The sequence below is a fragment of the Arachis ipaensis genome, chromosome B6 (genome assembly GCF_059453495.1).
Source record: "Arachis ipaensis isolate K30076 ecotype BB chromosome B6, ASM5945349v1, whole genome shotgun sequence".
Lineage (NCBI taxonomy): Eukaryota > Viridiplantae > Streptophyta > Magnoliopsida > Fabales > Fabaceae > Arachis > Arachis ipaensis.
In genome coordinates, this window is record NC_142441.1 from 37,089,005 (window position 1) to 37,161,093 (window position 72,089).

Genomic DNA, 72,089 nt, shown 5'->3' on the forward strand with positions numbered 1-72,089 from the left:
CGGAGTATCTTATACCCTTTTTCACAGCATTTTTAGTGTGTTTTTGCTTATATTTTATTATGTTTTATTAAGTTTTATTAATTTTTAGTGCAAAATTCAGCTTTTGGATGCTACTTTGAGTTTTTGTATTTTTCTTATTATTTTAGCTGATTTTTGTGTGAAATTGGTGAAATCTGGCAAAGGCTGATTCAGAGGCAAAGAAAGGATAGCAGATGCTGTCAGATCCTGACCTCCGTGCATTCTAATGAGCATATTTTGAGCTACAAAGGTCCAATTGATGCGCTCTCAACGGCGTTGGAAATCTAACTTTCAATGCTTTCCAGAAATATATAATGGTCTATACTTTTCTTTTGAAGTCACTGCCCAAAGAGGGCATTGAACGCCAACCTCTAGAGTTCAATGCCCAAGAAGGACCAGCCTCCAAGTTGAACGCCCAAGACTGGAGTTCAACGCCCAAAGAGGAGCAAGGCCAACATTGAACACCCAAGACTATAGTTCAACGCCACCCAGGAAGCAAGGAAAATAGCACGCTCACCCCCCTAATAGGCGTTCAACGCCCAGAATCCTAATTTGAACGCCAGGCATACGAAGCACATGACCAAAGTGGGCTCAAAGTGAATTTTAGCACTTCTTAGCTTATCTTATTTTCTTTTTGTAATTTTTAACTAAAAAAATATCTTTTAGGTTTATTCTTAGAGTTTTTATTATAAATTAGGTTCTTCCTTCCTCTTGAGGATCATGCCTCCCAGGAAGGAAGAAGCACATACATATTACTTTACACCTTCTTAAAGCATGAGTAACTAAACCTCCTAAGTTAAGGATAAGAGCTCTGCTGATTCCTTTAGATTAATATTATTACTTCTTCTACTTTAATTCATATTTGATTCCATTCTATGATGTATTTTTGTTCTTCATCTTTATGAATCTGGGGTGGAACGAGAGTATGATCCCTTATTCTACATGAGCTCTTGCGAAGCCTTAGCTGGATATTATTGAGCTACAGCTTGAAAGTACATCACAGGTTCCAAGAGACTATCTGGGCTAATTGGGATACGTGACATAAAATCTCATTAGTCATGGGTAATTGAGGTCTCTGTGGCGTTAAGGCTAGAATACAGAGCATCATTCTCCTATCCGAAAGATCTGACCTTGTTTGTGGCGTTTTGAGTAGGATCATCAGAGATTGAATTGTGTGAGCTTCATCCTCATCCAGATTGACTGACCTGTTCGGGTGTATGGTTTGGATCAAAGGAGATTAATGACCACGACCCATGGCTTAATCACTTACAGCCTTGTCATTGAATGAATCACTCATTGTTAAAGTAGTCAATAAGAAGTATTAATTCGGAAGAACAAGCATCTCCGAGGCCTTAATTGATTCTTTATTATTGTTTTTACGTTAATTCATTGTTGCTTTCTTTATTACTCTATTTTATGCCCCTACAACAATAACTATCTTTCTACAACACTTGCCGGTTCAGTTGTACAAGTTCTAATTTCGCGCACCAATAAACCATGTAAAAGGTAATTCGAAAGAAATTTTTGAAGGACAAGGTAAATAGTTTTTTTGCAAATAAGAGATAATTTTGATAAGGATATAAAAAATATATAACAAAGAATGGGCTCATCTTTTTTGTTTTTCTATCGTCTTTTCATCTTTTTCTCATTTATATTTTTATCCTTTTTCTTCTTTTTTCCCTTCTCTAACTCTTATTTTTCTTATTTACCGAAATTTTTTTCTTCTTTTATTTTTCAATCTCTTTTCTCTTTTTTATTCATCCTAATATTCTTTAGTTTTTTTATTTTTTTTATCTTTTAAATTTTTATTTCTTTCTTGTCTTTTTGTTCGAACTATTTTATTTACATTGTTATAGTTTTATTTAAAAAAAAATGCGTCAAGTCTAAAATCATGGCAAAAACAATCTCTCATTGACATTTGGGTATGTAATTCATAAGTACAAAAGTTTAATTGACTTAGAAATTTTGTTGAGTCTATTTGCGTTTAGAGTCAAAACGATTAGAATGTCAGTATGAAGATTTCATATGATTAGAAATTTTATTAAATCTAATTAACACTTAGTGCTTAACATATGAAAGAAACGACTTCATAAAGTTAAGATTTTGTTATTTCTAAAGTTAGAAAAATTGTGTCAATTAACAATATTAATTGGAATAATAAAGGAATATGTGTCAAAAGCTTTCAACTAAAATATCGAAGGTTAAGACAAAGATCAATTGAGACACATTTAATGTGCAAAAATTAGAATAGATATCATTTGACACGCTTACAAACTTTATACAGTCGAACAAATTCTAACAAATTCTATTGACAATAATTAGGTATTCAACTATCAATGTAAAAACTTTTATAGACTTAAGAATTTTGTTAAGTCTATTAATGATTAGCATTCAATTTGTCAAGAAAATATGTTTTTAAGATATCAATTTAAAGGTATTTGGCACTCTTAATGTTAATTGACACTGGTAATTTAAAATCACCTGATATTTTCAATATAAATTGGATTGTCAACATAAAAGAACTTGACACTCCTAACTTGTCAAAAGTAAGATAAATGTCAATAGAAATTGTCAATAAACAACTAAATTTTCTCATTTTCAATAATTACATGTCTTCAAGCAAAGAAAATTTGATTTATCAAGCAAATATATTTAAGTTAATTTCCTGGTGATATTTGGAATATACTCGTCCACTTATGCCAAGGTCTTTTAATTTTCAATTAGAATTATTCAAAGGAGGTTGTAATTGATACGATGTTATTGGCATACTTGGTCAAAGATGTAACTAATGAGTGGATATTTTATACCTTTTTTGACACTGTTTTTTTAGTATTTTTAGTTATATTTTATTAAGTTTTATTATGTTTTAGTAGGTTTTAGTGCAAAATAATATTTTGGTTGCTACTTTGAGTTTTTGTGTTTTTCTTATGATTTTAGGTAATTTTTGGGTGAATTTGTCAAGTTTTGGCAAAGTTTGATTCAGAGGCGAAGAAAGGATAGCAGATGCTGTCAAATCCTAACCTCCATGCATTCAAATGAATATTTTTTGAGTTACAGAGGTCCAATAGATGCGCTCCCAATGGCGTTGGAAAGCTAACTTCCAGAGCTGTCCAGCAATATATAATAGTCTATACTTTTCTTTGAAAAGAACTGCCCAAAATGGGCGTTGAACGCCCAACTTATCCCCTTTCTGGCGTTCAACGCCCCAGAAGGACCAAGGCCAGCGTTGAACGCCCAAAACTGGCGTTCAACACCATCAAGGGAGCACAAGGAAGCGTGGACACGCCCGCTCATCCAAGTTGGACGCCAATCTCAGCCCAAGCACTCACCAAGTGGGCCCAAAAGTAGATTTTCGCACCTTTTGCTTAGTTTATCATTTTTGTAGTTTTTAATTATTAGATTAGTATATATAGGAGAATATCACCCATGTTTAGGATCTTCAGCCTCTCAAAACATATCACACTTTATTTTCTATAAATTATGGGCAACTAAACCTCCTAGGTTAAGGATAGGATCTCTGCTCATTCCTATGGATTAATATTATTACTTCTTCTACTTTAATTCATGTTTGATTCCATTCTATGATGTCTTTTCATTTTTCATCTTTATGAATCTGGGGTGGAACGAGAGTATGACTCCTTATTCTACATGAGCTCTTGCGAAACTTTAGCCGGATAGTATTGAGCTACAGCTTGAAAATACATCACAGGTTTCAAGAGAGTATTTGGGCCCATTGGGATACGTGACATGAAATCTCGTTAGACATGGGTAATTGAGGTCTCTGTGGTGTTAAGGCTAGATTACAGAGCATCATTCTCTGATCCGGAAGATCTGACCTTGTCTGTGACATTTTGAGTAGGATCACCGGAGACTAGATTGCGTAAGCTTCAGTGCTTCACCCTCGTTCAGATTGGATGACCATTAGCACCTGCGTGTGATCTGGATCAAAGGAGATTAATGGCCACTAGCCCTGGCTTTAATCACTTATAGCCTTGCCATTGAACGAATCACTCATTATTAAAGTATTCAGTAAGAAGTATTAATCTAGAAGAACAAGCATCTCCAAGGCCTTAACTTACCTTCTATCATTGTTTCCATGTCTGTTCTTTATTGTTTTCTTTATTGTTTTGTTTATGCACCTACAACAATAACAATCATCTTTTTATTCGCCTGACTAAGATCTGCAAGATAACCACAGCTTGTTCAATCCAACAATTCTCGTGGGATCGACCCTCACTCACCTGAGGTATTACTTGGACGACCCGGTGCACTTGCCGGTTCAGTTGTGCGAATTTCATTTTCGCACACCAAGTTTTTAGCGCCGTCGAGGATTGTTCGAGATTGGCAACTACCGTTTGTCTTATTACTTAGCTCAGGTACTTTTTATTAGTTTTCTTTTAATTTTGTTTTCTTCTTGATCTTAAAAAAAATGTTCTTGTTGCTTTCTTGATCTTCGAATTGTTCTTGCTATTTTTCTTGTTTGATTTCAAAATTTTTAAAGTTGATGTCTTTTAGTGTTTTTCTTTTAAAATTTTCGAAAATTATTGTGATTTGATTTCAAAATTTTTAAATTTGGTGTTTTTTAGTGTTTTTCTTTTAAAAATTTTTAAAATTAATACTGTTTATCTTTCCCTTTTAAATTTCAAATTTTCTTGTTATCTTATTTTAATTTAATTTCAAATTTTAAAGTTTGGTGTCCTGTTAGTAATCTTCTTATTGGGTTAGTCAATTTTCTTTTTAATTTTCAAATCTTATCTTGTTATCTTTCTTAATCTTTATCATACTTATCTTTTTCTTAAATTTTTCAAATTTTTAGTTATCTTGTTATCTTATCTTTCATTTGAATTTAAATTTTAAGTTTGGTGTCTTTTTAGTAATTTTTTTGTTTAATTTAAATTTTTTTAAAACTTATCTTTTTGTTAGGTTTTAAAATTTTATTATATTATCTTATTTTAAAAATTCAAATTTTAAAAAAATTGTTTTCGCTCCTTAAATTTAAATTGTAAAATAAAATCTAAAAATTATTAATTTATTTATTATTAACAATTGAATAAACACAACATCATAGATTCTCCCACAAAAGATACATATCTTGTTAAATATTTGTGATGTTTCGCGACTGTGACTGCTTTTTTTTTTTTAATTCAATGCTAATTTATGGAAATTAAAATATTTTTAATGACAAATAATAAATTTTAAATATGCACATTAAATAAAAGTTTAATTAGCTACAAATAGATTTAACATTCTTCATAATTTTTTTTGTTTTTTTCTTATTAGACATTAGACGGTACTTTTTACTCAAGGGAACAGGAGAACGGCAAGTTGGCTGGCCTAAGTCCAACGTGTAGAACAATGATTGGCTAAAACTACGTGGTATGACATGTATATCAACCTGGTGTTATATTCCCGGTTCCACACTTCCACCCCTTCCTTTGGTTTCGTTATTTACTTCTCGTTAAGAAAAATCAAATCAAATCAAATCAAATCACTGAAATCAGATTAAAATTAAATTAAATTAAATTAAAATAAAAAAGCCGTTCCTGCCTCCGGCTGCTGCGTCAGGTTATTCTGTCTCTGTAGAACAGTGGCCAGTTCCATCGATTTCTTCTTCTTCCGCTGCGATATGTTTATGTGACACACACAAAACACAGAACGAAAAGGGAAAAAGATTTGCAATGCTTAGTGTTATGGGTTTGTTGTTGCTGCCGATGGATTCGGTAGCGTGCAGGGGGTTGCTTTACGCGCTCTTTATACTCAACTTTGTTTTGGTTTGCCAACTCATTCTCCTTCAGCCTCTAGTTTCTGCTTCAGGTAACAAACACTCTGACTCTGGTTTTTTATTATCTCCTTCAAAATTGGTGTTTCTTCTTTTCATTAAATCGCTTTGTAGGAGTAATTTGATTTCCTTTTTATTGCCCCGGCTTAAATTTCATAATTTTAGTGCTTGGATCGGACTTTGTTTCATTGATTGTTGTCGAAAGGAACAAATTCGGGTTTATGCCTAGGGGGTTCCCTATGAGGAACTTGTTAACTGATCCCTTAACAGCAGTAGTAAAAGTTTTGTAATTTGATGGTGAAAAAGTCAAACGTCTTAGGTGGATTTGAGTTTGGGAAAGAACATGATGTGCATTTGATATATTAGGGTCGTATTTGAATTATTATCACTGGTAGAAAGAAAAAGAAGAGAAAAAGTAAGGACCTATTTGATGGTGCATTGATCAAAACAATGTATTTTTGTTGATATGTAGTGTAGCATCAGTTCATAAAATGGAAGATGGAAGGTTTTGCCATACATCTTTTATCAACCATAGTTAGAAAGTGAGGAGCTGAACAGCTGCATTAAAAAGTGATATTGCAGCCTTAGGCCCTCTTCTTTGACCCAAAGTCCAAAGATGTGATATTGCATATCCAGGAATGTTGTTTCTTTATTTTGTGCCATGTGTTTGTTTTGCCTTTCCATTTTTTCAATGGAGAAACCACATTTCTCCATTAGGATTGATCAAATAAATTCACGTGCACATCCCCAAAAATTGTCATTTCTAGCTCTTTCCGTGCCTCTAGAAGTTCTACAGTGGTTCAATGTCGAATTGCTGTCTGTTGCTTGAACCATCTTGTTGGTTGTATCATCAGGTGGAAAATCTGGAAATGCTGCTGAGTTATTTGATAAGGTATCAGAAAGTATAAAAGTTAAACATTATACTGAGGCACTTGATGATCTAAATGCTGCCATAGAAGCAGACCCAAATCTTTCAGAAGCATATCTATTCCGTGCATCAGTTCTTCGTCAATTGTGCAGGTCTGTTTGATTTGAAGAATTGAATCCTATCCTTTTGCTTCATGTTTTATAATCTTTAGAGGAAATTCCATGCTAAATGCTAGGTCTTGGTTTTGACGATGGTAAGATGATAAAAATAAAGTTTTCTAAGAACAGGTGATAGTGTTGAAACCAAAATTATGTGATGCTTATTGAAATGTATTTTCTCTTGAGCATTTCTTTGCACACAGGTGGTTAAAAGACATTTGAATCTTAGAATTGTCCAACTTTTTGTTTTTTTGGGGGGGGGGGGGGGGTTCTGGAGTCCATGAGTTCTGAGAATCCATTGATTTCAGAAAGTAGCCATCATGCTAACCCATCTTTATCCACTTCTTGCCTCCCATCTTTATCCCCCAAGTATCTCATAATCCTGATTTGAAATTTAATATCATTCATGTGCTTTTAATGCAGATATGAGCAATCCGAGGGGAGCTACAAGAAGTTTCTGGAGCTCAAACCTGGACATTCAACTGCAGAAAAGGAGCTCTCCCAGCTATTGCAGGCTAAGAGTGCCCTAGAAACAGCTCAGTCCCTTTTTGGTTCAGGAAACTTCATAAAATCTTTAGAATATATTGATAAAGTTGTTCTTGTTTTTTCTCCAGCTTGCATCGAGGTAACATTTTTATGTTCTTTCAGTTTCATTAATATCATTTCAGCTTCATATCTATGTAGTCTGAAGGCCCAGGCAGTAGGGATTGGGTTTGTTATATTCAACCAGCACATTAACTCTATATGCATTTCTTTCCATAGGCTAAGCTACTGAAAGTGAAGTTATTGATAGCTGATAAAGAGTATGAAAATGCCATAGCTGAGTCTGGATTCCTTCTTAAGGAAGATGAAAATAATTTAGAGGCATTGTTGTTGCGTGGTCGTGCATATTACTATTTAGCTGATCATGATGTTGCCACCAGGTTTGTCAAGTGGAAAATGTTGTTGAAGTATTCTAGCATTTTATGTATTTTTTTTTAAAAAAAATACAAATTAATGCATCTTATGTGTGAATATATATATTTAGGCATTACCAGAAAGGCCTCCGCCTGGATCCAGAGCACAGTGAATTAAAAAAAGCATATTTTGGATTGAAAAATCTACTCAAAAAGACAAAAAGTGTAAGCCCTGATTAACTTTTGAAATTTCTTGTAGCATACCATTACATGTCAATTTTTCTGTCTTCTTTTTGTTTTGGATGTTGACGATTTGTTGTCTTTTCTCTTATGTTCTTCATGAAGGCTGAAGATAATGCAAATAAGGGTAAACTCCGTGTGGCAGTGGAGGAATTCAAAACTGCACTTGCAGTTGACCCTGATCATCTTGCACATAATGTTCATCTTCATCTAGAATTATGTAAAGTCCTAGTCAAGCTTGGCAGAGGAAAAGATGCCTTGGACAGTTGTAATGAAGCTCTTAAAATCAATGAGGAGCTTCTTGAAGCCCTTGTTCAGGTTTGATATAATTTCAAAATTGTGCTTCTTTTATCTGTCGGCAATAATTTTTTGGGCCATAATCTTATAGAAATTGTCTTTTCTTTTATTCGTGTTATGTCTTTTGTAACGAGATGGATCAAATATGTTGTAGTAGTAATATCTTATATGGGCTGCACTAATTCTCTTTTTGGATGCTCAATATTTCAGAGGGGAGAAGCCAAACTTCTAATAGAGGATTGGGAGGGAGCTGTTGAGGATCTGAAATCAGCTGCTCAAAAATCTCCTCAGGTTTGTTTTATAGTTTGAACTCATATGGCATGTTTCAAACATTATAATTAATTAGTGTTTAGAATGATTTTTCTGAGGAAGAAATATTCATATTTCCATTTTCAATTCGTTGTTCCCGAGATAAGAAATCCTTGAGAAAGAGAAGAGATAAGCGGAGTATGTATCCCTCATACTTGGAGCGAGTCTAATAGTCTTTTTTTTCGCTCGAAGAGCACAGATGCGTGTTCCGCTAAATAAGAGGATACCGTACAGGAACAAGAGAGAAAGCAAACATAAAAGCAAGGTGACCCAATACATGTCGCTTCATGTTAGAACCAGACAAATTAGATCTTTTACCAGTGTCCATATGCGTTGATCCAAAAAGTTTATTGTAGGTTATTAATAGGTTAAACTTGAGACTGAAGTTGGTCTGACCTCATTAGCTCTCTTAGTTAATAACTCAATAGGATGAATTAGTTTAGTCCTTTGTCGTGTTATTCTTTCGCTCAAACCCTGTTATTCTTGTATTTTTATGATTCTGAGATTTGGATAAATTTCTTGACCTGTATAATTAATTAATCCAGTAAGGAAACGAAACAGACTTTCCTTATCTCTATTTCATGATCTTAGCTGTTGAATTTGATAATGACAAGCTTTTTCTTATTTTCCCAAACAAAAACTGCATAAAAAAGCGCATCATCATCATAGTAAGGTTTTCGACTTGCAGTAAAATCTCTTTATTTAATTTTACTTATTTGAAGTTGAACATTTGGTATTTTATGATTCACTAATACCGCAATGCTTTTATAAACATATGTTTATGCTGTGGATGAGTAGTACTTTGTCTGTAAATGCAGGACATGAATATCCGTGAAGCAGTAATGAGGGCTGAGAAAGCTCTAAAGCTGAGCAAACGCAAGGATTACTACAAGATTTTGGGAATCTCAAAAACAGCTTCCGCCCCTGAGATAAAACGCGCATACAAGAAACTTGCTTTGCAATGGCACCCGGATAAGAATGTAGAAAACAGGGAAGAAGCAGAGGCTAAGTTCCGAGAAATCGCTGCAGCATATGAGGTCATATTCATGAATAAGATGTCATACTCTTTTCTAACCTGACTTTGCTTTTATGAGGGGAGGGTATCTGGTTTATCATTCTTACAGAATCATTTTTCACTTATGTTCAACATCTTTACACTTCAGAGAAATTTGTGGGACGTTTATATTTTGTTGAATAAGTGGTTGGTTCATTGCATTTTTAGGTACTTAGTGACGAAGACAAACGCACAAGATACGATAGAGGGGAGGACCTTGAAGACATGACCAGTGGCGGGGGTGGTGGGTTCAATCCATTTGGTGCCGGTGGGTTTGGTGGACAGCAGTATCACTTCACATTCGAAGGTGGCTTTCCCGGTGGTGGTTTCGGAGGAGGCTTTCCCGGGGGTGGGGGATACGAGTTCCATTTTTGATTGGCAAGAGATTAGAAAGTCCTGCTCCAAATGTTTTTCTTGGCGGAAGTTACAGACTTTCTTGATTTCTTGAAGGGACCACAGCAATAATATTGAGTGTTGACTAATCACTTGCTAACGGTTGTTGAGAGGGATACGTAGGCCATCCCCAAGATGCTTGTAAGATAAGTAATGTGCTTTTGGGGAAGCTTTTGCTTTCAGCAGAAGGGATGGGATGGGTGGTAGTTAGAGAAGGCACATTTTGATGCAGCCCCATTTTGGTTTATGTGGTTGTTGTAACTATATATGAATTGATGACTTTTTAATTCTAGGCAACCATTATTTACGTTTTTGACGTATTATTTCTTCACAGTTCACATCATCATTGAATCACTAGTTGCTGTGAAGTCTATTTTGTTGAAATTGCCGTTTGTACAACTTTAATTTAATTTGCAGTATCCTAATCTGTGTCCAACCTATACACAGCACTGTGTCCATCAAGCTCTGGCGTAAGAAATGGGCTTTTGATTCTTAAGTTGCTATATTCTTTATTAGAAACTTGTAGAGTTGGGAGATATCATCAGAAAAAAAAAATGTCATATGTGCACTTATATAAGGAATGTCAGGTGCATTTATATAAGGAATGCTAGAAGGCCAATAGATTTTATTGTTTTTGGCTAGCAGTTAGCTAGCAATATTTAAATGTGTGGTCTAAAAAAAAATTTTGCTGACTATTGAGCCTTTTTTCCATTTATATTGTATTGATACTTCAACCATTGGATGAGATGTGGCTTCACTTAGATTTGCTCAACACCTCATCTAATGTTGACAGTATAATATCACCCTATGTTTTAAATTATATACACGTAACAAAATTCTTCAACATGATTGAGTTCGTTCTAACCGGCAATGAAAAACTTCTGCCATCTAATGAACACTTGATCTATTCAAATTTGTAGATTGATGTTACACCATGCACTTTTATTGGTAAGGAAATATGTATTATGACCTGGTTTGCGAAATTTTAGTGCTAATAATTTTGATAGAACGATAAAAAAAACTGTCTTCATTTTTTACTGCCGTGAACCTCATTTTTTATGCTTTGTGAAAGAAGAAAAAAATTTCTGTTTCTACTTTCTATGACGAGTAGTAGAGCTATGTTTTGTGACTAAATTTCCTTTTTGGTCTTTAAGATTCACACAGTTATCTATTTTAGTCATTGAAATCCTTAGTTAAAAAATTCCATCTTTCTAAAATAACCCTTTTTTTTTATGAGTAATTTTAAATTTTGAGAACCAAAATAAGTAATCGTGTAAATTTCTTAGACTAAAATAAAAATTTTATACGGCTATTTTTTTTTAATCAAAATAATGGGAAAAAAGAAAATGATAGAACTTGATTAACATTTAAATAACTAAAAGTCAGAAAGAAACCAGCAAAAAGAAAAGAAAAACGAATCCAAAACTTTTTTCTTAATATTGCAGCAATACACAGTACAAGAGATCTCCATCACCATCACCAATCAGCATGACATTTTCTGGAGCAAGGTAAAAAATAATAACAAAAAACAAAGAAAAAAAAATACAAAAAAAGAAAGGAAGCCATCTCAAGACTTACATTCACAGCCAAGAAACACTCATCATGATGGCAGTGATAACTGCAACAACCAATGCTCCTTTCACTGTGTAGCCATTCACAGCCACTGCATTTGAAGCATCCGTGGACGAATCCGAAGAGCCAGAGGGAGCATCCGAGGCGGCCCTCACATTCTTCTCCGGCTTACTCGGAGCTGGAGCCTCGGCAGGAGCCGCGGTAGGGGGAGCGCCAAAGAGAGCCAAAGGAAGAAGCACCTGGTCCACCTGGTACACAGCAAGTTGGTTATCACTGTAGATAGTGTTGGACACAGTTGTGTCCACCACTCCAGTGGTGACATTCACTTGGTTCCCTGAAGTAGTAACATTGAGAGGGTACTGTCCGTCGTCGCTGCTACCGGCTTGCGTGTGCAAGGGGTTACTTGCGGTTTGGAACTGTGACATGGTGTAGAGGGTCGGGAGAATGTGGAACTGCACCAGTTGGAGCTGGTCTTGGGTGCTTATGGAGTTTAAGGTGCCAGATTTGAGGGTGGCGAAGGCGTTATCGGTTGGCGCGAAGATCGTGAGGCCTTGGTTGGAGTTGTTGAGCTGTGAGTTGATCCGATCGGCTACCTGTGTGGCCTTGAGGAGCTTGATGAAGGTTGTGAACTGTCCTGCTTTTTCCAGAACTTTTGTGATGTTTGTTGGTCCTGCTGGTGCTGGAGCTATTGTTTGTGCTGAGATTGTTTGTAACAAGAACAAGATGCCGAAGAAGTGGATCACTGGGTTTGCCATTTTCTGAGGGCAAAATAGAAGGAGGTAGAAAAGAATGATATAAACTTTTGAGTTTGCTTAATTTGAAGTTGAAGGAGGGTGTGTGTGTGTGTCGTATTTATATGCATGTGTGTGGGGGGGCTTAGAACATGAGGTGAATAAATGGGAATTGATTAGTAAAAAGTTTGGTGAAAGGTTGCAATTAGTATAAGGTGGGAAGAGGCCTTCAAACAGTGTTACTTTTCTTTGTAAGGGGAAGACATTACAGAATGGGAAGAGAAGGCAGAAATGCAGAATTGCTTTGGTAGGCAGGATAAATAAATAAAAAAAAAAAAAAAACAGCAGGATTAGAACATTAATGTAAGGTTAGAGAGAAAAAGTTTAATTTGCGGAGTCAACAATTATCTAAAGTTTTAGTAGGTAAAAAGATGCAGGTGCCATAGAAATAGAAATAGTGATTTCTGATCAGATCTTAGAATAAGTAATGATAGTTTTGCTTCATTTTCAAGCGGAAAAAGTTTATTGGTAGTTAAGCGCTAGTGACAATAATTAGCCAAAATTAACTGTGACGTTGATAGTCGTGCTGGGACCATTGATATTTTCAATAATGGCATTGGCCACGTAGGTCTACTCCTCCATCTAAGCTAAGCAACTGCCTTTACCCGTAATGCCAGTTAAGGGACATAATACTACGTTCTATTTATACTTCTATATTTGGTAGCATTTAGTTTCTGAGCACCACAAAAATTACACACAATGTTGTATTGTTTTTTCTTTTCTGATATTTGTAAAACGTTTTAAAATTATCATTTAATTTGGAACATGTTAATATAAAACATTCACATATTGGAAAACTAAATAGAGACAAAAGTTCCTTCTTTGAGTCAATGAGAACATTTTAAATAGTAAATCATTTAATTTCACTCAAATTATACAATTCACAAGTGAGATCTCGTAACCATTTAAGCTAGTACATAATTATGCTCACTCACTAACTAAATAACTAAAAATATAAGGATTTGTTTGTAAGAATTGAGTGGCTAACATGACTAAAATCAAAGAACAAATCAGAGTTATGGCAAAGAGTTGGAATAATGGAATTAAATGAATTATAGTTTGACCCTAATAAACATAGTTGCTATACAACTATACAAGAGAGGAAGAATAGCTATTTTTCAAAATTTTTTAGTAACACTTAAATTTAAAATTAATAGATAAACATAAATCTGCGCTTAAATAAATTAAAATGTGTAATTAATTATTATTTCATTATCCTAATTAAATTTTTAATGTTCAATTATATTTATATATATTTTTATGAATTTAATTTTGATATACTGTTAATATAAAGTAATTTACACGAATATTCAATTATGTATTCTCATATCAATAAAAATAATTATTTTTTATTAACAGTATGAATGATTGTCTAAAGGATTATAATTAAACAACTATATAAAATATTTTATATTATCAATATAACAAAATTAAATTTGATTTTTATTAATAAGCCTTTTTTGTAATATATATTCACAAGTATGATATATTTAAAAAGGGTAAAGTATTAAATTGGATTTTTACATTTAGATGTAATCTTGTTTTGGTTTTTAAAGTTTAAAGTGTTCTATTTGAATAAAAAAAAATTCATTTAGCTTCAATGTAGTCCCACCGTGAGATCAAAATTAAATAATTTACCTTTTAAAAAAAGATATTTCATCATCATGTCTTCCTTTTATTTTATATTAATTATTAACTAATGATTAGTTAATTTCTTTGATAATATTCGTAACTTTATTTTTTTATTTTTATTCAATTTCTTAAGTTAAATTATTATTAGTTTAAACATTTTTGCTATTTTCATAAAAATTTAAATTCAACGTATTGTTAGGAAATTTTTCATGTTTTTTAAATCAAAATTTTAATTCAATTTGTTAAGTTACATTATTATATAAATCACCATAAATTTATTATCAGGCTATGTAAACTTTAAATTCAAAATTTTATTAGAAATTTTATCATGATTTTTAAATTAAAATTTAAATTCACTTTGTTAAGTTAAATTATTAATTAAATCACCATAAATTTATTATCAGGGTTCCTTAACTTTTTTAATTATAAAGTTACAAGGCGTTGATATTTTTCTTTCTCTTTTACAGTTTTAAACAGTGTATTTTACACGTTAGTCTATAATACAAAACCTATTCACTACATTTTACATACCACATGAAATCTATTCATTGGATGATCAATTTTTAATCATATTTAGTTACCATTCTTTTGTCCTAGACTCACCCAAAATATATAATTATCCCACCAACTAAGATTAGTTGTATCATATAGACATATAGTCTATACTCTTTATCAAATACAAGACAAATTACACTAACATCTTAAGCTCATCTAAATTAAACACATTGTTTAATTTTCCACTGGGCTAGTTACTTTCTTCTCTTAAGATTAACACATTTTTCACAATAACAAATATTGATTTTGATCCCTCAAATTTTAAGTTTTAGTCAAATTAATCTTTTAAATTTGAATAAAATCACATCGACCTCCAAATTAATTATTTTATATCAAACCATAATATTTTATTATTCTCTTATTGTATATAATCTTATTCTTAAATTTGGGGTTAAAAAAAAGAAAATTTACTTGGAGCAATAAGTAATTCAGAAGCAACCTAATTAAAGAAAAAATTGATAGATAACTAATCTCCCAACAATTTAAAGTAAACTACCTAAAACAATAATAATTTACTTGAAAGACATCGGTCTTAACCATTATCCACTTTTATTATTGACTGACAGAGAGAGAAGAAAGTCAAAGAGAAGAAAAGATTTAAATTCCAGAAAAAATGGTGTGAAAATGAGGAAGTGTTAGAGATTGTAAAGGAAGCGTGGTTAAGAGAAGTTAATGGCTCACCTATGTTCAAATTTTTTAAAAAGCTCAAAAAGGTTAGACATCCCTAGTAGAATAGTAGAAATCTAGCAATCACAACTCACAAAAGGTCATAATTGAATTAAAATCTAAGTTGGAACAAGAGAAAGCCAAGGAACAAGGAAAGGACATGGTGGTTATTCTACAAATGGAGCAAGATCTCACTAAGGCCTATCTGAATGAAGAAATATATTGAAAAGAAAAATCAAGAGTACAATGATTGAAATGGAGATACCAAAAAATTAGATTCTTTCACTCAAAGTTTCAAGCCAAAAATAGGAAGAACAAAATTTACCATTTAGTGGACAACTCCAAAAATCTCCAAATGAATGCGGAGGGCATAGATTAAGTGGCAACTGAATACTTTGAAGCCATCTTTACATCAACTAATCCGAGACTATCAGCCATAGATATTTAGGATCTTGTGAGCAAGGTAAACGAAGACACTAAGACTTACTCGAAGAGTTATTAAGGAGGAAATCAAGCATACTACATTTTCAATCAACCTGTTTTCTGCTTCAGAAGATGATAGTTTCACTGGCAAATTCTATTATCACTTATAGGACATTATCAAAGGTGATCTAGGAGAAGTAGTTAAGAGTTTTGTTTTCAATGGAAGAATGCTACGACCCCTGAACCAGACTCACATCTATCTCATCTCCAAGGTTCAAAATATGGACTCTATAACCCGTATACGACCTATTAATCATATAGTGTCTTCTATAAGAAGATCTCAAAGATCCTCATTCATTGGATGCAAGGGAAACTAGACAAAATCATTAGCCCCAACCAAAGTACTTTCGTCAAAGGTTGGCTAATTAGTGATAATGTCCTAATAGTGCACGAGTTCATGCACTTTTTGAAGAATAAGAGCTACGGTGATAAAGATTTGACGGTGAAGATCAACATGAGGAAAGCCTATAATAAAAAAAAATTGGCTTTCGTGTGGCAGATAATGGAGAAGCTGGATTTGGGTACAAAATGGATTGGCTAGATTAAAAAGTGTATTACTACAGTGTCTTACTCTATTGCTGTGCATGTTTCAACCTTATGGTTTGTTCAGGCTAGGTAGGGATTGAGACAAGGTAATTTTCTATCTCCTTACCTTTACTACTATATACAGAAGGACTTTCTCATCTACTCCAGAGAAAAACAAAAACAGGAGATTTTAAACTTGAGACTCAATAGTAGATGCACTATGATTAACCACCTATTTTTCGTAGACGATTCCATATGTTTCTGTATGGCTAATGCTTAGAAGTGCCAGAATTTGCTACAAACACTAGATGACTACAATAAAATCAGCGTTCAAGTGGTTAATCTTTTCAAATCATCAATATTTTTTAGCAAAAATACATTGAATCACACTTGGGACCAACTAACTAATCTATTGCAAATCCCTCATGTGGGCAATCAAAATTAATACGTAAGACTCCCAGCGATTGGTCAAAGATCCAAAATTCATACCTTCAACTATATAAAAGACAGAGTGGACCATAAACTATAGACTTGGAAGAGATCTCTCCTTTTGGTTAATAGTAGGGAGGTATTGGTGAAGGCGATGACTACAACAGTACCCATATACATATTGAGCTACTTTAAACTACCAAAATACCATCACGTGTGAGCACTTCCTTATTCTTAACATGTATTCTTGAAATAAATTTAGAAATTGTATATGTTATTATTTATTAAAATAAAAAATATTTTAAATATTTTATATAATTAAATAAAGACATTAAAAATAATTAAAAAATTAATTTATATTTTAATATTAATAAAATATCAAAATATTATTACGATTTATCTAAAAAATACTTTATATTTTATATATATGTGTGTTCCTATGTCTTATAAGATTTTAAAATTCGTGCATCGACGTGTCCAGTGTCATGTCATGTCGTGTCGTATTCCGTGTCCATGTCAGTGTCTGTGCATCATAGGTTATAGATGATAGTATCAATCAAGATTATCCCAACGCAAATTTGTAGTAAATTTTTGCAGATTTTAATGATTTATGACAAACTTTCATGTTGGCAATTCATATTTTTAGATATTTTTTTTTGTTATTTGACTTTTAAATTTGTACTTTGATATGATCATAAGACTTTAGTTGATAGAATATTTTAAATTTAGATAATATTTTAAGATTTGTATTTGATTATAATTATGTTTTAATGTATTTATTTATATTTTTATTTATTATTTTATTATAAAACAATTATTTGAGTTGAACTACAATTAAATTAGTTGAGAGCGGTACCTCTTTAGAACCTTGGTAAAAACATTCTTTTGGAAAATGGTTCATCACAGATTTCTAGTCAGACAGTGACTCCAGCAATGAATTTCAGTCAGTACAAATAATTTCCTTAGATGTGGAGAAATTGTGGAAATAGTCAACCACTGTCTAATTGAACGTACACATGCAAACAAAGTCTGGAGGAAGATAAAATTTAGCAATTACCTCACTGCTAGAACGAACGGTGAGCCATTGAGGATACGTTTGAGGAAGGTAGCGTTAGTGGCCATGATGCTCTGGAAGATATGGTTAGCAAGGAACCATAAGGTATTTGAAGACAAGGAGATAGCACCAGAGCTGGTGGTCTCGTCGGCCATGGAACTTTGCATAGAGTTTAGGCGAGGCAGAGGAAGATGATAGCTCCGAGTTCAGAGACAAGTTAGGTTGTTCATTTTAAGATTGTAATGTGAGTATCCCACTTTTTTACCATTTTGTCCCTATAAGCCTTTTTTAATTTCATTTAAGAGGTAAATACCAAATCGGTACGCGAAAGATTTTGGCATTGACAAAATGGTACTTGACTTTTGTTATTGAGAAAAGGGTCCCTAAAAGATTTTAAAATTTGACAAGCGTGTCCCCGAGCTCGCTGGAGCAAATCTCCAGCAAACACAATGCTGACATGGCCACCGTATTTTAGTGACCGGGCAAACCACCTCCCAAACCCTAATCCCTCCCTCCCCATCACAGACTCCTCCTCCATCTCCCTCCCCATCGCAACCCTCCCCCTACCCAACGCATACCCCCTTCCCTTTTCCTCCCCATCGCAGCCCCCTTTTCTCTCTCTCCCCATCGCAGCGCCCCAACACACACTCCCCCTTCCCTTTCCCTCCCTATCGCAGCACCCCTTCCCTCTCCCTTCCATTGCAGAACCTCTCCCTCCTCTTTCATCAAGTTTAAGCCAGGCCTTAATTCATTGTTGTAGAACCTCTCATACTCTGCTCTGTCCCCTCCTTCTTTCTTCACCTCAACCAGTACAAGTTTTGACATCAGCTCGAATATCTCAACAGCGATCGTCAATGGACCCGTCAAACCTTCCCTTGTTTATTCCAAGCTCACCCTGCAATCCTTCTTCCTCACCGAGAATCTAACCAAGTGTGCAATCTCCTATAATTTTGATATAATCTTCTTAACCGGCACCGACGTCATAAACCTCGCTTCGTCCCCTTTCTCCTCGAACAATCCAGACAGATCGAATCCCTTGGAAAACAAGATTATGTAAAATGCATTCAAACTCGTAGGCTGAGGCAAAGGAGCATTGCTAACACTATGTCTTCTCTTAATCTCAACCTCAGAATCAGATTCAGTGTAATCTAAAACAGAAGTGTTGTCATCATCTCTGCAGTTACTGATATTAGAAGGATGATTACTGCTATTAATGCTATTAACATTATGCGTTGGGGAGGGGGCTGTGATAGGGAGGGATAGGAAATGAGGGAGTGTGCATTGGGGTTAGGGGGCTGTGATGGGAGGAAGAGGGAAGGGGGCTGCAATGGGGAGGGAAAGAGAAGGGGGGAGTGTGTGTTAGGGAGCTACGATGGAGAGGCAGAGAAAAGGGTGTTGCAATGGGAGGGAGGGGGAGGGGGTTACGTTGGGTAGGGGGAGCGCTGCGATGGGGAGGGAGATGGAGGGGGAGTCTGCATTGGGGAGGGAGGAATTAGGGTTTTGGGGTGGTTTGCTAGGTCACCAAAATACGGTGGCCATGTCAGCATTCTACTTGTCCGAGATTTGCTCCAACGAGCTCGAGGACACGTGATGGTTTCAGTGGCTAAGAGAAGAGGGGGTTGAATCTTAGCCCCCTTTTTGTTTAGTAACACTTGCTGACCTTTGAGATAACCTCAGGAGACTTTTTGATTTTTGTCTCGTCCCTAGCTACGAGACTTTTATTTTTATCTCGTCACTTGGCACGAGACTTTTCTTTTTGTCTCATCACTTGGCACTAGATAATTTTTAGTTTGACCTCCTGTGCAATAGAAACAGAATTGGGGTAGAGAAGAGAGAAAGTTACACCCAGATATATCCTCGTTCAGCTGCTAAGTGCAGTGCAGCCTACATCCAGTCTCCATCACAACTATGATGGAATTTCACTATAATCAATCCTGATTACAAGCTGTAAAGTTCTAACCCAACTTACAAGGGGATTCCCACAGAATCATGAAACACAACATAGATGAACAAAGGAACTCTAAGACATCTATGGCTTTTTCTTTTAATTTTGCACTCTCTGCCTTTTTCCGCTCTATGGCTTTTTCATACAAACCTCACTGTTTGCCTTTTTCCATGAGACTCAAGACATGACAAAATTAAACAGAAAAATTACAAAACAGAATACATTGAAGGAGAAGAGAAAACTGTTAGCTCAGGTAGCTCTGAGAATTCTGTGCCTTGCACTCTCAAATCTTACTCCTTGCTCCAAACAATGGTTGTTCACTCTCTTTATAGAAGAGGGAAACCTCCACACTTGAAGCCAAAACCCAAGCTTAACTTCTTCTTCTTCAAGAAACAGAACCGGTTCGGCCACATAGAGAGAGAGAGGAGATAACCATGCAAAACCCAACATGCAATTACCTCTAGTCCTTTCTTGGTCACTACTCTTCATCAATCCGAGCTCTCCATCCTTGGCTTGCTCTCCAAGATGGATTTCTGGCCCTTGATGCTTCATGATGATGATGACTTCATCTGCTTCAATCTCTGCCTCTACCATCACTTCGCCACTCTAGCTACTTCCTGTGGTGGTTGAGAAGAATCAAAGATAAGTCACGCCTCCAAGAGTCTCCTCCTTGCTGGCCGAATCTTCTTCTTCCTTTTTGAGCATGAGGAGCTCAAGATTACTTCACCAAATCTAACCATATTTGGTGAATATCTTAGCCACAGCATACTTTTATTTTGGTATGTTTTCTTGCCATCATTGTGATGGTCTTTAGGCGTGCTCTTCCTTCATTTCGGTAGCTCAGATTTGCTTCCATGGCATCCATTGTTTTCTGGTTAATGACCGAAAGAGAGAAAGAGATGAGAGAGAAGAAACAATTTTGGAAGAAAAGCAATTTAATGAGATAAACAAAATTAATTGAGAGAAGGTTGTTTTTACTTCCCTTAGGTGGAGTAGCGTGAATCATAATGATTCCCATCAAATCAAAGTCAAGTTCTCTCTTATGTTCCCAAATGCTAGCAAATTAAATTTGAAGTCCATCCCTTAACAAGAAATGGAATCTGTTGGAAAGCATGGAGCCAATTTACTTTCTTTCATTATGTATCGGACCAAGCATGAGGAACTCTCATCAAATGTAAAATTGGGCTTAGTTGCAACAACATTTAATTTCTGGCCCAATAATAACATTTGCTTTCCTGATGAAATTTGGATCAAGCATTGGTTTACCAAGCATGGAATATAGTTGGGCTTTGGAGCAATGAGATTCATTCTGACCCAATTGATAAAACCTTTTTCAGCCAACAATCATATAACAAGAATTACATAGGGCTGAATTTAATTTTTATTGGGCTTGGAATTTCTCTTTCTATTTCGGCCCAAATAAAAATCTGCATCACAAAGTTATTAATTAACATATGTTAAATAAAAATCAAATTAATAATTTTGTAATTAATAATGTTTGTTCATCATCAAAATTAAATTAGAGTTTTCCAAACCCATCAACAAGCTTGCCAAATTTTAAAATTTTTTAGGGACCATTTTGTCAATAACAAAAATCAAGTACTATTTTATCAGCACCAGAATCTTTCGAATACCGATTTAGTATTTATCTCTTTTATTTTTTTTGGTGACTCATTTATCTCTTTTATTTAAATATCAATGACGAAATTTCACTAGCTTTGATATAAAAAAAAAAAAATACATAATCTTGTTCGAGTATTTAAAACTATACGGGGAACAAGATGAGGCTAAAAAACTAAACTACATCAACATGATCAAATAACATAAGATCAGAAATAGGTTAGGACTAATTGGGGACTAATTTGATTCTGGTATTAAACTTGAAGAACTAAATTAAGAATTTACTTCTTTTTAAAATACCAATTATACTCTTTCTTTTTAATCCTTTAGCTTGAAAAGCAACATGAAATTCTTTACTTACCTCTTTTCTTCGAATAAATTGCCAATAACAAGAGACATTCCAATGCTAGCACGCAATAGAAATTGCACATGGGTTGAGTTTATGTAGGTTCAACTCAGAGACTATAATTTATTATTTGACTATTTTTTAACAATTGAATTTAATTCTAAATTAATAATTAAATAAACAATGGTCAAAATAGTTGACCTGACACTTTATTAACATATTTTTTGGAAATTATAAATAATAAAATAATATATAACATCTTAAATGTAAGATAAATTTTAATAGATATACGATATTTACATGAAAGTAAATTATTTTTATAAATATTTTATAACATAAAAAATTAATTGAAGAAAAAAATCTTTTATTTCTTTACTAAGTTTACTAAAACTAAAAAGTATGCATTTAACAGAATTTATAAATTTTAACGGGACGATCTATTTGAAACATGATAACTTGATAAGTACTTAATTCAAAAATTATATTGGATAAAAACGATAGATTCGAATTAAACAAAATATACTTGGAAGTGACTTCATCAACTGAGTTACGAATCTAACCAATAGATAGGTAATATTTACTTAGCTTTGTCCATCATGAATCATGACGAGTTTATACTTTGAAAAACATTTCACATGTTAATATACACTAATTCTAAAACTTATTACTAAAATGTTAATTTTTTCAAAATATTTATTCAGGTACTACCCGTTTTGATATGGAACAGAACTCAGGATAGAATGAAAAATTAAAGAAATGGACTTCTTGTAAATTTTGCGTAATTAATAAATAATTAGTTAATAAATTAATTATTAATAAAAAAATTAAAAAATTAAATTTTATAGTTTAATGAGATAGAATTAATTAAAATATAAATTTTGACACTAATATCTAAAGGTTTTGACCTAAAATTAGGTTGAACGGACCAAACCGAACTCAAACCAAACCCAAAAGCTCAACCAATCCACTTATGGATATGAGCTTCAGCTCATTTGCATTCCTCCTCCTCATATGAGACACTGAGCAAAGGGGGAGGGGGAGAGGGGGGGGGACACTCCCAAGTTATAAACCCTTGAATTGAATTCAAATCCGCATAACTCTCAACTCTGAGCTCTGATCGCCGCACCATCTGTGGCCACGCATTCACCGCGTCGAACTCTAAAAAGCCTGGTAACTAATTTCGGTAAGGAACCTTATTTTCATCTCAGCCTCTTACCCCCCCCCCCCCTAATTTTTAAAAATTTGAAATTTTGGTTATTGAAATTTAATGTCTTGGTGTTTAAGGTCAAATCAAGCTTGAGGGATTGGCGGGTTTTGTTCAATTGAGGAACGGGTAAGGTAAGGATTCTCAAACCCTAGTAAATTCTTTGATTATTTGTGGTGAGTATTGAAATTTTATATATGGGTGTAATAATATGTATTAGGAAGTGTATATGTGATTTTGGAACACAATTGTGGAGGTCGAAAGCTTGGTTGAACCTTGAGTGCTGAAATCTTGGAGGTTAGGAACATTGGAGGCTGAATTTTGGTGCCAATTTGAGGTGTCTCTGGTTTAGGGAGAAATCGGTCAAGGTATGGTTTTGGTTTCTTGTATGTAATATATAATGTTTTGTGAAAACTTAGGCTAGACGACCTCTGATAGGTTGAATTGTGTGTTTGGTGCATATTTAGTGGTTTTAGTTAATGTAATATGTGTTGATTTGATGTGGATATTTGGTAGGTTGGTGAATGATAAGAATGTGGTGGATGGATGATGAAATGATGATTTTAATGAACAAGAATGATATATTGATGATTGAATATAAGGTTGCATTGAATGTGAATTGTTGAGGTTAAACTTGTTAAAGTAGTGTATTGGGATGCTACGAAATGAATGTGAGTATTGAGATGTGGTTTGCTATATTTTGATGTTGTTTAAAAGCTTGGAGTGTTAGTTTTGAGCTATGGAATTGGTAAAAATAGAGGTTTGAGATTTGATGAGAAAAACTTATTTTTGACCGAACTTCGGCGAGCCATAACTCGGCTTACGGACCCTCAAACTTTTCCAAAGTTGTCTTAAATAAAAACTAGGTCTGGGAAGTTTACGCCTCTCAAAAAACAGACTAAGAATGAATTCTAACGGAAATGTTATGCGCGTCAAAAGTTTGGGTGTAAAGGTGGATTATGGATTCTGCAGCACTTAACAATTTTTAGCCATTCTGGAGAACTCGCGTACGCGAGCACACACGCGACACGTGCATTTTATTCTATTTTGATGTCCCGCGTACGCGAGAGGGTGCATGCGTACGCGAGAATGTAAATGTAAAGGGTTGTGTACACGGACACTCGCATGCGACGCAGGCATTCTATTCTGTTTTGATGTCCTGCGTATGCGGGAGTCTACATGTATATGCGAGCAGGGTAAAAATGCACCCCTGCGTACGCGAGACTATGCATGCGTACGCGGGACCCTATTTTTCAGTAACATTGTATTTTGTGATTTTAACATGATTTCAAACTTCTAAACCTCTATGTTTACTCTCCAAAAGACCCTAAAACTTAGTTGTAATGATAGTGAATGGGGTTGAACTATGAAGGGGTGATAACTTGGAAGTGAAGAAAGTTTGAGATATGATGAATTATTATTGAGAAGTACGGAAATGTTATATAATTGATGAATATTGGCCACAATGATATTGAATGAATGATATATTGGCTTGTGCACTTCTTATTATTTGAGATACGAGTTTTCCTGGGTAGATGCAGTGGATTGCCACCACTTTCTCCAAGTCGAGAATCGATACTTTGTTAACCCTACATCGCAAGATGTGGCCGGGCACTTTAACTCTCTGAAAATTTCCTCAATCAGCTTAATTTGATTATGATTGAGAAAAAGATATGCACAGACTTTTGGGGATGCGCACACGGAGGACTGTCCAGGGTTAGCTACTGGGCATGTTGGGCTGGCTTTATAATTGATAGATGAGACTCATTGGCCATAGGACAGGCAAACATCATATGCATATGTGTGTTTTGTTTGATTGTGCATTAATTGGGCTTTCCTATGTGATTATTATGCTTACCTGCTATATTTGCTACCTGCCGTATCTGTATCCTACTTGTGTTTGCTTTATCTGTATTGCTTGTCTATGTACCGGGGGTTTGGAGGATTGGAGGAAGGCAAGAAGCTAAGATAATAAGTAGAATTGTGTTAGACTTAGGAACCTTAGATAGCTCACCTTGTATTAAGGTTTTAAACTTTAACTCTAAGCTTTATACCTGAGAGTCAGAGTTCTAGGATCGCCTCTAGCTTTTCTGGGACCTTATATATTATATATGTTGGCATCATTACTATGCTGAGAATCCTCAGTTCTCATCTCATACATGTGTTGTCTTTTTCAGATGCAGGTTGAGCACCACCTTACTAGGCATCTGGACTTACTCTGCAGTGAAGTGGGACTTTTGGATGTTGTATCTTTCTATGTTTAGATATATCTATATGTATAGAACTCTCCTTGTATATATGTTTTACTTTTGTGCCTCATAGAGGCTTGATGGAGACATAGGGCCTGTTTTGAGTATTTTGCATCTTGGGATTATATATATATATATATATTCTCCGACCAGCCGTAGCTTCGCAGATTGAGCCCGGAGCTTGACTATTTTGTATCCTTAACAGTCCGGTCCTATTATATATATATATATATATATACTTTCTTTGTAAGAAAATAACAGTTGTCTGGAGCGTTGAGCCTTTATTTTTGACAATTTGCTTAAACCAAACTTCAAGGCTCCTCAGATATTATATTCTTTCAACTTCGATTATATATATATATATATATATATATATATATATATATATATATATATATTTATTTATTTATTTATTTTAGAGGTCATAATACCACACCACCTCTATTTTACGGCTTAAGCGTAAAGCTCTGTGTGGTAGGGTGTTACATTATGGTATTAGAGCAGTTCGTTCCTATAGAGCCTAAGAGACGAACTGACTATGCTTCTGAGCATACTCTGGGTGTTTATATATTTTAAATTAGATTATCTAACTGATATATATGGCATGAATGTTCATGAGCATGCATTTGGGACTTTGAAGCACTAGACTTGTGATATTGAGACTGATCAACTTGATATCACTTGTTTGGTGTGAACAGGGAGCCGATGTCGACTTGTGGATCCGGTCATGGTCAAGGGAGAGGCAAAACTACTAACACTAAACCTGAATCGACGGGGAATAACCCTGTAAACTTTAGGGCAACCATGGAAAACATGGCTGCGGCTATGCAGGCAATAGACAAAGCATTAGGGAATCAAATAAACAATGGGAATGGTAATAACGGTGAAGAGGGGCCGATGACGCTCACTACTTTCTTGAAGGTGTATCCACCGACCTTCAGAGGGACCACAAACCCTACCGAGGCCGATAACTGGCTTCAAGCAATGGAGCGAGCCCTGCAAGCACAGCAGGTTCCTGAAGAGCAATGGGTGGAGTTTGTAACTTATCAACTGATGGGTGAAGTACAATACTGGTGCCAGGGAATGCGACGTATTTTACAACCAGATAGTGCTGTGATATTATGGGATGTGTTTCAGACTGAGTTCTACAGAAAATACTTCCCTAATTTAGTTAGAACCACTAAGGAGCTTGAGCTACTGCAGTTATAACAGGATCAGATGTCTGTTGCTGAGTACACAAATAAATTTAAAGAATTGTGTCGGTTTTCCTGAATTTGTCAAGGTGCTCCAAAAGACTTTGAAGAATGAAAGTGCATTAAATATGAGGGAGGACTCTGGAGTGACATTTTGAGCTAAGTTGGGCCGATGGAGATTAGGGTTTTCTCAAAACTTGTGAACAAGAGCTGAGTCACTAAAGAATGCGTAAGGAAGGTAGCAGTAGAGAAAGGGAGACACAGAGTGCCTTTCCAGAGGAACCAGGGGAAAAACTTTGCACCAAGGGGTAGGACCTTTAAGCGTGGAGGCTTTGCTCCACAACAAAATCAGGGTCAGAATAGTTTTCGGAGGCCTAACAACAATGATCATCAGAGAAGAAGGTTTAGAAAGTAGCCACAGAATGAGATGACTTGTCAGTGGTGCGGGAGTTACCATCCAGGAACTCCGTGCAGATCTGGACAGGGAGTGTGCTACTTCTATGGAGGAGCTGGACATATGTCCTGGAACTGCCCGGAGAAGAAAAAATATGATGCCGGAAGAGCACAGCAACCAGGGCGAGTGTTTACTACATCTGCAGTAGGTATCGAGGGACCTAAGACACTGATTAGAGGTAACAGTGAAATAGCTGGTAAAACTTTAAATGCCTTATTTGATACTTGAGCATCACACTCATTTATAGCATTCGAGAAGGCTAGTAGTGTGTTAAGATTGAAGATAGTTGTGTTAGCCTATGATTTGAGAGTGCATAATGCTACTTCTGAAGCTATTATGACTAGATTAGGCTGTGACTAAGTTCCGTTCTGAGTTAAACAACGAGATTTTGTCCATGATCTGATTTATCTGCCAATGACTGGTCTCGATCTCATTTTGGGATTGGATTGGTTATCTAAGAATCACATTCTGGTTGATTGTTCTAAATGGTCATTGCAGTTTATGTCAGAAGGGTCAGAAGGACCGGTTATGACGACGGGTTACTATCTAAACTTCATTATAGTAAATTGTAGTGGGTGTGAATGTCAAGGTGTTATGCTATTAGTTGCAAATGTGTCGGGAGCGGAGCAAAGTTTAAATCAGATTCTGGTTATGAATGAATTTCCTGAAGTATTTTTGGACGACATTCTTGAATTCCCTCCTTCTCGAGAGATCGAGTTTGTGATTGAGTTGGTGCCTAGAGCCGGGCCAATCTCGATTGCTCCTTGTTGAATGTTGCTATTAGAATTGACTGAACTTAAATCTCATCTGGAAGAACTGATGAGTAAAAATTTAATCTGACCGGGTGTTTCTCCGTGGGGAGCGCCAGTATTACCGGTAAAGAAGAAGGATGGGAGTATGCGTCTATGTGTAGATTATCGATAATTAAACATGGTCACTATGAAAAATAAATATCCGTTACCAAGAATCGACGATTTGATGGACCAACTGCAGGGTGTTGGGGTATTTTCTAAGATTGACCTTAGATCTGGTTATCACTGGATAATGATGAGAGATGAAGACATTCCGATGACTGCTTTCAGAACTCATTACAGCCACTATAAATATACGGTAATGTCTTTTGAGTTAACCAATTCTCCGGCGGTGTTTATGGACTACATGAATTGGATTTTCCGTCCGTTCTTGGACAAATTCGTCATCGTCTTCATTGATGATATTCTCATCTATTCCAAAACCGAAGAAGTACATGCGAAACACTTGCGAATTTTGCTACATATTTTGAAGGAAAGAAAATTGTACGCCAAGTTTTCTAAATACGAATTCTGGAAGAATGAGGTGGAGTTTTTTGGTCATGTGGTAAGTCAACAAGGAATTGCTGTGGATCCTGCTAAAGTTGAGGCGATAATGGACTGGGGGCCACCAACCTCTGTGACAGAAATAAGGAGTTCTTTAGGTTTGGCAGGTTATTACCAACGGTTTTATCAAAGGTTTTTCACAACTTGCCTTACCTTTAACTAAGCTGACCAGGAAAGACACGTTGTTTGTTTGGATCTCTGAATGCGAGGAAAGTTTTGAAGCATTGAAGCTGAAATTGACTACAACGCCTGGTTGGTGTTGCTTGAGCCTAACGAACCTTTTGAGTTATACTGTGATGCATCATTGAAGGGTCTGGGGTGTGTGCTGATGCAACACCATAATGTTGTGGCATACGTTTCACGGCAGTTGAGACCGCACGGAACGAATTATCTGACTCAAGATCTAGAACTTGCTGCGATTGTGTTTGCTTTGAAAGTCTGGTGACATTATCTGTATGGTGTCAAGTTTCAAGTCTTCTTAGACCACAAGAGTTTAAAGTATCTTTTCGATCAGAAAGAACTGAATATGCATCAGAGGAGGTGGATGGAGCTGCTAAAGGATTATGATTTCGAGTTAAACTACCACCCAGGAAAAGGTAATGTCGTGGCAGACACTTTAAGCCGAAAGTCGTTATGTGTTGCTTGGATGATGCTTCGAGAAGAAGAGTTGCTAAAGGCCTTTGAGAATCTGAACTTGGGTGTCAGAGAAGTGTCCAGAACTCTGTGTTTAAGTCAATTGCAAGTTTCAAGTGATTTTAAATCTAAAATCTTAAGGGCTCAACAAGATGATCAGGAGTTACAGAAGATGTTGCCGGCTATTGAGAAAGGAAAATGATGGGGTGTTTCGTGGGATGGAGATGGAATACGGAGGTACAAGGGTAGGATTTGCATGCCAAATATTGGGAATTTGCAGCAAGATATCTTGAAGGAGGCACATAGGAGCAGGTTCTCTATCCACACAGAAAGTACCATGATCTGAAGGCGATGCTTTTGTGGCAAAAAAATGAAGGGCGTTGTAGCATCGCACGTTTCTAAGTTCCAAACCTATCAAAAAGTCAAAATTGAACACCAGAAACCATCTGGAACCCTTCAACCTTTAGAAATTTCACAATGGAAATGGGAAAGCATCACAATAGATTTTGTGTCAGGTTTGCCAAGAACTCGAGCTGGATTTGATGCTGTTTCGGTGATTGTAGATCAAGAAAGTCCAAAACTGAATGCTTACTACTTAGAGCCACTAGAAAAGCTACACCAGTCAGAGGTGAAAGCCTTTAGAGTTTGAGGAAGGGGAGCATGTGTTCCTAAAGGTCACACCAACAACCGGAGTGGGTTGAGTGACAAAAATCAAGAAGCTAAACCCTCGTTATATCGATCCGTTTCAGATTCTGAAGAGAATTGGACCGATAGCTTATCGAATAGCCTACCCCCGCATCTTTTGAACCTGTACAACGGGTTTCATATGTCACAGCTTCGGAAGTATACTCCAGATACCAGTCATATTTTGGAACCTGAATCGGTTCAAGGAAGAGAAGATTTGACACTTCAAGTAATTCCGGTTAGAAATGACAACACCAATATCAAACGATTACGCTGAAAAGAGGTTTCATTGGTTAAAGTCACTTGGAGTCAGGATGGAATTGAAGAACATACTTGGGAACTCGAATCCAAAATACGGAAGGACTATCCATACTTATTTTCAGGTAACTAAATTTGAATTTTGTGGGTAAAATTCTTAGTTAGGTGGGTAGGATGTAAACCCTGTGTAATTAGTGAATAATTAGCTAATAAATTAATAATTAATCAAAAAAATTAAAAAATTGAATTTTATAGTTTCATAAGGTAAATTTAATTAAAATACGAATTTTAACACTAATTTTTAAAGGTTTTTGCCTAAAATTGGACCGAACTGGTCGAACCGGGCCCAAAATGGGCCCAACCAATCCACTTATACATGTGAGATTCAGCTCATTTGCCTTCCTCTTCATATGAGAAATGCTGAATCACTCAGCAAAAGAGGGGAAGAACACTCCCAAGTTACAAACCCTTGAATTGAATTCAAATCCACATAACTCTCAATTATGAGCTCTAATCGCTGCATTATTTGCGACCATGCGCTTACCGCGTCAAGCTTTACAAAGCCTGGTAACTAATTTTGGTAAGGAACCTCATTTTCATCTCAGCTTCTTATCCCCCCTAATTTTCAAAAATTTGGGATTTTGGTTATCGAAATTTAATATCTTGGTGTTTAGGGTCAAATCAAGCTTGAGGGATTAGTGGGTTTTGTTCAATTGAGGCACGGGTAAGGTAAGGATTCTCAAATCCTAGTAAATTCCTTGATTATTTGTGGTAGAGTATTGAAATTTATATATGGATGTAATAATATGTATTAGGAAGTGTATATGTGATTTGGAACACAATTGTGGAGGTTGGAAGCTTGGTTGAACTTAAATCTTGGAGGTTGGGAACTTTGGAGGTTGAGTTTTGGTGCCAATTTGAGGTGTCTTTGGTTTAGGGAGAAATCAGCTAAGGTATGGTTTTGGTTTCTTGTATGTAATATATAATGCTTTGTGAAAATTTTGGCTAGACGACCTAGGATAGGTTGAATTGTGTGTTTGGTGCATATTTAGTGGTTTTAGTTAATGTAATATGTGTTGATTTGATGTGGATATTCGGTAGGTTGGTGAATGATATGAATGTGGTGGATGGTTGATGAAATGATGATTTTACTGAACAATAATGATATATTGATGATTGAGTATAAGGTTGTATTAAATGTGAATTGTTGAGGTTAAACTAGTTGAAGTAGTGTATTGGGATGCTATGAAATGAATGTGTGTATTGGGATGTGGTTTGGTATATTTTGATGCTGTTTAAAAGCTTGGAGTGTTGGTAAAAATAGAGGTTTGAGATTTGTTGAGAAAAACTTATTTTTAACCGAACTTCGGCGAGCCATAACTCGGCTCACGGACCCCCAAACTTTTCCAAAGTCATCTTAAATGAAAACTAGGTCCGTGAAGTTTACGCCGCTCAAAAATGGACTAAAAATGAATTCTAACGGAAAAGTTATGTGTGTCAAAAGTTTGGTGTGTAAAGGTGGATTCTGCAGCACTTAATGTTAGCCATTCTGGAAAACTCGCGTCCACGAGCACACATGCGACACATGCATTTTATTCTATTTTGATCTTTCGCGTACGCGAGAGGGTGCATGCGTATGCAAGAATGTAAATGTAAGGGGTTGCGTATGCGAACACTTGCACGCAACAGTGAATCCCTCTATCCACCCCAATCCTCCAAGGATGAAACCCTTAGCCTTATACTTCCAGGGCAAGGAGAAATGCAAAAGGAGACAATAGAATTTGTGGCTACCTTGACTAAGGTAGTAAGCTTTTTAGTCTCCCAATATTTGAGCACTCAAACCACTCCCATGGTCACATGTGGAGAATCAATTGAAAAGCATAGCATGAAGGAGAGATTGGAAACTCTGGTGGAGAATGAGGGATGTTATTTTGTATTAGAGCAATTGGAGAAGCCTATGATCATTGAAGAAAAGGAAGAAGTGGTTGAAGACCTAGGAGATGCGGAACCTCCATGGGAAGCTAAAATCATAGAAAATTCCTCCAAGAAGATTGAATTTGATGTTGAGGAGGAGAGTGCACAACCTCCAAAATAATTTTTAAATAAAGACTTGGAGGGAATGGAGCAAAAATTGATTTCCCTTGGTGATGAAGATCATGCATCCAAGCCTATTGGTGGTGAATCCTTTAAATTTGAAGAACCTTCTCCCTGTGAGATAGAAAGCGATGTGGAGGTAGATTTCTCTCAACCTCCCATTTATGATTTGAGTGACGGAGAAGAGTTAGAAGAAATTGAGGAACAAAGGATTGAAGTTGAAGAAATTTGTGAAGAGGTGGAGGTAACCAAGGAAGAACACATGGGAGTAAAGCTTGCTAGCACATTGGAGATACCTCTCTCCAAGCCACCACCATCCATTCTTTCATTCAAGTGGGTAAATTCCTTATACTTAAGCTTTATTATTCCCCTTGAATATGGTTTGCTTGAGACGGATGGTCAACTTAGAAACATTTGTAGCTTTAAGAGCAAAAGGGAGGTGGCTAGTGGTTGGAAATATCATTCTAGGTTCATGATGGCTACACGTTCAAAGCTTAATTGCAATGGTTAGTGTAGAACTAGATTGCTTGGGTCTAGGATGTTGTTTGGTTGCTTAAATGAGAATTCCAAGATTATGCCACCCAAATAGAATAATGATAATCAACTCAAAGATGGGTGTGGCAACAAGATATGGGATCCGGGAATACACGAGGATCAATTTTGGGAGCCCATAATCTATGAAGAACTCCATCAAAGCTTGGGAAAATTAAACTTGAAGAATGGAACTTATTGGAAATGCAAGCATTGGTGGGTGTTCAAGGATGGTTTCAAGCACAAGCCACCTTGATGGGGCTCCCCATAAGTCCAACTTAAGGACAATAGACAAAAGTGCTAGGTGGGAGACACTCCACCATGGTAACTTCTTTTCATTTTTTCTTTTTTGTACATATTGGTAAAATTAGTTTAATTTCATGTTTTTGTTTGTTTGTTGAGTTAATTTGGTAGTTTAGTATGTTAAATAAAGTTTTATGGTGTTTTGGTAGCTGTTTGGAGGTTTGGAATGATTGGAGTGGTGCAAAAACATAGAAAAATGTTCCAAATTTTTTTTTTTTGAAAAATAGAGTACCCTCCACGCGTATGCGCACTGCACACGTACGCGTGCATGAAGCATTTTCGCCAATCTGCGCGCACGCACCATGTGCGCGTATGCGTGGATTGCAAAATTTCATTCCTCCATACATTGACCCGAGAGTTGTGCGAGTGTTGAGCGCACACTGTGCCCGAGGCACAAACCAACTCACGCGTACGCGCACATGACGCATACGCGCCACTCTCGAAATAAGCCATCGACACAGACGCGCCATGTACGCGTACGCGTAGCATCCAACGCACCATCATCCGCGCGTGTGCGGCATGCGCACGTACGTGCGGATGTCCTTCCTTCAACACATTTTTTTTCTTCTCCTCTTTCCATTTCTTTCCTTATCCTTTCTTCTTCCCTTCTCCTACTCCTCATCCAATACTCCCAAACACCATTGATAACCATTTATTTTGGTTAACTAATTAGTTAGTTAGTTAGTTGATTAGTTAGTTTTTATTTCATTTTCTCTTTTTCATTATAAATGTTGGATTGTTATTCTTGTTTACCATTAATTACTGCTGAGTATTAAAAAGGGATGTTATCTTAACATCATTATGTTTATAATCTTTGTTGGATTCTATTATTGAGGTTATATTTTGCTACTTGGTTTTGAGTTTTTCATGCTTACCTTTTAAGATTACCAAGTGATGAGAATTGCCTTCGAGCTTGTAACTCTTCTTGAATTGCATGATTTGGCCACCATGTGATTTGAACCCTATTCTTTGATTAGGCAATCTCTTGATAGTGGATGTTGAGCATTTACTTCAATGCATTGTATTTTCATGATCATATGTATCCATATGCTTATAGCTTGAATGCCTTCATGCTTCTTTAATACTTGTTTTACCTTACAAGTCTACTTAAAGCATCTCAAGCACACTAGGTTAAGTGAAGTGCACGCTTCTTTTGTGACATCGCTTTTTATGTTAATGTGTGTTCTAAAAGGCACCTAATTTAGGACTCACACACCTCTTTGTCATTAATGTCACACTAATTCACTCACTCAATCCTAGTGATTAATACCTCATTCCAACAATGTATGCTTCCTTGCTTTTGTATTTTCTCATCTTATGGTGTTATTTTATACTTTTCATGATTGATGCACCACAAGCGAAAATGAAAGTGGAAGAAAGAACACGCAGTATCGGTTGATCTACCAGCTGAAGGTGGCAATCCGGAGAGTCGCCGTACCCCCTTGCTCATCTTTGAGTGCACCGAGGACGGTGCAAACTTTTAAGTGTGGGGAGCTTGGTGCACGAAATTGTGATGTCCAGGCTCGAACAATCCCTGGTAATGGCTCCAAAGCTTGGTGCTTTGATCTTAATTCATGATTGTCACAACTTCGATACAACTAACCAGCAAGTGCACTGGGTCGTCCAAGTAATACCTTACGTGAGTAAGGGTCGAATCCCACGGAGATTGTTGGTATGAAGCAAGCTATGGTCACCTTGCAAATCTCAGTCAGGCAGATATAAAGTGATAATGGAGTTTTCGAAATTAAATAATAGAATAGGGATAGAGATACTTATGTAAATCATTGGTAGGAATTTCAGATAAGCGAATGGAGATGCTTTTCGTTCCTCTGAACCTCTGCTTTCCTGCTATCTTTATCCAATCAGTCTTACTCCTTTCCATGGCTGGCTTTATGCAAGGGCATCACCGTTGTCAGTGGCTACATCCCCTCCTCTCAGTGAATAATATGCTCACGCACCCTGTCACAGCACGGCTATTCATCTGTCGGTTCTCGATCATGCTGGAATAGGATTCACCCTCCTTTTGCGTCTGTCACTAACGCCCAACAATCGCGAGTTTGAAGCTCGTCACAGTCATTCAATCATTGAATCCTACTCAGAATACCACAGACAAGGTTTAGACCTTCCGGATTCTCTTGAATGCCGCCATCATTCTAGCTTACGCCACAAAGATTCTGGTTAGGAGATCTAAGAGATATTCATTCTAGCTTAATTCATGTAGAACAGAAGTGTTTGTCAGGCACGCGTTCATAAGGGAGAAGGATGATGAGCGTCACACATAATCATCACCTTCATCACGTTCTTGGGTGCGAATGGATATCTTAGAAGCGAAATAAGAAGAATTGAATAGAAAACAGTAGTACTTGCATTAATCTTTGAGGAACAGCAGAGCTCCACACCTTAATCTATGGAGTGTAGAAACTCTACCGTTGAAAATACATAAGTGAAGGTCCAGGCATGGCCGAGATGGCCAGCCCCCAAAACGTGATCAAAGGATCATAAGGTAATCCAAAGATGGTCAAAAAGACGTCTAATACAATAGTAAGAGGTCCTATTTATAATAAACTAGCTACTAGGGTTTACATGAGTGAGTAATTGATGCATAAATCCACTTCCGGGGCCCACTTGGTGTGTGTTTGGGCTGAGCCTGAGTGTTGCACGTGCAGAGGTCATTTGTGGAGTTGAACGCCAGTTTCTGTGCCAGTTTGGGCGTTCAACTCTGGTTTTGGATCCTTTTCTGGCGCTGGACGCCAGATTTGGGCAGAAGGCTGGCGTTGAATGCCAGTTTACGTCATCAATTCTTGGCCAAAGTATGGACTATTATATATTGCTGAAAAGCCCTGGATGTTTACTTTCCAACGCAATTAAAAGCGCGCCATTTCGAGTTCTGTAGCTCCAGAAAATCCACTTTGAGTGAAGGGAGGTCAGAATCCAACAGCATCAGCAGTCCTTCTTCAACCTCTGAATCTGATTTCTGCTCAAGTCCCTCAATTTCAGCCAGAAACTACCTGAAATCACAGAAAAACACACAAACTCATAGTAAAGTCCAGAAATGTGAATTTAACATAAAAACTAATGAAAACATCCCTAAAAGTAACTAGATCCTACTAAAAACATACTAAAAACAATGCCAAAAAGCGTATAAATTATCCGCTCATCACAACACCAAACTTAAATTGTTGCTTGTCCCCAAGCAACTGAGAATCAAATAGGATAAAAAGAAGAGAATATACTATAAATTCCAAACTATCAGTGAAACATAGCTTCAATCATATGAGCGGGACTTATAGCTTTTTGCCTCTTGAATAGTTTTGGCATCTCACTTTCTCCATTGAGGTTCAGAATGATTGGCATCTATAGGAACTTCAGATTTCGAATAGTGTCATTGACTCTCCTAGTTCAGTATGATGATTCTTGAACACAGCTTCTTTATGAGTCTTGGCCGTGGCCCTAAGCACTTTGTTTTCCAGTATTACCACTGGATACATAAATGCCACAGACACATAATTGGGTGAACCTTTTCAGATTGTGACTCAGCTTTGCTAAAGTCCCCAATTAGAGGTGTCCAGGGTTCTTAAGCACACTCTTTGTTTTTGCTTTGGACCTTGACTTTAACCGCTCAGTCTCAAGTTTTCACTTGACACCTACACGCCACAAGCACATGGTTAGGGACAACTTGGTTTAGCCGCTTAGACCAGGATTTTATTCCTTTAGGCCCTCCTATCCACTGATGCTCAAAGCCTTGGGATCCTTTTTATTTGCCCTTGCCTTTTGGTTTTAAGGGTTATTGGCTTTTTCTGCTTGCTTTTTCTTTTTCTTTCTATATATATATATATATATATATATATTTTTTCGCCCTCTTTTTTTTCTGCAAGCTTTGTTTTTTTTGCTGCTTTTTCTTGCTTCAAGAATCATTTTTATGATTTTTCAGATTATCAAATAACATGTCTCCTAGTCATCATTCTTTCAAGAGCCAACATATTTAACATTCTTAAACAACAACTTCAAAAGACATATGCACTGTTCAAGCATACATTCAGAAAACAAGAAGCATTGTCACCACATCAATATAATTAAGCTAAGTTCAAGGATAAATTCGAAACTCATGTACTTCTTGTTCTTTTGATTTAAAACATTTTTCATTTAAGAGAGGTGATGGATTCATAGGACATTCATAACTTTAAGACATAGTTACTAACTATTAATGATCATGTGATAAAGACACAAACATAGATAAGCACATAACATAGAAAACGAAAAACAGAAGAAATAAGAACAAGGAATGAATCCACCTTAGTGATGGTGGCGTTTCCTTCTTGAGGAACCAATGATGTCCTTGAGCTCTTCTATGTCTCTTCCTTGTCTTTGTTGCTCCTCCTTCATTGCTTTTAGATCTTCTCTGATTTCATGAAGGATGATGGAGTGCTCTTGATGTTCCACCCTTAGTTGCTTCCAATAATTGTGTGGAAGAAAATGTATCCCCTGAGGTATCTCAGGGATCTCTTGATTTGCAGTCAAATGTTCTACCACTGAGCTATAGACCCTTGATGGAAGCTTTTGTCTTCCCTTTCCTCTTTCTAGAGGTTTCTCTGGCCTTAGGTGCCATCAATGGTTATGGAAAAAACAAAAAGCTATGCTTTTACCACACCAAACTTAGAATGTTGCTCGCCCTCGAGCAAAAGAAGAAAGAATAGAAGAATAAGAAGAAGATATGGAGGAGATGGATGAGAGTGTGTATTCGGCCATATGGGTGGGATTGGGTGGGAGAGAGATGTTGAATTTTGAAGGTAGTGGGTGTATGGATGTGAGTGGTAAATGGAAAACAGAAGGGATGAATGTTTATTGGGAATGGAGGATGATTGAAAAGAGAGAAGAGAGTGAGTGAAGGTAGGTGGGGATCCTGTGGGGTCCACAGATCTTGAGGTGTCAAGGCATTTACATCCCTGCATCAATTTAGGCATGCAAAATTCCCTTGCACACAACTCTGGGCGTTCAGCGCCAGGTTGGTGCCCATTTTGGGCGTTCAACGCCCCTTTGCTGCCATTTCTGGCGTTGAACGCCAGAACCATGCTTGTTCTGGGTGTTCAGCGCCAGGATGCTCCCATTCTGGGCGTTCAGCGCCAGAACTATGCTCTGTTCTGGCGTTTGAACGCCAGGCAGATGCTCCTCCAGGGTGTGATTTTTCTTCTGCTGTTTTTGATTCCGTTTTCAATTTTTATATTTATTTTGTGACTCCACATGATCATGAACCTAAGAAAACATGAAAAACAATAAAAATAAGAATTAGATAGACATTGGGTTGCCTCCCAACAAGCGCTTCTTTAATGTCAATAGCTTGACAGTGGGCTCTCATGGAGCCTCACAGATGTGCAGAGCTTTGTTGAGACTCTCCAACACCAAACTTAGAGTTTGGATATGGGAGTTCAACACCAAACTTAGAGTTTGGTTGTGGCCTCCCAACACCAAACTTAGAGTTTGACTGTGGGGCTCTGGTTGACTCTGCCTTGAGAGAAGCTTTTTCTGCTTCCTCTCCATGGTTGCAGAGGGAGGTCCTTGAGTTTTAAACACACGGGAGTCCTCATTCCATTGAAGGACTATTTCACCTCTGTCAACATCAATCACAGCTCTTGCTGTGGCCAGGAAAGGTCTTCCTAGGATGATGGATTCATCCTCTTCCTTTCCAGTATCCAGGACTATGAAATCAGTAGCTATGTAAAGGCCCTCAACCTTTACTAATACATCTTCTACTTGTCCATAAGCCTGTTTTCTTGAGCTGTCTGCCATCTCCAGTGAGATTTTAGCAGCTTGCACCCCATAGATTCCCAGTTTCTCTATTACAGAGAGGGGCATGAGGTTTATCCCTGAACCAAGGTCACACAGAGCTTTAAAGATCATAGTGCCTATGGTACAGGGTATTATGAACTTTCCAGGATCCTGTCTCTTCTGAGGTAATGTCAGTTGATCCAGATCACTCAGTTCATTGATGAACAAGGGAGGTTCAACTTCCCAAGTATCAATGCCAAATAATTTGGCATTCAGCTTCATGATTGCACCAAGAAACTTGGTAGTTTGCTCTTCAGTGACATCCTCATTCTCTTCAGAAGAGGAATACTCATCAGAGCTCATGAAGGGCATAAGGAGGTTCAATGGGATCTCTATGGTCTCTAGATGAGCCTCAGAGTCCTTTGGTTCCTCAGAGGGAAGCTCCTTATTGATCACTGGACGTCCCAGGAGGTCTTCCTCCTTGGGATTCACGTCCTCCACTCCCCTTGTAGGTTCGGCCATGGCGCTTATGTCAATGGCCTTGCACTCTCCTTTTGGGTTCTCTTCTGTATTGCTTGGGAGAGTACTAGGAGGGATTTCAGTGATCCTTTTACTCAGCTGGCTCACTTGTGCTTCCAGATTTCTAATGGAAGACCTTGTTTCATTCATGAAACTTACAGTGGCCTTAGATAGATCAGAGACTAGATTTGCTAAATTAGAAGCATTTTGTTCAGAGTTCTCTGTCTGTTGCTGAGTTGATGATGGAAAAGGCTTGCTATTGCTAAACCTGTTTTTTCCACCATTATTAAAGCCTTGTTGGGGCTTTTGATCCTTCCATGAGAAATTTGGATGATTTCTCCATGTTGAGTTATAGGTGTTTCCATAAGGTTCACCTAAGTAATTTACCTCTGCTATTGCAGGGTTCTCAGGATCATAGGCTTTTTCTTCAGAAGATGCCTCTTGAGTACTGTTGGATGCAGCTTGCATTCCATGCAGACTCTGAGAGATCATATTGACTTGCTGAGTCAATATTTTATTCTGAGCCAATATGGCATTCAGAGTATCAACCTCAAGAACTCCCTTCTTCATAGGCGTCCCATTACTCACAGGATTCCTTTCAGAAGTGTACATGAACTGGTTATTAGCAACCATGTCAATGAGTTCTTGAGCTTCTGCAGGCGTTTTCTTTAGGTGAATGGATCCACCTGCAGAGGTATCCAATGACATCTTTGATAACTCAGATAAACCATCATAGAATATATCCAGGATGGTCCATTCTGAAAGCATGTCAGAAGGACACTTTTTGGTCAACTGTTTGTATCTTTCCCAAGCTTCATAGAGGGATTCACCTTCTTTCTATCTGAAGGTTTGAACATCATCTCTAAGCTTGCTCAGCTTTTGAGGAGGAAAGTACTTGGCTAAGAAAGCCGTGACCAGCTTATCCCAAGAGTTCAGGCTGTCTTTGGGTTGAGAATCCAACCATAATCTAGCTCTGTCTCTTACAGCAAAAGGGAAAAGCATGAGCCTGTAGACTTCAGGATCTACTCCATTAGTCTTAACAGTATCACATATCTGCAAGAATTCAGTTAAGAACTGAAAAGGATCTTCAGATGGAAGTCCATGAAACTTGCAGTTCTGCTGCATCAGAGAAACTAATTGAGGTTTCAGCTCAAAATTGTTTGCTCCAATGGCAGGAATGGAGATGCTTCTTCCATGTAAATTGGAATTAGGTGCAGTAAAGTCACCAAGCATCTTCCTTACATTATTATTATTTTCGGTTGCCATCTCCTCTTCCTGTTCGAAAATTTCTGAAAGGTTATCTCTGGATTTTTGTATTTTAGCTTCTCTTAATTTCCTCTTCAGAGTCCTTTCAGGTTCTGGATCTGCTTCCACAAGAATGTTCTTATCCTTGCTCCTGCTCATATGACAAAGAAGAAGGCACAGAAAAATAATAATAATAATATAGATCCTTTATACCACAGTATAGGGATCCCTGTGTGAGTGGAAGAAGAGGAGGAGACAAAGAATGTAATATAATGGAAGAAACACAACTGTGAGGATGGAAGAGAGGTGAGATGAGATGTTAGGATATGAATGAATAAATAGAATAGGATGGGAGAGGGAGAATTTTCGAAAATATTTTTGAAAAAGAGTTAGTGATTTTCGAAAATGGTTTTTGAAAAATGTTAGTATTTTTTCGAAAATTTTTGAAATCAAAAATAAAAAATAAAATTAATTAGTTAATTAAAAAGAAATTTTTGAAAAAGGGGGAGGTATTTTCGAAAATTTAGAGAGAGAGAATTAGTTAGGTGGTTTTGAAAAAGTTAAGAAACAAACAAAAAGTTAGTTAGTTAGTTGGAACAAATTTTGAAAGGATAAGAAGTTAGGAAGTTAGAAAAGATATTTTGAAAAGATATTTTTGAAAAAGATAAGATAAGAAGATATTTTTGAAAAGATATGATAGAAATTAGTTTTGAAAAAGATTTGATTTTTAAAATTACAATTAATGACTTGATTCACAAGAAATCACAAGATATGATTCTAGAACTTAAAGTTTGAATCTTTCTTAACAAGCAAGTAACAAACTTCAAATTTTTGAATCAAAACATTAATTGATCATGTTATTTTCGAAAATTTGGTATAAAAATAAGAAAAAGATTTTTGAAAAATATTTTTTGAATTTTCGAAAATAACTAAGAATTTTGAAAAAGATTTGATTTTTGAAAAAGATTTTGAAAAAGATAAGATTTTCAAATTGAAAATTTGATTTGACTCATGAGAAACAATTTGATTTTAAAAATTTTTGAAAAAGTCAATCCAAATTTTCGAATTTGATGAGAGAAAAAAGGAAAGATATTTTTTTTTATTTTTGAAGTTTTTATGAAAAACATGAAAAATATGCAATGCATGAAATTTTTAGATCAAAATAATGAATGCATGCAAGAATGCTATGAATGTCAAGATGAACACCAAGAACACTTTGAATGTCAAGATGAACATCAAGAACATAATTTTGAAAAATTTTTAATGCAAAGAAAACATGCAAGACACCAAACTTAGAATTCTTTAATGCTTAGACACTAAGAATTCAAGAATGCATATGATAAACATGAAAAGACACAAAACAAAAAATCATCAAGATCAAACAAGAAGACTTACCAAGAACAACTTGAAGATCATGAAGAACACTATGAATGCATGAAATTTTCGAAAAATACTAGATGCATATGCAAGTGACATCAAACTTATGATATGACTCAAGACTCAAACAAGAAACAGAGAAATATTTTTGATTTTTATGATTTTCTAAATTTTTTTTGTATTTTTCGAAAATTAATATGAAAAAGGAAAATAAGGATTCCAAAATTTTTAACATGAATTCCAGGAATCTTGCATTCTTAGTCTAAAGCTTCAGTCCAGGAATTAGACATGGCTCACTAGCCAGCCAAGCTTTCAATGAAAGCTCCGGTCCAAAACACTAGACATGGCCAATGGCCAGCCAAGCTTTAGCATGTAGATCAGAAACAGTAGCAGGTGGATTAACTCCAACTAGCTTGCTCTTGATAACAAATTGCTGCCTCAGTCCAAATAAATTTAGACATGGCTTTACAGCCAGCCAGGCTTTGCATGCTCCATGAAACACTAGAATTCATTCTTAAAAATCTTGAATAAAATTTTTGAAAACATTTTTATTTTTTTTTCGAAAACAAAAGAGAAATTTTTTTTAGAAATATTTTTGAAAATTTTTTGAAAACAAAACAAAAAGAAAATTACCTGATCTGAGTAACAAGATGAACCGTCAGTTGTCCAAACTCGAACAATCCCCGGCAACGGCGCCAAAAACTTGGTGCTGTTGCCGGATCAAAAGGGAATCTGGCACTGATGTTACCGGACCAAAGGCTTGCCGAAAACTCAAACAATCCCCGGCAACGGCGCCAAAAACTTGGTGCACGAAATTGTGATGTCCAGGCTCGAACAATCCCTGGTAATGCCTCCAAAGCTTGGTGCTTTGATCTTAATTCATAATTGTCACAACTTCGATACAACTAACCAGCAAGTGCACTGGGTCGTCCAAGTAATACCTTACGTGAGTAAGGGTCGAATCCCACGGAGATTGTTGGTATGAAGCAAGCTATGGTCACCTTGCAAATCTCAGTCAGGCAGATATAAAGTGATAATGAAGTTTTCGAAATTAAATAATAGAATAGGGATAGAGATACTTATGTAAATCATTGGTAGGAATTTCAGATAAGCGAATGGAGATGCTTTTCGTTCCTCTGAACCTCTGCTTTCCTGCTATCTTTATCCAATCAGTCTTACTCCTTTCCATGGCTGGCTTTATGCAAGGGCATCACCGTTGTCAGTGGCTACATCCCCTCCTCTCAGTGAATAATATGCTCACGCACCCTGTCACGGCACGGCTATTCATCTGTCGGTTCTCGATCATGCTGGAATAGGATTCACCCTCCTTTTGCGTCTGTCACTAACGCCCAACAATCGCGAGTTTGAAGCTCGTCACAGTCATTCAATCATTGAATCCTACTCAGAATACCACAGACAAGGTTTAGACCTTCCGGATTCTCTTGAATGCCGCCATCATTCTAGCTTACGCCACGAAGATTCTGGTTAGGAGATCTAAGAGATATTCATTCTAGCTTAATTCATGTAGAACAGAAGTGTTTGTCAGGCACGCGTTCATAAGGGAGAAGGATGATGAGCGTCACACATAATCATCACCTTCATCACGTTCTTGGGTGCGAATGGATATCTTAGAAGCGAAATAAGAAGAATTGAATAGAAAACAGTAGTACTTGCATTAATCTTTGAGGAACAGCAGAGCTCCACACCTTAATCTATGGAGTGTAGAAACTCTACCGTTGAAAATACATAAGTGAAGGTCCAGGCATGGCCGAGATGGCCAGCCCCCAAAACGTGATCAAAGGATCATAAGGTAATCCAAAGATGGTCAAAAAGACGTCTAATACAATAGTAAGAGGTCCTATTTATAATAAACTAGCTACTAGGGTTTACATGAGTGAGTAATTGATGCATAAATCCACTTCCGGGGCCCACTTGGTGTGTGTTTGGGCTGAGCCTGAGTGTTGCACGTGCAGAGGTCATTTGTGGAGTTGAACGCCAGTTTCTGTGCCAGTTTGGGCGTTCAACTCTGGTTTTGGATCCTTTTCTGGCGCTGGACGCCAGATTTGGGCAGAAGGCTGGCGTTGAATGCCAGTTTACGTCATCAATTCTTGGCCAAAGTATGGACTATTATATATTGCTGAAAAGCCCTGGATGTCTACTTTCCAACGCAATTGGAAGCGCGCCATTTCGAGTTCTGTAGCTCCAGAAAATTCACTTTGAGTGCAGGGAGGTCAGAATCCAACAGCATCAGTAGTCCTTCTTCAACCTCTGAATCTGATTTCTGCTCAAGTCCCTCAATTTCAGCCAGAAACTACCTGAAATCACAGAAAAATACACAAACTCATAGTAAAGTCCAGAAATGTGAATTTAACATAAAAACTAATGAAAACATCCCTAAAAGTAACTAGATCCTACTAAAAACATACTAAAAACAATGCCAAAAAGCGTATAAATTATCCGCTCATCAGAGGTCGTCTGACCGATCGGCAATTTTGGGTGACAAGTTTCTAATCTCAACACTTTTGCATTCCATTATAGGTTTTTAGGATTTTTATTTGCATTTTCTTATTTTTGCATATATATACATAATAAGCTTAGTCAAAATAATGAAATTTTTCAAGATTTCTATCTATAGGGCACCAATTGATTTGAGTGAAAACTTTTCATAGGACTTGCTTGAATTATATATATTGTGGGTCATGTTTTTGAGCTAAGAACACAAGCAAGTGAGATTTGAGCCTAATGATGTAGTTACATCTTATAACCACTTATTTTCCTTCTTGTGTGCATTATTCTCTTTCTACGATTGTGATCTTTGATTTGTTTGATTCTTTATGTCCATTATTTTGTGTATTCATGTATTTATATGATTGAGGCCATTATTTCATTTAGCTCACTTACCCAAATATCCTTACCTTCTATCTTCCATTGTTAGCCACTTTAAGCCTACGATTAACCCACTTGTTCTTAATTTAGCACATTACAAGCTTTAAAGCGAAAAACAATAAAAGTCCTTAATTTGGATCTTTGATTAGCTTAGTGATGCGTGAGCATCTTTCCTATCTTTTCCTAGTGAATTTGCATCTAATTTGTTGAGTTTAATTAAGAATTAATTATATTTTAGCCACTATGGATGCTATTTTGAGTTTTGTGCAATTTTAATTATTTTAGGTAGCATTCGGATGGATTTGATGAAGTTTCTGTAGAGAAAGAGAAGAAGCCAAGAAGATGACCAGCGAATACCGACGCGGATGCATGGCTCACGCGACCGCGCGGAATGGAGGAAATCGCAATGACGCGATCGCGTGCCTGACGCGAACGCGTGGACTGGAATCTACACAAATGACGCGAACGCGTGGACGACGCGGACGCGTCACATGCGCCACGTGCAGAAAATGCAGAAAAACGCTGGGGGCGATTTCTGGGCTGTTTTAACTCAATTTTCAGCCCCGAAAACACAGATTAGAAGCTGCAGAATGGACAGAACAAGTGGTCCCCACCCATCAACTGAAGATCTGTTAATTAATTCAAATTTAAATTCAAATCTTAAATTAGGAAAAGATATTATTTTAAGTTTAATTTTAAATATTAGATTTTAAATTTATTAGGATTAGTTATAAAAAGGGATCTGATGCCATCAGATTGGAACTCTGTACATTTTTACCTGAATCCTTATTTTCTCTTTTCCATGAGCAACTAAACCTCCACTGTTAAGGTTAGGAGCTCTGTCTATTTTTATGGATTAATTTTATTGCTTTTACTATTTTAATTTATGTATGGATTTATAATTTAAGAATTGTTTTCGCTCTTTATTTTATGAATTTGGGTGGAACGGAAGTATGACCCTCTTTCTATTTGAGTTCTTGTAAAACTTGGAAAAGCTCTTTACCTGAACAACAGCTTGAAAACTATTTCTCCTAAATTTTAATTATCTGAATTTAATAGGATACGTGACATATAATTCTTTTACCTCTTGGATAATTAGTGTTTTTGTGGCAGATAAACTAGAAATTGATTATCACCCTCTAATTGGAATTAATTGACCAAGGAATTGGCAGTTAATGAATTTTAGAGGAGACTAGGAAGGTCTAAGGAATTATGGTCTAATCACATACAGTTTGCCATAAATTAAATCCTGCATAATTAAATTAGTTAGTAAGAAAAGTTAATCCGGAAAAATAGATAACTCTGAAACCTTAACTATCTTCTCCATATATTATTCCCATCTTAATTACTTGCCTTTCTTCAATATTTTTGATATTTTTTAATGTCTTCTATATTGCATCTCAACACTATTTTCTGTCTGTCTAACTAATCCTATCAAACGCTATTGTTGCTTAATCCATCAATCCTCGTGGGATCGACCCTTACTCACGTAAGGTATTACTTGGTACGACCCGGTGCACTTGCCGGTTAGTAAGTGTGGTTGTAAAATACCGCATCAAGTTTTTGGCGCCGTTGCCGGGGATTAACTATGATTAACAACTATTAGTTATTTGATTGTTTAGATTAGGCGTTTTAATTTTAATTTTATTTAAATATTATTTTATTATTTTTTTGAAAAAAAAAAAACAAATTCCTTGTTTCCGTTTTTTTCATTAGCATAACCCCTTTGCCCCTTTTTATTTTGTCGTTGTTTGTTTTTCTTTTATTTTTCATTTTTTCTTTTCTTTCTTTACGTCAGTTTTTTGTTTTCCTTTACGTTCCTTTTTTTTTTCATTAGCTTTCCCCATTCCCTGTTTCCTTCTTTTTCTCTTATTTTATTGTTTAGTTTTAATAAAAAAAAATTTTAGTATTAATATTTTTTCTGAATTTGTGAAATTAAGTTTAGTATCCTCTATTTATTTTTATTTTTATTTTAATTTTTTTGTTTATTTTTATTTTTAAAATTTTAAAATTTTTATTTATTTAGCATTTTTATTTTCTATTTTACACAGATTACCTCACAGGGACGTCTCTGCACTCTGACGTAGAGAGTCCCATTTTTTTCTTGTTTTCTGCTTGTGTATGCGCAGGAATAGAGACAAAGAACATCTCTTAGACTTTGATCCTGAACCTGAAAGAACTTTCAGGCGACGTTTACAACTAGCAAGACTTTGTAAGGCTGCAGAATCCACTATGGCAAATAATAATGCTAATGCCAATGTGGTAAATCCGAATGGAGATGATCAATAGAGGAGAGTGCTTGGCTCTTATTCTGCCCCTACTGCGGATCTTTATGGAAAAAGTATTGTGGTGCCTCCTATAACTGCAAACAACTTTGAATTGAAGCCACAACTGGTCACCCTGGTGCAACAAAACTGCCAGTATCATGGACTTCCTCATGAAGATCCAAATCAGTTTATTTCTGATTTTCTGCAGATATGTGATACTGTAAAGACAAATGGAGTGAATCCAGAGGTGTACAGACTTATGCTCTTCCCGTTTGCTCTGAGGGACAAAGCAAAGCTATGGCTAGATTCCCAACCAAAGGAGATTTTGAATACTTGGGAAAAAGTTGTTACAGAGTTTCTCACTAAATTTTTCCCACCAAAGAAGCTTACTAAGCTTAGGTTGGAGGTTCAGACCTTCAGACAGAAGGAGGGTGAAACTCTTTATGAAGCTTGGGAAAGGTACAAGCTACTGACTAGGCAATGCCCTCCAGACATGTTCTTCAAGTGGACCCAACTAGATATCTTTTATGAAGGCTTAGGAGAGATGTCAAAGATGAGCCTAGACACTTCTGCAGGCGGTTCATTGCACAAGAAGAAGACACCAGAGGAGACTATTGAGCTGATTGAATTGGTTGCAAGCAACCAATATTTATACACATCTAACAGGAATCCTGTGAAATCTGAGGCCGCTCAGAAGAGAGGCGTGTTGGAAGTAGAAGCTGTTAATGCTCTTCTTGCTCAGTACAAGCTTATGTCTCAGCAGATAAATCTACTTACTCAACAGATGGGTGGCATGCAAGTCTCAGCTATCAACACTCAAAATCCACCCCAAGAGACCCCCTATGACATGACAGGTAACTTTGTGCAAAATGATAATTATGATTATGCTCAACCCTCTTCTGAACAGGTCAATTACATGGGGAGTGGCCCTAGAAATCCCAACAATGATCCATATTCTAAGACATACAACCAGGGATAGAGAAATCACCCAAACTTTGGGTGGAGGGACCAACCTCAGAAACCTCAGAACTTCAACAATAGTTCTCAGGTCGGTTTCCAGCAGAACAATGATTTGGAAGCAATATTGATAGGTTTTAGACAGGAAACCAGAGCATCCATCAAGAACCTGGAAATTCAAATGGGTCAATTAGCCACAAAGGTCAATGAAATTGATCAGAGGACCACTAATAGCCTTCCTGGTAACACAATTCCAAATCCAAGAGAGGAATGCAAGGCTATCACCGTAATAAGTGAACAAGTAGCAAGTGCGGAAGCACAATTTATGCAGGAAACCAAGGCCTCCATTAGAAACTTAGAGGTGCTAGTGGGCCAACTGAGCAAGCAAATACTTGAGAGGTCTGCAAGTACATTTCAAGGTGATACAGTGGTGAACCCAAGAGAAGATTGCAAGGGTATTCAATTAAGAAGTGGTAAAGTAGCTGGCTCTGAGACCAAGGCAAATGAAGAGCTAGTTGAAAAGGAAGCTCCAGAGGAGAAGAAGGAAGAAGTAGAACATGCCCCTCCAAAGCGTGCGGACAACCTATTCCCAGACTCTTTTGACACTTATCCTACTTTGCCAAAGGCTCCTGAGTACAAACCTAAAATGCCATATCCTCAGAGACTTCAAAAGGAGACCAAGGACAAACAGTTCTTAAAGTTCTTGGAAATCTTCAGAAAGTTACAAATCAATATTCCTTTTGCTGAGGTTTTGGAGCAAACGCCTATCTATGTCAAGTTCATGAAGGAGCTGTTGTCAAAGAAAAAGCGTTTAAAGGGAGATAAAACAGTAGTCCTGACTAAGGAATGTAGTGCTGTAATTCAGAATAACTTGCCAAGAAAGATGCCAGATCCAGGGAGCTTTCAAATTCCATGCACTATTGGGAGCACAACCTTTGAGAAAGCGTTATGTGATCTGGGAGCAAGCATCAATTTAATGCCCTTGTCTGTGATGAAGAAGCTGCAGATCCAAGAGGCACAACCCATAAAGATAGCATTACAGATGGCGGACAAATCTATGAAGCCGGCATATGGATTAGTGGAGAATATCTTGGTCAAAGTGGGTAAGTTCTTCCTCCCAGCAGATTTTGTGATTCTTGATATAGGGGAGGATGAGAATGCCTCTATAATTCTAGGAAGACCATTCCTAGCCACTGGAAGAGCTCTGATTGATGTAGAAGTGGGCAAATTAGTGCTTAGAGTGCATAATGAGCAATTGATCTTTCATGTCTTCAAAGATGTGCATTCAACAGGTGAAGAAGAGAGGTGCATGCAGGCTGAGTTTATTGATCCAAACCTTCAAGAACCCCCTGATGATGCACAGCAGAATTTGCAACTCAAACCTTCTGTGGTGACAACCGACAAAATTCTGCCTGACATCAAACCTAAGTTTGGTGTTGGGAATGCATCATCCACCAAGGAGGAAGTTCCCAAAAAGAAGAAAATACCCAGAGGATGGAAAAACAAAAAGATCCCCACTGAAGGTTTCTCCCCAAGAATGAAGGTGGTGTTGACCAGCAATCCAGCATGGGTTTATACAGTAATCAGAATCCTCTCTCTGGAGCATATTGAGCTACGTTATGGAGACACAGGAAAGAAGTTCAAAGTAAGGGGTGAAGAGCTGAGCTCCTATGATCCTCCTCCTTAGAGGAGCTGACCGTCAAGCTAGTGACGATAAAGAAGCGCTTGTCGGGAGGCAACCCGATAAATTCGTATCCTTAGCTATTTTTCGTAGTAGTAGTTTTCTTAGTTATTTTATTTTATTTTTTTGAGTTCTTACTAATTTTATGATCATGCAGCTATGTTCTTCCAGGAACCGAACACCTCAAGCTATATTTCAAAAAAAAAAAAAACCCGACGCGCCAGCGTTGCTGACGCGAACGCGTCATCTAGGGGTGCGAGAAAAAAATAAAAGTTACAGAGAGTTGCGCGGGAGTGGCGCCAGAATGGAGCCTTTCGCACAAACGATCCCACGCGATCGCGTACCTCATGCATTCGCGTCGTTTGTGATTTTCGTCATTCACGTGGTCGCGTCACCGACGCGATCGCGTGACCTGCAAATTTGACGTAAAAGAGCGTTTGGGCAGAGAGTTGTGCTAGCTTAGGGCAAGAAGTGTGCTAAAAGTACAAATTTGGTCACGCGGACGCGTGACTGACGCGTTCGCATCAGTTGCATATATGGCCATCCACGCGAATGCGTGCCTAACGCTATCGCGTCATTATGAAGAATGCGCGACGTACGCGATCGCGTGCTGCACGCGAACGCATCGCTTGCGCCGCCCAGTTTTCTTTCTCTCTCTCTCCCAATCCTAATTCTCTCTTATTTTCTTATCCTTTTATTTTTTTCTTTCATTTTAATATTTGTCTCTTCTATTTTCAGTTCTTATTTATTTGAGGACAAGCAAACCTTTATGTTTGGTGTTGGTGCTGTGCTTATAGGTTTTCTAGTACAAAAGGGAGGCAAATCATCTTCGCGAAGGAGCACAACCTGAAGAATAAAGTGACCGCTAGGATAATTAAGGTGGTTGAGTTCCTTTCATTTTTATTCCTCCCCACTTTTTCCATGTTATGTTCCGGTTTCCTGTTATTTTGCTTTGTTTGTTGCATGATCCTTTATTAGTTAGAATCCTAGGACTAGTTTAGTTTTTCTATTGCTTTAATTCTGAAAAGATGTCTCATGTATTACTCACTGAGCCTAAACCGCTAGGATAATTAAGGTGGTTGAGTTCCTTTCATTTTTATTCCTCCCCACTTTTTCCATGTTATGTTCCGGTTTCCTGTTATTTTGCTTTGTTTGTTGCATGATCCTTTATTAGTTAGAATCCTAGGACTAGTTTAGTTTTTCTATTGCTTTAATTCTGAAAAGATGTCTCATGTATTACTCACTGAGCCTAAATAAATATATATATATATATATATATATATATATATACATATATATATATGAGTGATATATTGCTTGAGAAAGTGGGTCTATATTGAATAATAGTCTTATTTACTTAAATGTGGTGGTATTTTCTGTGATTCTGAATGCATGACATGAACAGTGCATATTTTTTGATAGTGAAGTTTATGAATGTTAAAATTGTTGGCTCTTGAAAGAATGATGAAAAAGAAAAATGTTATTGATAATCTGAAAAATCATAAAATTGATTCTTGAAGTAAGAAAAAGCAGTGAAAAACACAAAGCTTGCGAAAAAAAGGCAAAAATATTACAAAAAAAAGAAAAAAAAAGAAAAGAAAAAGCAAGCAGAAAAAGCCAAGAACCACTAAAAGGCAAAGGGTAAAAAGGATCCAAGGCTTTAAGCATTAATGGATAGGAGGGCCCAAAGGAATAAAATCCTGGCCTAAGCGGCTGAATCAAGTTGTCCCTAACCATGTGCTTGTGGCGTGAAGGTGTCAAGTGAAAAGCTTGAGACTGAGCGGTTAAAGTCATGATCCAAAGCAAAAAGAGTGTGCTTAAGAACTCTGGACACCTCTAACTTGGGACTCTAGCAAAGCTGAGTCACAATCTGTGAAGTTTCACCCAGTTATGTGTCTGTGGAATTTATGTATCCGGTGGTAATACTGGAAAACAAAATGTTTAGGGTCACGGCCAAGACTCATAAAGTAGCTGTGTTCAAGAATCAACATACTGAACTAGGAGAATCAATAACACTATCTGAATTTTGAGTTCCTATGGATGCCAATCATTCTGAACTTCAAAGGATAAAGTGAGATGCCAAAACTGTTCAGGATTGCAGTTGTAAACCCCACTATAAGAGAAGACATGGGCTTAATCGAACTCTCACTCATGCAAATTCACATCCTAAGCTTATATTAGTTTTGGTTGCTTGAGGACAAGCAACAGTTTAAGTTTGGTGTTGTGATGCGTGAGCATCTTTTCTATCTTTTCCTAGTGAATTTGCATCTAATTTGTTGAGTTTAATTAAGAATTAATTATATTTTAGCCGCTATGGATGCTATTTTGAGTTTTGTGCAATTTTAATTATTTTAGGTAGCATTCGGATGGATTTGATGAAGTTTCTGCAGAGAAAGAGAAGAAGCCAAGAAGATGACCAGCGAATACCGACGCGGACGCATGGCTCACGCGACCGCGCAGAATGGAGGAAATCGCAATGATGCGATCGCGTGCCTGACGCGAACGCGTGGATTGGAATCTGCACAAATGACGCGAACGCGTGGACGACGCGGACGCGTCACATGCGCCACATGCAGAAAATGCAGAAAAACGCTAGGGGCGATCTCTGGGCTGTTTTAACTCAATTTTCAGCCCCGAAAACACAGATTAGAAGCTGTAGAATGGACAGAAGAAGTGGTCCCCACCCATCAACTAAAGATCTGTTAATTAATTCAAATTTAAATTCAAATCTTAAATTAGGAAAAGATATTATTTTAAGTTTAATTTTAAATATTAGATTTTAAATTTATTAGGATTAGTTATAAAAAGGGATTTGATGCCATCAGATTGGAACTCTGTACATTTTAACCTAAATCCTTATTTTCTCTTTTCCATGAGCAACTAAACCTCCACTGTTAAGGTTAGGAGCTCTGTCTATTTCTATGGATTAATTTTATTGCTTTTACTATTTTAATTTATGTATGGATTTATAATTTAAGAATTGTTTTCACTCTTTATTTTATGAATTTGGGTGGAACGGAAGTATGACCCTCTTTCTATTTGAGTTCTTGTAAAACTTGGAAAAGCTCTTTACCTGAACAACAGCTTGAAAACTATTTCTCCTAAATTTTAATTATCTGAATTTAATAGGATACGTGACATATAATCCTTTTACCTCTTGGATAATTAGAGTTTTTGTGGCATATAAACTAGAAATTGATTATCACCCTCTAATTGGAATTAATTGACCAAGGAATTGGCAGTTAATGAATTTTAGAGGAGACTAGGAAGGTCTAAGGAATTAGGGTCTAGTCACATACAGTTTGCCATAAATTAAATCCTGCATAATTAAATTAGTTAGTAAGAAAAGTTAATCCGGAAAAATAGATAACTCTGAAACCTTAACTATCTTCTCCATATATTATTCCCATCTTAATTACTTGCCTTTCTTCAATATTTTTGATATTGTTTAATGTCTTCTATATTGCATCTCAACACTATTTTCTGTCTGTCTAACTAATCCTATCAAACGCTATTGTTGCTTAATCCATCAATCCTCGTGGGATCGACCCTTACTCACGTAAGGTATTACTTGGTATGACCCGGTGCACTTGTTGGTTAGTAAGTGTGGTTGTAAAATACCGCATCACTTAGGCTAGTGTGTGTATCATTCAAGTGTGGGAACCTTGGGACAATCGGTGAATAAAAGGGTAGTTTTGTATTTTTATTGTAAATATTGGGAATTGGGTATATGCTCATGTGTTAATTAAAATGTAAAACCTTATGCATTGATGTTTTTGTATATATTGCAAAGCAAAAAGAAAAAAATGAGAAAGACAAAAGAAAAGAAAAAAATAGAAAGAAAAGAAAAAGAAAAAAAAAGAAATAAAAAGGGGACAAAATGCCCCAAAGCAAAGTAAAGCTCAATAAAATCAATGCATATGAGTTTTGAAATGAAAAGAAGATGCATGAGTATGTGAAAAAGTAAAAAAAATGGGTAGTTAGGTTAGTTTTTAATTGTATAGGATGTCATAGGTTAGGTGGGAAGTCTAAGCTTATCAAAGATTCAAATTTCAAGCTCACTTAACCATATATGCATTCTACCTTGACCCTAACCCCATTACAACTAATGAAAAGACCTCATGATATGTGTATGCACGCATGAAATATATGTTGATTGTTAGATGAAAAACAAATCTTAGAAAGCATGAAATAGAGGAGAATTGAGTGAATCAACCCTAAACACTTGAGCGAATAGAGTGCAAACACATCCGGTGAGGGTTTGATGCTCAATTACATATTTTCACCCATGATCATCATTCTTCATGCAAGTTTGTAAAAATATTTAATAGCTCAATTCGATTATAGTTTGGCATGGTTGTTAATACCCTTAGCCCTTGTGCATATATGTATTCTTGGGAATTGATTTATTTTGACCAAGCAATTGCATTCATGTAGATAGATGCATATAGTTTAGGTTGCATTTAGATTAGTTTACATTGAATAAATGTTGATGCCCTTTGCTTTCTCTTGGTTTAAGCATGAGGACATGATTGGTTTAAGTGTGGGGAGGTTGATAAACCCTATATTTAGGATTTATCTTGTGTTGAATTTAGAGGGTTTTATCATCTTTTTCCACATTTATTCAATGAAATAGCATGGTTTTGTAAATTCTCCTTTAATTGTGCTTAAGAGTGAAAATATGCTTTTTAGGTCCTTAATTGTCTAATCTTGATTTACCTTTGATTCCATTAGATGCCTTGATATGTTTGATAAGTGATTTAAAATTTAGGAGGCAAAGATTGGATTGAATGAATGAAGAAAAAGCATGTAAAAATGGAGAACTCATGAAGAAATGAAGGAATCGCAAAAGCTGTCAAGCCGACCTATTCGCACTTAAATGACCATAACTTGAGCTACAGAGGTCCAAATGATGCGGTTTCAGTTGCGTTGGAAAGCTAACATCTGGGGCTTCAAAACGATATAATATTTGCTATAGTTGCTACAAGTATGGTGACGCTTATGCGCATTGTACGCGCACACATCGTTGCTGCCATATGACCCACTTAAAGCAATACGTGGCCAGCGAATTCTAAGGCCTTGTGGGCCAAATCCAACTTATTTCTAATACTATTTAAGCCAAGGATTAAAGGAGAATCAACATACTTACACACCTAGTCATTAGTTTAGTTTTATTTTTAGTTTTCACATGCTTTAGTTAGTTTCTAGAGAGAGAAGCTCTCTCTTCTCTCTAGGATTAGGAGTAGGTTAGATCTAGATTAGAATTTCTTAGATCTATGTTGAATTCATGCTTTGATTTACTTTTCCTTTACAATTTCTAGCTCCTCTTCTTCTCCTCTCTCTAATTTTGTATTTCATTCTTGTGATTCTCTACTTTTATGTTCATGCACTTTTGTTTCTTCTATTTTCATTTCAATGCAATTTATGTTTTCATGTTCCTTTATTGTTCATTTGATTTGTTGTTGTTTAATTTCTTGCAATTGAGTAGTGTAGATTTACTTTCTTTGCACTTTTTACTATGCTTTTCTTTTATGCCTTCCAAGTGTTTGATAAAATGCTTGGTTGGATTTTAGAGTAGAATTTTAGTGCTCTTGGCTTGGGAAGGTAACTTAGGAACTCTTGAGTTACTAATGTCCAAGTGATTGACGATTGAGAGCCATTAACGCTAGATCTCACTAATTGATTTGGTGGAGAACTAGGACTTATGGACTTGGATTGACATAGCTCACTTGACTTTCCTTTATTAGTTAGAGGATGACTTAGTGGGGTTGATCCTTGCCATTTCTCATGTTGTGGTTAGTGATTAGGATAGAGATCCTTGACCACCAAACTTTGCCAAGGCCTTTTTGTTATTTGAATTTCATTTCCATTTACTTTTCATGTTTCTTATCCAAAAACTCCAAAATATCTCATAACCAATAACAAGACACTTTATTGCAATTCCTAGGGAGAATGACCCGAGGTTCCAATACTTCGCTTTATAAATTTAGGGATTTGTTCTAGTGACAAACAATCTTTTGTATGAAAGGATTATTGATTGGTTTAGAAACTATACTTTACAACGAGACTTCATTTGTAAAATTCTAAACCACACAAAAATTCAATCATCACAGGTCGAGCACCACCTCACTAGACATCTGGAGTTACTCTACAGCGAAGTGGGACTTTTAGATGTTGTATCTTTCTATGTTTATATATATCCATATGTATAAAACTCTCCTTGTATATATGTTTTACTTTTGTACCTCATAGAGGCTTGATGGAGACATAGGGTCTGTTTTGAGTATTTTGCATCTTGGGATATATATATATGTATGTATGTATGTAAATATTCTCTAACCAGCCGTAGCTTCACAGGTTGAGCTTGAAGTTTGAAAATTTTGTACCCTTGACACTCCGATCTTATTATATTTATATGTATCTATACTTTCTTTTTACGCAAGTAACTATTAAGCGTAAAGCTCTGTGTGTATGTATCTATACTTTCTTGATGCATTAGTTAAGGGAATCACTCTACGTCTTTTGTTCACATCCAAATTTTTCAAAGAAACTCATAGAAATTTTGATTCGTTAAAATTAAGGGAAAAAATGGCTATCAAATTTTAGAAGATTTTTATACCTCTTAAGTTTAAAATCGTAACTCATAAGTTCACTAAGATAAAAATGGGCCAAATCATAATTGGGCCTAAAATAAACAAAACAAACTAAACTAAAATAAAGATAAAATAAGTCTTAAAATAAATACTAAGAAAGTGATTCCTATTTGATTTATCTTGACTAATGAGAGTCTTCAATGCATCTTATAAATAGTAAGATGTTTGGCTTTCTATAATCGTTAATCATTGTCTTGCCCAATTTTTTATGTATCTCCTGAATAAATGATTTAGCCATGTTTGCAAAATCTTCTTTTATTCTCTTAGTTGTTGCTATCGTAATTGGACCAATTAGCATATGACATTTCTCAGTTTTTACCACAGAGCTCGTATCATTTCCTCCCTCTTGAAAAGATTCATTCTTGAATCTGCATCCAAAGGAGATAAATCAGAGATATTAAAAGTAGCTGACAGATTATACTCACATGAAAGGTCAATCTTGTAAGATTGTTATCGATCCTTTCGAATTCCTAAAATGGACCATCACCCTTAGGGTTTAACTTGGATTTTCTTTGAGTAGAAAATATATTCTTTCTCAAATGAACTCATACACAGTCACTAGGTTCAAAGACAAGTTGTCTTCGACCTTTAGTCACCCTTTGAGCTGTCAACCTATTTTTCTTTCCAATCAACTCACGTGCTTTCAAGTGCATTGCTTTAACCTTTTCAACTTTACCTTCTGCATCTGGTAGCGCGGAATTACAGTTCGCACTATTGAACCAGCAAGTGCACTGGGTCGTCCAAGTAATACCTGAGTGAGTCAGGGTCGATCCCACGAGGATTGTGACTTGAAGTAAGCTATGGTTATCTTGTAGATCTTAATGAGGCAGATAGAAGAGTTGTTAGATTTGTTTAAATGCATAAAGCTGGAATAAAATGGAATTACTATGTTTGATTATAACCAGTGATAAGAAGATGGTTAAGGATTGGGGATGCTTTGTTCTTCTTGATTAATTCTGGTCTTACTGTCTTTTTCAACTGTGGATGATTTCTTCTATGGTAGGTTGTATGTAATTAACGTCTTTTTTAAGAAATTGCTAATACTCCTCCATATCTGAACCCCAGGGTTAGTGCGGATCCAGTCTGATTGAAGGTGAAGCTCCTGCAGTTCATTCTCCTTGGTGATCTGGTGCACAAAATTGTGATTCACACTTTTCACAACTCCGCACAACTAACCAGCAAGTGCACTGGGTCGTCCAAGTAATACCTTACGTGAGTAAGGGTCGATCCCACGGAGATTGTTGGCTTGAAGCAATCTATGGTTATCTTGTAAATCTTAGTCAGGAAATCAATTATGATTATCAGTTTGAATTGCGAAAAATAAGAGAGCATGAAATAAATACTTGTTATGCAGTAATGGAGAATATGTTGGAGTATTGGAGATGCTTTGTCTTCTGAATCTCTGCTTTTCCCCTGTCTTCTTCTTCACGCACGCAAGGTTCCTCCTATGGCAAGCTGTGTGTTGGTGGATCACCGTTGTCAATGGCTACCATCCGTCCTCTCAGTGAAAAGGGTCCAGGTGCGCTGTTACCACACAGCTAATCATCTGTCGGTTCTCACTCCTACTGGAATAGGATCCATTGATCCTTTTGCGTCTGTTACTATGCCTAACCTTTGTGAGTTTGAAGCTCGTCACAGTCATTCAAGCCCTAAATCCTACTCAGAATACCACAGACAAGGTTTAGACTTTCTAGATTCTCAAGAATGCTGCCAATGGATTCTAGCTTATACCACGAAGATTCTGATTAAGGAATCCAAGAGATATTCATTCAATCGAAGGTAGAATGGGAGTGGTTGTCTGGCACACGTTCATAGATTGAGAATGGTGATGAGTGTCACGGATCATCACATTCATCATATTGAAGTGCAAATGAACATCTTAGATAGAAACAAGCGTGTTTGAATGGAAAACAGAAATAATTGCATTAATTCATCGAGACACAGCAGAGCTCCTCACCCCCAACAATGGAGTTTAGAGACTCATGCCGTCAAAGAGTACAAGTTCAGATCTAAAATGTCATGAGGTCCAAAATAAATCTCTAAAAGTTGTTTAAATACTAAACAAGTAACCTAGGTTTACAGAAAATGAATACACTAAGATAGAGGGTGCAGAAATCCACTTCTGGGGTCCACTTGGTGTGTGCTGGGGCTGAGACTTAAGCTTTACACGTGCCTAGGCTGTTTCTAGAGTTAAACGCCAGGTTGTAACCTGTTTCTGGCGTTTAACTCCAATTTGTAACCTGTTTCTGGCGTTTAATGCTAGACTGCAACATGGAACTGGCGTTGAACGCCAGTTTACGTCGTCTATCCTTAGCAAAGTATAGACTATTATATATTGCTGGAATGCCCTGGATGTCTACTTTCCAACGCAATTGAGATCTCGCCATTTAGACTCTTGTAGCTCTAGAAAATCCATTCCGAGTACAGAGAGTTCAGAATCCAACAGCATCAGCAGTCATTTTTCAACCTGAATCAGATTTTTGCTCATCTCCCTCAATTTCAGCCAGAAAATACCTGAAATTACAGAAAAACACACAAAATCATAGTAAAGTCCAGAAATATGAATTTTGCCTAAAAACTAATGAAAATATACTAAAAACCAATTAAAACATACTAAAAACTACATGAAATTAACCCCAAAAAGCGTATAAAATATCCGCTCATCATGATCCTACTCAGATTCTAATTAGATGAGCGGGACTAGTAGCTTTTTGCTTCCGAACAGTTTTGGCATCTCACTTTATCCATTGAAGCTCAGAATGATTGGCATCTATAGGAACTTAGAATTCAGATAGTGTTATTGATTCTCTTAGTTCAGTATGTTGATTCTTGAACACAGCTACTTTATGAGTCTTGGCCGTGGCCCTAAGCACTTTGTTTTCCAGTATTACAACTGGATACATAAATGCCACAGACACATAATTGGGTGAACCTTTTCAGATTGTGACTCAGCTTTGCTAAAGTCCCCAATTAGAGGTGTCCAGGGTTCTTAAGCACACTCTTCTTTTTGCTTTGGATCTTGACTTTAACCGCTCAGTCTCAAGTTTTCACTTGACACCTTCACGCCACCAGCACATGGTTAGGGACAGCTTGGTTTAGTCGCTTAGGCCAGGATTTGATTCCTTTAGGCCCTCCTATCCACTGATGCTCAAAACCTTGGATCCTTTTTATTACCCTTGCCTTTTGGTTTTAAGGGCTATTGACTTTTTCTGCTTGCTTTTTCTTTTTTTTCTTTTTCTTTTTTTTTGCCCTTTTTTTTTGCAAGCTTTTGTATTCACTGCTTTTTCTTGCTTCAAGAATTATTTTTATGATTTTTCAGATTATCAAATAACATTTCTCCTTTTTCATCATTCTTTTAAGAGGCAACATATTTAACATTCATAAACATCAAATTCAAAAGACATATGCACTGTTCAAGCATTCATTCAGAAGACAAAAATCATTGCCACCACATGTAAATAATTAGAATTTTTCTTATTAAAAACTCGAAAAATATTGCCTCCTTATTCTAAAGAAAATCTACTATTTTATTCATGTTTAATGATGATGAGAAAAATAAATTATAGCTTAATTGGAGATAAAATCAGAATATAGATACTAATTACTACTACTCATATATAACTTCTAAGGTAAAACTCAAATAAGAACAATTATCACAGAGTTAAGGCTAAGATTAGAACTCAACAACCTTGAATTTGGGAGGTGGATGCCTCTTTAGTCTGTGGAGTACTTGGCCCTTCAAGAGATAGTTTCTGATGCTTCAATTCCTTCAGTTCACACCCTTGCTCTTCTTGTTCTCTAAGCAATTTGCAGAGCATGCTGTTTTGATTTTGCTGTTCTTCCTTCAGTTGATCCACAGCTTCTTGCAACTTGGTGATAGATGCTTCTAGACCCTCCTAGTATTCAATATGAGAGATTTTCGGGAGGAACTCCTCTGCTTTCTCTTGATGGGGTCGTTCTGCACTTGTTGTCCTTCCATAGACTTCTTGGTGATTGGTTGCTCAACTGAGATATACTTATCTACTCCCATCTTTATCCCAGCATCTTTACATAACAGAGAAACTAAGCTTGGATAGGCCAATTTGGCATCTTTGGAGTTCTTGTTTGCAATTTTGTAAAGCTCACAAGCAATCAGCTGATGAACTTCCACTTCTTTTTCCAGCATAATGTAATGAATCATTACTGCTCTTCTGATGGTGACTTCAGAGCGGTTGCTAGTGGGCAGTATAGAGCGCCCAATGAAGTCCAGCCAGCCTCTGGCGACTGGTTTGAGATCTCCTCTCTTGAGTTGGTTCGGGGCACCCTTTGTGTTGGTTTTCCACTTGGCTCCAGGGAGGCATATGTCCTTTAGGATTTTATCCAAGCCTAGGTTTGATCTCATCATTCTCCTATTAAAGGAGTCTGGGTCATCTTGCAGTTGAGGCAGCTTGAAGATCTCCCTTATTTTATCAGGGTGGGTGTGAACAACCTTCCCTCTAACCAAAGTTCTATAGTCACGGAATGCGGTTCCAGCTATCCTCTGCCTGTCCGTCTGCCATAGATTAGCATAGAATTCCTGAATCATGTTTCTTTCCACCTTTGTTTCAGGATTAGCTAGGACTTCCCAGCTCCTGTTTCAAATTTGCTCTTGGATCTCCGGATATTCATCTTTTTTCAGATCAAATTTAACTTCCGGGATCACTGACCTTAGACTCATTATTTTGTAAAAATGGTCTGAATGTTCTTTGGTTATGAACTTCCCTTGATTCCAAAGTGGTTTTGGAATATTCTCTTTCTTGCCTCTTGAGTCGGTTTATTTTTCCTTAGGAGCCATGATCTTAGTGGGTATTGGTTTAGTGATCACGGATAAACACACCAAACTTAGAGGTTTGCTTGTCCTCAAGCAAAAGAAAGCAAAGGAGAGGGAAAGAGGGAGAGCCAAGCGCAACTTGTGGAGGAGAGGGGGAAAGGCCGAACCAATATTTAAAGGGAAGGGGGTGGGTTTCGAAAATTATTTGAAAATGATATGATAGAAAAAGTGATTTGGAAAAGATAAGTATGATAGTAAAAGATGTGATTTAAAATTGAAAAGATATGAAAGATATTTGAAAAAGATAAATCTGAATTTTGAAAAAGATGATGTGAAGATTTGAAAAAGATATTGATGAGTTGAAAAGATTTGAGAAGGAAAAAAGATAGATTTGTTTTGAAAAGGATTTGAAAATAATTTGAAGAGTAAAAGGGGTTATGAATTAAAATACATTTGATATCTTTTGAAAAAAAGGATTTGAAAATTTAGGATTTGTAACATGTTTGTGAAAGAAATCATGAAATGAAACATAAAAATTGGAAAAAATTTGAATTGAAAACGAAATTGCCTACTCTCCACAATCCTGGCGTTAAACGCCCAATTGCTGCATGTTTTGGGCGTTTAACGCCCAGTTGCTGCTTGGTTTGGGCGTTTAACGCCCAGCTGTTGCTTCTAGCTGGCGTTAAACGCCATAAACCCCTTTGTCACTGGGCGTTTTTCTGAACGCCCAAGATGCTGTAAATCTGGCGTTAAACGCCCAGAAGTTGCTTCTTTCTGGCGTTTAATGCCCAGATGGCTATCTTTACTGGCGTTAAACACCCAGTAGATGCTTCTTTTAGGCGTTTAACGCCCAGTTGTGTTTCTTACTGGTGTTTTCTTGCCAGTAAGCTCCTTTTTCCTGTTTTGTGCTCTGAATTCTTCTATAACCCTGTGGACTTATGCAATTGATTCTTTACCTTGTTAATATTAAGCTCATATAAATAAAATGAGGAATAAAATAAAATAAAATAACAGAAAAAGTTTTGCTAATGGCTAGGTTGCCTCCCAGCAAGCGCTTCTTTATTGTCTTTAGCTGGACCTTTGCTGAGCTTTTAATCTAGCCTCAGCCTTGAGCACTCTTGCTCAACATTGTCTTCAAGATAGTGCTTGATTCTCTGTCCATTAACAATGAACTTCTTATCAGAATCAATGTCTTGAAGCTCCACATAACCATATGGTGATACACTTATAATCACATATGGTCCCCTCCACCTGGATTTCAGTTTCCCGGGGAATAATCTGAGCCTAGAGTTAAATAGCAGAACCTTCTGTCCTGGTTCAAAGACTCTAGGTGACAACTTTCTGTCATGCCACCTTTTTGCTTTCTCCTTGTAAAGCTTAGCATTTTCGAAAGCAGTGAGTCTGAATTCCTCTAGCTCATTTAGCTGGAGCAATCTTTTTTCTCCAGCTAATTTGGCATCAAAGTTTAGGAATCTGGTTGCCCAGTAGGCCTTATGTTCCAGTTCCATGGGCAGATGACAGGCCTTACCATACACAAGTTGGTATGGAGAGGTCCCTATAGGAGTCTTGAATGCTGTTCTGTAAGCCCACAGAGCATCATCCAAGCTTCTTGCCCAATTCTTTCTACGGGTACTTACAGTCCGTTCCAGGATTCTTTTTAGTTCTCTGTTAGAAACTTCAGCTTGCCCATTTGTCTGTGGATGATATGGAGTCGCCACCTTGTGGCGAATACCATACCGGACCATGGCAGAGTAAAGCTGTTTATTGCAAAAGTGAGTGCCCCATCACTGATTAGTACTCTAGGGACACTAAACCTGCTGAAGATATGTTTCTGGAGGAACTTCAGCACTGTTTTAGTATCATTGGTGGGTGTGGCAACGGCCTCTACCCATTTTGATACATAGTCGACTGCCACCAGAATATAAGTGTTTGAGTATGATGGTGGGAAAGGTCCCATGAAGTCAATTCTCCATACATCAAACTATTCAATCTCCAAGATTCCCTGTTGAGGCATGGCATAACCATGGTGGCTGTTCGCTCACCTCCGAAATGGCCTCCATATTGTGATCCATGGCAATGCCATAAGATCCTCTGTGCTTCTTCTCTAGGCACACACCTACAGATTATTCCGTCTGCACATCTCTTAAAGAGATAGGGTTCATCCCACAAGTAGTACTTTGCATCAGTAATTAATTTTTTCTTTTGTTGCCTGCTGTACTCCTTGGGTATGAACTTTGCAGCTTTATAGTTTGCAATATCTGCAAACCATGGTGTTTCCTAAATGGCAAATAAATGCTCATCCAGAAAGGTTTCAGAGATCTCAATAGAGGGGGAAAACTCCCCTTCTACTGGTTCTATCCGGGACAGATGATCAGCCACTTGGTTCTCTGTCCCTTTTCTGTCTCTTATTTCTATATCAAACTCTTGCAGAAGCAACACCCATCTTATGAGCCTAGGTTTTGAATCCTGCTTTGTGAGTAGATATTTAAGAGCAGCATGGTCAGTATACACAATCACTTTTGATCCTACTAAGTATGATCTAAACTTGTCAATGGCATAAACCACTGCAAGCAATTCTTTTTCTGTGGTTGTGTAATTTTTTGGGCATCATTTAAAACGCGGCTAGCATAATAAATGACATGCAGAAGCTTGTTTTGCCTCTGTCCCAGTACTGCACCAATGGCTTGGTCACTGGCATCACACATTAGTTCAAATGGTAATGTCCAGTCTGGTGCAGAAATAACTGGTGCTGTGACCAGCTTAGCTTTCAGAGTTTCAAACGCCTGCAGACACTCTGTGTCAAACACAAATGGTGTGTCAGCAGTTAGCAGATTGCTCAGAGGTTTTGCAATTTTTGAAAAATCCTTTATAAACCTCCTATAGAATCCTGCATGCCCCAGAAAGCTTCTGATTGCCTTAACATTGGCAGGTGGTGGTAATTTTTCAATTACCTCTACCTTAACTTGATCCACCTCTATTCCCTTGTTCGAAATCTTATGCCCAAGGACAATCCCTTCAGTCACCATAAAGTGACATTTTTCCCAGTTTAAAACCAGGTTAGTCTCTTGGCATCTTTTCAGAACCAGTGTCAGGTGATCAAGACAGGAGCTGAATGAGTCTCCATATACTGAGAAGTCATCCATGAAGACTTCCAGAAATTTTTTCACCATATCAGAGAAAATAGAGAGCATGCATCTTTGAAAGGTTACAAGCACAATTACACAGCCCAAATGGCATCCTTCTGTAAGCAAACACTCCAGATGGACATGTGAATGTTGTTTTCTCTTGATCCTGGGGATCTACTGCAATTTGGTTGTAGCCTGAATAGCCATCCAAAAAGCAGTAATAATCATGACCTGCTAGTCTTTCTAGCATCTGGTCTATGAATGGTAAAGGAAAATGATCCTTTCTGGTGCCTGTATTGAGCCTTCTGTAGTCAATACACATGCGCCACCCTGTAACTGTTCTTGTAGGAACCAGTTCATTTTTTTCATTATGAACCACTGTCATGCCTCCCTTTTGGGGACAACTTGGACAGGGCTCACCCAGGGGCTATCAGAAATAGGATAAATAATCCCAGCCTCCAGTAACTTGGTGACCTCTTTCTGTACCACTTCCTTCATGGCTGGATTTAACCGCCTCTGTGGTTGAACCACTGGCTTAGCATCATCCTCCAAAAGGATCTTGTGCATGCATCTAGCTGGGCTTATGCCCTTAAGGTCACTTATGGACCATCCAAGAGCTGTCTTGTGTGTCCTTAGCACTTGAAGTAGTGCTTCCTCTTCCTGTGAATTCAAAGCAGAGCTTATGATCACTGGAAAAGTGTCACCTTCTCCAAGAAATGCATATTTCAGGGATGGTGGTAATGGTTTGAGCTCGGGTTTAGGAGGTTTTTCCTCTTTCTGAGGAATTTCCAGAGGCTCTTTCAATTCCTCTGAATCCTCCAGATCAAGCTGAACATCTTTAAAGATGTCTTCCAGCTCTGATTCGAGACTCTCAGCCATGTTGATCTCCTCTACCAAAGAGTCAATAAGATCAACTTTCATGCAGTCTTTTGGTGTGTCTGGATGCTGCATGGCTTTAACAGCATTCAACTTAAACTCATCCTCATTGACTCTCAGGGTTACTTCCCCCTTTTGGACATCAATGAGAGTTCGTCCAGTTGCTAGGAAAGGCCTTCCTAGAATGAGAGTAGCACTCTTGTGCTCCTCCATTTCCAGCACTACAAAGTCAGTGGGGAAGGCAAATGGCCCAACCCTGACAATCATGTCTTCAATCACACCTGATGGGTATTTAATGGAGCCATCAGCAAGTTGGAGACATATCCGGGTTAGTTTGACTTCTTCAGTTAAACCAAGCTTTCTGATAGTAGATGCAGGTATTAGATTGATACTTGTCCCAAGATCACATAAAGCTGTCTTGGTGCAATTATCCTCTAATGTGCATGGTATCATGAAGCTCCCGGGATCTTTAAGCTTTTCTGGAAAACTTTTCAGAATGACTGCACTGCATTCTTTAGTGAGGAGAACTCTTTCAGTTTCTCTCCAATCCTTCTTATGACTCAAGATCTTTTTCATGAACTTGGCATAAGAAGGTATTTGCTCAAGTGCCTCTGCAAACGGAATCTTTATTTCAAGAGTCCTAAGATAATCTGCAAAGCGAGCAAATTGCTTATCCTGCTCCTCTTGGCGGAGTTTTTGAGGATAAGGTATCTTGGCTTTATATTCCTCAACCTTAGTTGCTGTAGGTTTATTTCCTACAGAGGTGGTTGGAGAAGCCTTTTTAGAGGAGTTGTTATCAGCACTTGTGTATGTCTGATCCCTCAATGGCAATTGAATGCCAGGGTTAGAAGTTGGATTGGCGTTGGACGCCAACTCCTTACTTGTTCTTGGCATTTGAATGCCAGAACTGAGCTTTCATTGGGAGTTTGACGCCAACTCCTTGCTTGTTTCTGGCGTTTGAACGCCAGAGTTATTCCTCTCTGGGCTCTTACTGTCCTCAGAGGGATTTTGGATAGCAGTTTGTTCATTTCTTGGCTTCCTGCTACCTTGAAGTGAGGTATTTAATGTTTTTCCACTTCTTAATTGAATTGCTTGGCACTCTTCCATTATTTGTTTTGATAATTGCTGTTCTGTTTGCTTCAACTGTACTTCCATATTCAGATTAGCTATTCTTGTGTCTTGTAGTATCTCCTTGAATTCGGCCAGCTGTTTTGTTAGAAAGTTTAATTGCTGATTGAATTTAGTGATTTGTTCTGTAGGACTGAGTTCAGCAGTTACTGTTTTGGCCTCTTCTTTCATGGAAGATTCACTGCTTAGGTACAGATGCTGATTTCTGGCAACTATATCAATAAGCTCTTGAGCTTCTTCAATTGTCTTTCTCATGTGTATAGATCCACCAGCTGAGTGATCTAGTGAAATTTGAGCTTTCTCTGTAAGCCCATAATAGAAGATGTCTAACTGCACCCACTCTGAAAACATTTCAAAGGGGCATTTTCTTAGCATCTCTCTATATCTCTCCCAGGCATCATAAAGAGATTCATTATCTCCTTGTTTAAAGCCTTGGATGTCCAGCCTTATCTGTGTCATTTGTTTTGGAGGGAAGTATTGATTCAGGAATTTTTCTGATAGCTATTTCCATGTCTTTATGCTAGCCTTAGGTTGGTTATTTAACCACCTCTTAGCTTGGTCTTTTACAGCAAATGGAAACAGTAATAATCTGTAGACATCCTGATCTACTTCCTTATCATGTACTGTGTCAGCAATCTGTAAAAACTGTGCCAGAAACTCTGTAGGTTCTTCCTATGGAAGACCGGAATACTGGCAACTTTGCTGCACCATGATAATGAGCTGAGAATTTAACTCAAAGCTACTGACTCCAATGGAAGGTATACAGATACTACTCCCATATGAAGCAGTAGTGGGGTTAGCATATGACCCCAGAGTCCTTCTGGACTGTTCGTTTCCACTTAGGTCCATGATGGAGAGAAGGGAATTGATGTGAATTACAATTAAAATATATTTTTAATTTTTTTATTTTATAAAAAGAGAGCGAAAAAAATGAAATAAAATAACTAGAAATTAAATATAGATTTCGAAAATTAAGAATAAAAAATTAAAACTAAAATAATTACTTAATTAAGAAGATTTGAAAAATTGTGGATATGATTTTTGAAAAAGATTTTAAATTTTGAAATAGAAATCTGAATTTTAAAAGCAATTTTTGAAAATTCACTTTAAAATATAAAGAAAAGATATTTTTTTTATTTTTGAATTTTATGATGAAAGAGAAAAACACACAAAAGACACACAACTTAAAATTTTTAGATCTAATGTTCCTTATTTTCGAAAATTTTAGAGGGAAACACCAAGGAACACCAAACTTAAAAATTTTAAGATCAAAACACAAGGAAGACTCAAGAACACTTTGAAGACTCACAAGAACAACAAGAACATGAAGATAGAACACCAAACTTAAAATTTTTAGAAAACCAAAATAAAATTTTCGAAAACTATGGAAAAATCAACAAGAAAACACCAAACTTAAAGTTTGGCACAAGATTTATTCAAAGAAAAGTTATTTTTGAAAAAGTTTTTAGAAAGAAAATTCCCAATTACCAAGAACATAAGCACACTGCTCTAGCTAATTGAGCTATAAATTTAAAGTGCTTTAACAAAGGTATTTAACGTATAAAATTTTATTTTTAATTAATTTTTTTTTTAATACTAATAATTCGAAAATGCACAAGAAAAACAAGAAAAATCACAAAACAAGAAAAACTAAAGATCAAACAAGGAAAATAAACAAGAACAACTTGAAGATTAAGAAAGAATAATGAACACAAATTCGAAAATTTAAAAGAAAATAAAAACATGCAATTGACACCAAACTTAAAATATAAAACTAAACTCAAACAGAAAAACTCAATTATTAGTAAAAAAATAAATAAAATAAAATAAAATTTCGAAAAAAAATTTTAAAAAAGAAAATAAGGATTTTAAAATTTTAACAAGAACAATAATAAAAGACTCCAAGACAAAACATAGATTAATAAAGAAAAATAAAAAATTTTGAAAGATTTTTGAAAAGAAAGTAAAAGACTCTGACCCAAAAGACAAAATCTTCCTCATCTAAGCAATAGGATGAACCGTCAGTTGTTCAAACTCGAACAATCCCCGGCAATGGCGCCAAAAACTTGGTGCACGAAATTGTGATTCACACTTTTCACAACTCCGCACAACTAACCAGCAAGTGCACTGGGTCGTCCAAGTAATACCTTACGTGAGTAAGGATCAATCCCACGGAGATTTTTGGCTTGAAGCAATCTATGGTTATCTTGTAAATCTTAGTCAGGAAATCAATTATGATTATCAGTTTGAATTACGAAAAATAAGAGATCATGAAATAAATACTTGTTATGCAGTAATGGAGAATATGTTGGAGTTTTGGAGATGCTTTGTCTTATGAATCTCTGCTTTCCCCCTGTCTTCTTCTTCACGCACGCAAGGTTCCTCCTATGGCAAGCTGTGTGTTGGTGGATCACTGTTGTCAATGGCTACCATCCGTCCTCTCAGTGAAAAGGGTCCAGATGCGCTGTCACCGCACGGCTAATCATCTGTCGGTTCTCACTCCTACTGGAATAGGATCCATTGATCCTTTTGCATCTGTCACTACGCCCAACCTTTGTGAGTTTGAAGCTCGTCACAGTCATTCAATCCCTGAATCCTACTTGGAATATCACAGACAAGGTTTAGACTTTCCGGATTCTCAAGAATGCTGCCAATGGATTCTAGCTTATACCACGAAGATTCTGATTAAGGAATCCAAGAGATATTCATTCAATCGAAGGTAAAACGGGAGTGGTTGTCAGGCACGCGTTCATAGATTGAGAATGGTGATGAGTGTCACGGATCATAACATTCATCATATTGAAGTGTGAATGAACATCTTAGATAGAAACAAGCGTGTTTGAATGAAAAACAGAAATAATTACATTAATTCATCGAGACACAGCAGAGTTCCTCACCCCCAACAATGGAGTTTAGAGACTCATGCCGTTAAAGAGTACAAATTTCAAATCTAAAATGTCATGAGGTCCAAAATAAATCTCTAAAAGTTGTTTAAATACTAAACTAGTAACCTAGGTTTACAAAAAATGAATAAACTAAGATAGAGGGTGCAGAAATCCACTTCTGGGGCCCACTTGGTGTGTGCTGGGGCTGAGACTTAAGCTTTACACGTGCCTAGGCTGTTTCTGGAGTTAAACGCCAGGTTGTAACCTGTTTCTGGCTTTTAACTCCAATTTGTAACCTGTTTCTGGCGTTTAACGCCAGACTGCAACATGGAACTGGCGTTGAATGCCAGTTTACGTCATCTATCCTTAAGCAAAGTATGGATTATTATATATTGCTGGAAAGCCCTGGATGTCTCCTTTCCAACGCAATTGAGAGGGCGCCAATTGGACTCTTGTAGCTCTAGAAAATCCATTCCGAGTACAGAGAGGTCAGAATCCAACAGCATCAGCAGTCCTTTTTCAGACTGAATCAGATTTTTTTTCAGCTCCCTCAATTTCAGCCAGAAAATACCTGAAATTACAGAAAAACACACAAACTCATAGTAAAGTCTAGAAATATGAATTTTTCCTAGAAACTAATGAAAATATACTAAAAACCAATTAAAACATACTAAAAACTACATGAAATTAACCCTAAAAAGCGTATAAAATATCCGCTCATCATGATCCTACTCAAAATGCCACAGACAAGGTCGAATCTTCCAGATTAGAGGATGATGTGCCTTTGATTCTAGCCTCTACCACAAAGACTCTAATCTCGTCATACCTCGGCTGAACTGATGTTTTGAGAAGTCCCCAACGAAGTCGTGGATTAGCCGTCTAAGAGATGTATAATCAAGCTGGTGGTTCATCATTGTCCAATAAAAGACTCACTCTGAACCCATGTAGAATAAGATAAGCTTGTGCCGGTTCAACACATTCATATTGATGAAGAACGAAGATACATCTTAGAATAGAGAATCAAACACGAATTGAAATGGAACAGTAGTACTTTATTAATCCATAAAACTCAGTAGAGCTCATCCCCTCAACCTAGGAGGTTTAAAAACTCATACTGATTGAAAATACAATGTGTAAAATGAAATATGGCTGGTCCTCCTCTTAAAATTATAAAAGTTCTCAAATAAATACTAAGCTAATGACTAAGGATTACATATGAAGGGTAAAATAGTATTTTAGTGCTAAAATACACTTTTGAGGCCCACTTGGTGAGTGTTTGGGCTGAGCTAGATTGAGATCCAAGTGCTAGAGGCCTCTAGGGCGTTGAACGCTGGCTAGGGGGTTCTTTTTGGGCGTTGGGCGCTAGAATAAGGTAGGAAGCTGGCATTGAATGCCAGGTTTGGGCCTTCAATTATGAAGAAAAGTATAGACTATTATATATTTATGGAAAGCCCTGGATGTTAACTTTCCATAGCCGTTGAGAACGCTCCATTTGGACTTCTGAATCTACAAAAAAGCTCTTTTGAGTGCAAGGAGGTCAGATCTGGACAACATCTGCAACACTTTCTCTGTCTCTGAATCAAACTTTTGCTCCAGCTCCTTAATTTTAGCCAGAAAATTCTTGAAATTGCACAAAAACACAAAATCAAAGTAGAATCCAAAAATGTGAATTTTACACTAAAACCTAGAAAAACTTAATAAAACTTAAACAAAACATACTAAAAACTATATGCAAATGATGCCAAAAAGCGTATAAAATATTCGCTCATCAAAACACCAAACTTAAACTGTTGCTTGTCCCCAAGAAACTAAAAACAAAGTAGGATAAAAAAAAGAGTAAGATTAAATAAATCTCAGAGTTTCCAATGAAGCTCAGTTTCAATTAGATGAGCTGGACTTAGTAGCTTTTTGCTTCTGAATAGTTTTGGCATCTCACTATCCATTGAAACTCAGAAGTATTGGCCTCTTTAGGAACCTTGAATCCAGATGATATTATTGACTCTCCTAGTTTAGTTTTTTTTATTCTTGAACACAGCTTTTTAGAGTATTGGCCGTGACCCTAATCACTTTGTTTTCCAGTATTACCACCGGATACATAAATGCCACAGACACTTAACTGGGTGAACCCTTTTGATTTGTGATTCAGCTTTGCTAGAATCCCCAGATAGAGGTGTCCAGAGTTCTTAAGCACACTCTTTTGGATCTTTGGATCCTTTTACCCTTGCCTTTTGGTTTAAAGGGTTATTGGCTTTTTGCTCTTGCCTTTTGGTTTTAAGAGCTATTGACTTTTTCTACTTTTTATTTATTTATTTATTTCGCATATATATATATATATATATATATATATATATATATATATATATATATATATATATATATATATATATATGTTTTTTTTCTTTTCTTTTGCAACATGCTTTTTTTTTTCATTTTGGTGCCTTTTCTTACTTCAAGAATCAATTTTTGAGATTTTCCAGATTACCAATAATACTTTTCCTTTTTCATCATTCTTTCAAGAGCCAATGGTAGTGGGAAATCATGATTCACACTTTTCACATCTCCGCTCAACTAACCAGCAAGTGCACTGGGTCGTCCAAGTAATAAACCTTACGTGAGTAAGAGTCGATCCCACGGAGATTGTCGGCTTGAGGCAAGCTATGGTCATCCTTATAAATCTCAGTCAGGCATATTCAAATGGTTATGAGGTTTTGATAATTAAAATATAAATAAAACATAAAATATAATAAAGTTACTTATGTAATTCATTAGTGAGAATTTCAGATAAGCGTATGGAGATGCTTTGTTGCTACTGAACATCTGCTTTCCTATTGCCTCCTTCCAACCATGCGTTACTTCCTTCCATGGCAAGCTGTAGGATCCTCTCAGTGAAAATGGTCCTCTACGGTTTCTGCATGGCTAATCAACTGTCGGATTTCTCGTCTCAGATAAAAAATACCAGGTACAGCTACCGCATGACTAATAATCTGTCGGTTCCCGCTAGCGTCAGAATAGGATCCATTGATCCTTTTGCACACTGTCACTTGCACCCAACATTCGCAGGTTTGAAGCTCTTCACAGTCATCCCTTCTCGGATCCTACTCGGAATACCACAGACAAGGTTTAGACTTTCCGGATCCCAGGAATGCTGCCAATAATTCTAGCCTATACCACGAAGATACTAATCTCATGGACTCGGTCCATGTATTGGATATCCAAGAGAATATACTTTGGCTATCGTCTAATGACTACGTTGAACATCATGTAGACCGCTTGTGGTTGTCAGGCATGCGGATCTTGGCTAAGCGAGTACCGAAGATAGTGGGTGATTGTCACGAGTTACCCCTTCATTC

The 72,089-nt window shown here is 36.8% G+C and overlaps 2 protein-coding genes and 1 non-coding gene across 3 annotated transcripts; 2 read left to right on the forward strand and 1 right to left on the reverse strand.

The window, feature by feature from the left end:
• The first annotated feature begins 5,437 nt into the window (after positions 1-5,437).
• P58IPK (DnaJ P58IPK-like protein) lies at positions 5,438-10,474 on the forward strand. Its single transcript, XM_016352444.3, has 9 exons — positions 5,438-5,832; positions 6,652-6,817; positions 7,247-7,448; positions 7,586-7,746; positions 7,851-7,944; positions 8,065-8,277; positions 8,467-8,547; positions 9,384-9,602; positions 9,788-10,474. Exons 1-9 carry the CDS (start codon positions 5,697-5,699, stop codon positions 9,992-9,994), a joined length of 1,479 nt encoding a protein of 492 aa, XP_016207930.1. The 5' UTR covers positions 5,438-5,696; the 3' UTR covers positions 9,995-10,474.
• A 958-nt stretch (positions 10,475-11,432) lies between these two features.
• Positions 11,433-12,764, reverse strand: FLA11 (FASCICLIN-like arabinogalactan-protein 11). The gene has a single exon (XM_016352443.3). It carries the CDS (start codon positions 12,337-12,339, stop codon positions 11,593-11,595), a length of 747 nt encoding a protein of 248 aa, XP_016207929.1. The 5' UTR covers positions 12,340-12,764; the 3' UTR covers positions 11,433-11,592.
• Positions 12,765-39,632: 26,868 nt separating this feature from the next.
• Positions 39,633-39,740, forward strand: LOC148555160 (small nucleolar RNA R71). Its single transcript, XR_015887115.1, has one exon. It is a non-coding gene; the product is annotated as a small nucleolar RNA R71 (small nucleolar RNA).
• Positions 39,741-72,089: the final 32,349 nt, after the last annotated feature.

Excerpts from the sequence above, each read along its gene's own strand:
- P58IPK (XM_016352444.3), top strand. The coding sequence starts at position 5,697 with ATGCTTAGTGTTATGGGTTTGTTGTTGCTGCCGATGGATTCGGTAGCG. Across the intron at positions 7,945-8,064 it reads TACTCAAAAAGACAAAAAGT|GCTGAAGATAATGCAAATAA; the intron begins GTAAGCCCTGAT and ends TTCTTCATGAAG. Across the intron at positions 8,548-9,383 it reads CTGCTCAAAAATCTCCTCAG|GACATGAATATCCGTGAAGC; the intron begins GTTTGTTTTATA and ends CTGTAAATGCAG.
- FLA11 (XM_016352443.3), bottom strand. The coding sequence starts at position 12,339 with ATGGCAAACCCAGTGATCCACTTCTTCGGCATCTTGTTCTTGTTACAA.